The sequence below is a fragment of the Phaethon aethereus genome (genome assembly GCF_964289735.1).
Source record: "Phaethon aethereus genome assembly, chromosome: 13".
Classification (NCBI taxonomy): domain Eukaryota; kingdom Metazoa; phylum Chordata; class Aves; order Phaethontiformes; family Phaethontidae; genus Phaethon; species Phaethon aethereus.
In genome coordinates, this window is record NC_138589.1 from 3,203,886 (window position 1) to 3,275,974 (window position 72,089).

The 72,089-nt window shown below is 39.8% G+C and overlaps 2 protein-coding genes across 2 annotated transcripts in view; one reads left to right on the forward strand and one right to left on the reverse strand.

The window, feature by feature from the left end:
• Positions 1-7,751, forward strand: part of PRMT7 (protein arginine methyltransferase 7) — a gene marked incomplete at its 3' end in the record, with an annotated part of 18,742 nt that extends 10,991 nt beyond the window's left edge. Inside the window, exons 11-17 of the mRNA XM_082005875.1 lie at positions 192-239; positions 1,443-1,532; positions 2,182-2,343; positions 4,728-4,802; positions 5,595-5,755; positions 6,930-7,026; positions 7,593-7,751. Of these exons, the coding sequence (XP_081862001.1) occupies positions 192-239; positions 1,443-1,532; positions 2,182-2,343; positions 4,728-4,802; positions 5,595-5,755; positions 6,930-7,026; positions 7,593-7,751 (792 nt within the window). The remainder of the gene's footprint in view (positions 1-191; positions 240-1,442; positions 1,533-2,181; positions 2,344-4,727; positions 4,803-5,594; positions 5,756-6,929; positions 7,027-7,592) is intronic.
• An 18,580-nt stretch (positions 7,752-26,331) lies between these two features.
• SMPD3 (sphingomyelin phosphodiesterase 3) lies at positions 26,332-57,947 on the reverse strand (the record flags this gene model as incomplete). The annotated part of the gene is made up of 7 exons (XM_082005722.1): positions 56,574-57,947; positions 44,396-44,471; positions 36,977-37,132; positions 33,725-33,814; positions 32,791-32,854; positions 27,852-28,014; positions 26,332-26,433 (listed from the first exon to the last, which is right to left on the reverse strand). Exons 1-7 carry the CDS (start codon positions 57,909-57,911, stop codon positions 26,332-26,334), a joined length of 1,989 nt encoding a protein of 662 aa, XP_081861848.1. The 5' UTR covers positions 57,912-57,947.
• Positions 57,948-72,089: the final 14,142 nt, after the last annotated feature.

Here is a 72,089-nt window from a genome sequence, read left to right on the forward strand (position 1 = left end):
AACAGCATTATTTAGTCTGTAGTTACTGGGGGAGTTTTTGTTGTTGTTAAAAAGGTACATGACAGTGGGCTGTGAAATAGATGAACTGTGTTCACCAGGGCATCAAAATAGTTCCTTCATTGTTCATTTACATACTCTTTTCATTAAAAATTATAAAGCTAGTTTGACTAACTGTTGTGTATTTTCATTAGGTGTTTACGTTAGAAAACTCAGCTGTGTCCTGTTCTGTCATGGAAAAAGTGAGTATTCAGTTTTCTGTTCAAGCAGTAGATGAACTCATGGCATTTCTGAGGCCAGAGCTGCTGCCTTGGTTGTCCTTGCATCAATTGCTTGGAGGTTAAATCAGTTTAATGAACGTATTTGATTGTACAGTTTGACAAGAGGTGGGAGGTGGGCTATGTTGGGGGAGGGGGTGGGAGGAGTTCTTTTTTTTTCCCTGGTATTTGTACAGAGCTTTATGCAAATACTTGGAGGAATATAATATCCAATCTCACCGCTTTAGCCACAAGCTGAATAGGCCACTGTGGAAGTTGAGCTGAGCAGAGGGAATTATGGTTGCCAGTGCTTGATCCCTCCTTGCAGATGCCTGTGTTGGCTTGCCTGCTTGAGCTGCTGCTCTTCCACCCTCATTGCATTGGTGATAAAAGCCAAGCTGTTTGTTTCTGAGGATTCGTGGAATGTGAGAGCATCCCATAGCTTGTGCCAGTTTTACCAGGAAAGTGGCGTCTAGCAGCTCTGTCTTCCAGCTGAGAAAAGTCAGGAGTGCCTGCTCTGCTCTTCGGCTTTTAGGAGACAGTAGGGAGTAGGTCTTGACTGCAAGCGATGTTTCAGCTGCTTCCTTGGGGTGGAGCACAGAAGGCCTTGCCAGTGGAACAGTGGCTGTTCAGGAGAGGCAGATAATGTCTAAGAAGTGACTGGAAGCAGCTTCCTGAAGTCACCATTCAGCTGTGTCTGTTTTAGTTGGCACTGTATATTTGAAAGAGGACTAGCCTAGCCTGTGACTTGTACTTTTGTACTTGAGTACAAAAACATGAACAGTAAGCAAGTTAGGATGCAAACCTGGTGTCAAACAGAAGCCAAATATGCAGTGTATTCGTAGTTGAAGTAATTTTTATCTTTCTTTACTGTCCTTCCCATATGCTTCAAAGTACAAATGAATGAGGTGAAGTAACTTCTGTGTTACCTGCCTTTTTACATACTTCACTGAACGAATATGTAGGGCATATGCTTTAGTTCGCTAGGTGTGACATGTTGGCCGCAAGTGCATAACGCTCTTCAAGAATAGACTTGTGGCATCCTGATGAGTTACGGTAGGCAGTCTTTAAAAAATTTATTTTGGGTATTGGCTTAATTTTTGTTTTTAATAAAATTATTAATTTAGTATGGGTTTGAGTCTTAACAGTGGCTTTTGATAAAGACAGTATGCTACTTTTGTTTTTTAGTTTTTTAAAGCAAATCATCTTCAAGATAAAATTAAAATAATAGAAGCACGTCCTGAGTTGCTGACGTCTTCTCATTTGGAAGATAAAAAGGTATGTTACAGTTGTCCACTACTGACTTTCAGTGGGGTGGTGCGGAGCAGAAGGTGAAAATGAATCTTGCTTTCCTGCTGTGCTACTGTAACCACAATGAATCCCATTATATCCCAGTTCATATAAAGTGTAATGAGTAGATGGTTCAGACCTTGTCCCACTAAAACTAAATGAGACTACAGACTATGGGAGGGTTTTCGCCTTTTTTTTTTTTTAAGTGTATGACTTTCTCTTCCTGCATAATCTATGCCAGTTGTTAAGGCAGTTAAACTGCATATGTGCTACTAGGCTGTAGCTCTTCTTTCTCAAGCCACTAAGAAGATTGCAGTTTATTTGGAAGTACTAACATCCTTAAATTAAAAATGTAAAAATTATGTGACTGTCATTATAGAGCCTTGTGACATAAAATTGCAATATTTTCTCTCAAACTTTGTTGCAGGAAAATTAATTTTTAAATTTGTTAACTAAAAACACAAAAAGAGGTCTTCAGTGCAGTATATGCAATAATTAAATCTTTATGGAGCAGTAGAAGCTTTTATATAGATGACTTAACTTCCTACATTGTATTGTCAACTATTGAATAATAACTGTGTTATTGAGTTGTTGTTCTTTGTTACAATGCTTTTTATCTCCTCCTTTCCTTGCCCAGATTTCTGTTCTTGTGGGAGAGCCATTTTTTACTACAAGTTTGTTGCCATGGCATAACCTATATTTCTGGTATGCTAGAACAGCTGTGACCAGTCACCTTACCAGCAATGTCACTGTCCTACCTCAGTCTGCTTCTTTGCACCTGATGGTTGTGGAGTTTCAGGTGAGATTGTTTAGAATTATCCATTTGATATTTACACACATTCACTTAAAATTGAGTAATCTTCCAGGATTTTTTAATGACAAGTTTATCTCATCTTAATACCGTCCACTTTGTTATGTTTTGCACTTACCACCTGAGAAAAGAATATTTGACATCTTGAAGATGAGTTTTGCTATTTCAGCCATCTTGACTCAAGTAATTTTACGATGTAAAATGAAAGGGCTGAATGTTTTAAAATATTTCTTTAGATTAGAGAGATATTGCTCAAGCATGTGAGAATTGGGGCTATTTCTAAAAGTAGATATTCTGCAAAATACCACTTTTTAAATGGATGCTTTATGAATATAAGACTGTAGGCAGGATTCATAATTTCATGTTCTTTTTTTTTTAACCACTTTAGGCTGTGCACAGTTCTAAATTTGTGCATAATAGGGGTTACATCTTAAAAATACTTCAAAAAGTCATCTTTCTGAAATTGTATGAAGGTATAAACTTTTTCACAGTTATTAAGGACTTGGTCAGTAAAAATTGTGAAGAGTTTACCTATGATGACAATGGAAATTAAATAAGTACTTTCATAACTAAAATGCAAAATTTTTGTCCAGTAGCTTAAGTGAGGGAACGCTTTAGTCTGAAATTGTGTAACTAAATACATATCTATAAATCAAAAAATGCCTATAATGAACTTTCATATGAACATAACCTTCAGTTTATCTGTTAAATATGCCAGGTCTTTTTTCTTTTCTTCCCTCTGGTTGACCAGCTGTGTAGTTTTGTGACTGAGCTTTCTCTCCCTTAACAGTTTCCTTATTCGAATGCTCTTTAACCTTGTTCTCCGTCTTTCATCTGTGCATGTGAAAAAATGCTCTTTTTTCCTCTGGGAGTAATCAACTATGCTGCATGTTTTTACATACCTTTCAGTTTTCTGCAAAAATGCAGAGAACTTACATGTACTGAGTAAATAATGTAAATCTGAATCTTCTAATAGGAAGCAGATGTTTAAGACATCAGTAATCAGATTGAAATAAGCAGTTAATTTTAATTCCATGCTGTCTTATCTAGAGGGTTTTCTTCCCTAGAACTCAAAGCATTTTGTAAGGAAGTAAGCAATATTTTTTTCATGTTCTGCATGAGGAAACTGAGTGATCACTTAGGATTATTCAGCAATCGAGTAGTAGAATGTAGAGTAACATTCATGTTACCTGAACCTCAGTTTTATACTTTTGTGTACAGGGTTGTGTTTAGAGATGATTCTACATAGGTATTTTAGTAGAACATTTAACTTATGTTTTGTTCCATTAAGCTATTAAAGCTATTGCTTTAATTTTACCTTGTCCTCTTTGTTCAGTGGTGAATCTACTCTCAAAGCGTACAATCTGTGGGTTTTTTAAAATAACCTCTGCATTTACCAGTTCCTGGTTAGACAGAAGTAACAGGCATAGTGTTGTAAGGTATTCTGCAGAACTGGTTCTGTAGGCTGTTCTGTCTTGTCAGAATAGGGATATGGCATTACAGTTAAGCAATTAACAAAATCTGGATCCAGGAGGAAGAATTTGATGAAATTACTTCAGTTATAAACTTGTTTAAGTCATAATTGCATTTAGGGAGCAGGATGCTACCTATCTGATTTGATAGTTCTATCAGGTTTGCCATTCAGAGATTCTTTATAGTCACGCTAGTTCATGCTGTAATCAGGCATAAATTATGACAGTGTTTATTTAAATTTATAGTAGTCCTGCTGCCATCTTGTAAAGCAGGAACATTTGAGGTTGCTAAGTGCAGCAATGAGCAGGTAATAAAATGATAAAATAATAAAAAATATCCACAGCTAGTTAATGTTCTTGTTCTATTAAGAGACCATTAATGTAGTCTAATGAAAGGCAGAAGTTGAATTGAATCATTGTCTGTCCAGCAGATTGCTAGAGTCAGTGAGAGGTGTAATATGAAGTGCCTAAAATAATTTTACTAATCTTTGGAGTGCTAAAGGGGAAGTATGGTAGTCCAGTAGGCTGTAAGATGTTTGATGCAACAGGGAGCACTTACCTGTGCTGGCTTGTCGAGATGGGAGGGCTGTAAGGGTTTAATCTTGGCAGATCCATACCTACTCTAAAGTAAATTATGCATAGAGATGGTAGGAAATGTGGCATATCCATTAGAGGAGTTGAAAATTGAAAACAGTGGCTAAAGGCTTGCAAAACATTTTCCCAAAATACACTATCTTCTGATTCTTGCAGTAGTTCTAATGGTTTAGGAATGTATAGATAGTAAAGAGACATTATTGGACTTGTTATCAAATGTCTAATCTACAGCTAAAATTATTTTGAGATTTCCTATTTCCTTTAATAAAGGCAAACAAAACCTGGTTTTGGGGTTGGTTTTTTTAGGACTTATGGAGAATCCGGAGTCCATGTGGCACCTGTGAAGGTTTTGATGTCCGGACCATGGATGATATGATTAAAGTAAGACGACTGAAAATAGTTTCAGCACGCGTCTCAGCAAAAAAGAACAAAACTCATCTTGGCTTAAAAAAGTATTTAGTGACTGTTGAAAAACTTGTACGTTAGGCAGAACACCATTGTTTTAGTTTTTCGTAAATATGGTGGCTATTTAGTTCTTGCAAACGGAAACTTCTGTGGCATGGTTTTCGGGGGTTGTCTGTTTATTCTCATTTGCCAAGCTCTTCGGTGCTTTGCACTGTTTTGAAAATAATTATGTTTGTTCAAAAAGAAAAATACTATTTTGAAAATTTTGTTCTGAGCTTGAAATCAAGGCACCTGGGAGTTGTTCATAGATGAATCCTGCTGCCTTTACTTGCCCTTGCAGGTACTTTTGAAAGAGAAAAAGACTTTTTGACTTCCAAGAAATAGATCTGAAGGGTGAGATTTTTCTGTATCAATTTCTAGAGTTATATTGTAGATATCCATATTTGAATTAGTCATTCAGATTGCCTTTGTAGTCATTGTGGAGGAGTGCAAGCAGTTCTAGAGTGGAATTCATCTCAAGGGAGAAGAAAAGTTAAAAGCATTGTTTTTTGAAAGTGCCTGTGGCTATTTGACTGCTGAGGACCATGGTCATAGCAATTAGCTCATGCATGTGGTACATATTTTCTCTTGTGCCTAAGTAGCTCAGTCCTGTCCTCTTGCGGCTTTATTGCTTAAATAGTCTGGGTTCAGGACACAAAATTAACTTGAAGACAAGGATTGTTTGCATTTGGATTGTTTTCAGCTAGTTTTATTGCTTTCTTTCTTCAGAATTCTCTGAATTTTAGGGAATCCAAGGAAGCAGAACCTCACCCTCTGTGGGAATATCCTTGCAAATCACTCTCTGACCCCCAGGAAGTTTTGACATTTGACTTCAGAAAGACTGTACCGGAGCACTGCCTCAGCACAGAGGGTTCTGTAAATCTTTTACGGTGAGTTTTCTCATTGCAATAAATATTCTTGTCATAATCAATTTTTTAACTTCATATTCAAGCTCCTTGTGCGTGTATATATGTTATATGATATATGATATATATAAAAAAATTATATATAATGTATAGTTAACTATAGTAGTTAACTAGTGAGAATATAATTGACAGTTTTTAAAAATGTGACCTAAAGTTGTGGAAGTTATTCTGACACGGATTTCCTGTGGCTATTCACAATAGGCTATAACAATAAGGGTAATTTCTTAGATAATATGCCTGTATTTAAAAAATAACATTTTTCTAGTGTTACCATGATTCAAAACTGAAACAGATTAATTTATAGTTTAGAGAAAATAGACCATTATCTGGATGCTTTTAATCTTTCTGTTTGTTCCCTGTTGCTGAGTTCTTGTGAAGAAAACTCCTATTTAGCTTTCTAAATTAGTCTCTTTAATAGCTTTAAAGTGTACACTATTCTTCCTTTTAACTACAGTTCTGACAATCTTGGTATTTGTCACATGTCTTCTGAGATACATTTTTCATTATAATCTAACTACAGATTGTATTTAATTCTGTTCAAACTTGAAATGCTCTTAAGAATTAAAGAACAGGGGAAAGTTATTTTTAACTGTCTAGAGCTTATGTAGCTCAAACACTGCTGCAATTTTATGATTCTCTTTGTGAAACAAAATTCAAGGTTTCACAAAATCCAGAGCCATCTGCATGGGTTCTCTGTGCCTTTGCACCAGTGGTATTTACAGACAACACGCTAGCATGACCTCTGCTCTTTGTGGAGCAGACACTTGGAGTGAGATGGGATACATGGTAAATATTTTCTCAAAATTCAGAAGCGATAGAAGCTGGGGTCTCTGAAGGAAGTACTCCCCAAATATGCTGAATAATTTATGCCAAGTTATCAAGTGCCTGTTAAATGACTGTGGCTCTGAGCAGATTTTGTTATGACATACTCTTCTCTTCCTGGTCTTTTTTAGATTTTGTATCTGCAAATACTTAAAAGTTGCTACCCATTTACCATGATCATTCAACCTTTTTTTTCAAGGAAACAAGTTATTCATGCTTCTGCAGCTCTCACCTAAACTATATGAAGAATGGGTGCAGCATTTAAGCTGTCAGTATTGTATAAAGTAACAGGCTTTGATCCTCCACCTCTCCCCAGGAAAGGAAAGAGCCATGGAGCAGTTCTGTGGATGGAATATCATCTTGCTGCTGATATCTCCGTTAGTACAGGACTGATGCAAATTTCAAATGAAAAGGTATTTCTTCAATCTAATTCAAAGTCTATAGGATTACAGTGCTGAAAAATGGGTCTCTCTTGGCCATGCTTTGTTTATGTGCTGCTCTTTGTTAGACCATTTGAATACTACATAGACAGAACTAGTAGAACTACCTGTTCTTATTTGGGGGAGGAGCAGGAGATGTACCTTAAAATGGGAGAATCTGGATTGGATCCAAATGCTCCCATAGTTTTGAACCACATTCAGAACTTAAATATGGTGTTAGCTGAAAGTCGAATTTATTCATACTTTTCTCAGTTTAAGAAAAGCAAAAGCTTTGAAAGGGGAAGGAATAACTATTTTCGGTATTCTATCTAAATATTCTTTGACCAAATCCATTTTTTCCTCTACGACTTCACTGTGTAGTGTAACATATAGTATTTCAAGTTATGCATTCTTGGAATGGATGGCAATGGCAGGGATAACTGTCTGATCATTGTATACTGAACTGGGAACAAGAACTCTTGTACTCTTACTGCATTATTATTGTCTAATAATAATATTGTAGAGTTTTGACTGCTTTCACTTTTAATTCTCTCCTGTAGGGAAACTGTGAGTGGAATCCCCACTGCAAGCAAGCTGTCTATTTCTTCAGTTCTGTTATTGAATCAGAAACTCTGTCAGATCTTCCTAGTGCTGTCACGTATGCTATAAATTTCAACACAAAGACAGGAGAGATTTCCATGGATTTTAAGCTATTGTAAAATACTTTCCTTTTACTCATGTTCCTAAATTATAATAAACATATATAGTATTTTTTTGTATGGCAGAGGGATATTTTTATTGTGTTCCGAGAGCAAACTGACTGCTCTGAAATATACTTTAAACCTTTTTGGTTTTGTTTTTAAAATGTGTAGTTGGGGAGGTAGAGAAGGAACCTTTTCTTAAGGACAGGTAGTCCTGACAGGGTTTATATACATATATACACATGTTATCATATGTTTCAGTGTGAAACTCTGGTATTTTGGGATTTTGAATAATGTTATGGGGCTACAGAACAGTTGACTTGCTGGTTATTGCATGGTGTATCAGTGGGTGAAGACAGTAAACCTTACAGCAACAGCAGATAAGTGTGAGTTAAACTCATCTATTTCTAGGCTTTGTTCTTGTCATTGTAAAATGGGAAAAGGCACAAAAAGAAATCCCAAGTCAAGCTACATATGTATATTAGTACACTTAATAGGGAGAAGGAAACAGTTTAGCTGCTCACAAGCTTGTGTAAGTTGTGGCTAGTATTAAACTGAAATAGTCAGTGAATTAAAGTATGATGCACTGATGGTCTGCTGGAGTCTGAGATGCTGCATTTCTGAAGAGACCTTTGCCAAACAGTGACCAAAGTCTGGAAAGGCATAACTGGAAATCAGAAAATGTGCCTATTCAGGTTAATTGGAAGTGACAAAGTGATGGTAGACTGACCAGAAACAAAAGAAAAAGAGCCATAGTCGAAAAAGCTTGCAAGTCTTTAGGAGATAAGTAATATGCATTATATGATCAAAAATGTGGCCCTATACTCATTCCATCAGAGGTCTAAATAACATCTGCCAGTTTAGCTAAGTTGTATGTTGTTCTGCAAATAGCACATGTCCACAACTGAGGTTTTCTTCGTTGCATTCCAAGTAATGTTGGTAGAAATTGTAGTGTGTGACCATGTGTGTGCAATTCATTCTGCTTTAGATGAACAATCAATTGGTGTATCCGTTTTATATGTATGACCTATTAAGGGAAATAGAAAACCAATGTGCTGCCTCTGTCCTAAATTATGTCAGCCAGCCACGGGGATAATTCTGCTTACCAAAGCTACTCCTGTTTCCTCTGAGCAGCAGCAACTTCAGCAAAGTGAAAGGAATGCCATGAAGCAGCCATGAGGGAGCAGGAGCCTACTCTGCTTTGCTTTCCTGGTCACCATGATATATAATTCTGGTGAGTAGGAATTTTTCCTCTTTCTCTTCCTAAGAGTGTGATCATATTTATAGACCTGGAAGCCAGATGAAATATTCCTAAATTTTGCAGAAATATTTTCCTGACAAAGGTCTTTGCACGTAATAGATGTAAGGAATCAATGAAATACATGACCCATATTTTTCCCTAGAAAAGAAACCCTGCAGCTCCTACTGAGATCTGTGGATTTCACTTTTCAAAACTATTCTTGTATGATGCTTAACTTCAGACTCTCATTTCTTACAAACTTTGCTGGAATATATAGGTTACTGTTCATTAAACAATTGTTTCTAATTTTGATACACTGTGCCTAGTCCACAGAAAGTATGGTGGCACTGATCTGTTGTATATTGGGAACAATAATATGTCCAAGCCTTTTAAATGGTAAAACCTTGGCCCTTTATTAAAAAAAAAAAAAGTCACAGAGACAGCTGTGCAAGTCTGAATGTATGCGGCTTGCATAGTATAGCTTCTCTTCTCCTGGAAGAGACAACAGGGCAGAAAAACTTAGATGCTGCCTTCTGTGTTTGCTTGTGGCCCGACACAGAAAGCATGAGCAGCTGTTCTGCAGTAGGAATAGCTTCTGAAGGTTTTTGCATTTAACTGCACAAATGATTCTGGATCTTACAGAAGCATGCAGTGTTCCAAAGGGAACACAGAACTAATAGACGGCAGTATACTAGAATTTGTATGTTTGAAAAATAAAAGTAAGAGAGAACAAAACCACAACTGAATTTACAGTATTTTAACGTCTAGTGTTAACTTTCTGAGAGACAACTCTGTATGTATGTCCCTGAATTGTACTTCCTAAGGAAAAATAAAACAGATAAATCTGCTAAAATGCCAAAGGGAAGAAGTCCACATTGATGGGAATTTGTATTTTGTTATCTGTGTTACATATGTGACTGATATGTGGGCACTGTGGTAGATACAGGCATGGTGACTGAGAAATAACCTTTTAAAATTCTTTTGGTATTGTGAGACTCGGGACTACTAAGATTCTCAGAGGTGAGTGTAGTGAAAGTGAAGGGCATAGCTAGCATATCTGCAGAACTGTGCTTCCAGAACCAAACAGTGGCAATTAATATGAATCATGTTATCTGCATGTGAGGAAAAGCATCTTGAATTTCAATATACGTGGAGCTGTAATTGTATTGCTGCTGTCCAGAAAAATAAAAAGGCTGGAAAGCATATTTTAGCACCTGTAAGTTCCTTAGAGGAACAAAATCTGATGATGTGCTCAAGAAACCTTGTGTGTGTTTTAATTCACTGTGAGTGTGATCAACATTATTAATGCTTGCTGGTTATGCTTATGCTTGTAGACAGGTATTGAAACTGCTTTGAGGATTTGGTTAAAACATGCTGGAAGCTGTTATGTTGAAGCAAGCCCTTACCACATGTATGGTTTGAATGTTTTCACATAAGTCACACTGCTCATTAAATTCTGATGCATACAAAAAAAAGCTGTGGTGTTACGAATCTGGGTGACTTGGGGAAAGATTTATTCACTTGTAATAAGGAGTATTTAGTGTATGTTTCAGTCTTCCTTGGCTTCTGTGAATTCTTCAAATTGGACCTAAAAACCTAGTGTGATCTGTAAATTGTTTGGAAAACTGCTGCTTATAGGAGGGTTCTGGCCATTCCTTACAGATATATGCAAAAACAAAACAAGAAAGTACTTCTCTCTCTGTCCTCTTCCACAGGGCATTTTACTGCAAGCACACACATGGGGGAGGAAAGCCACTTTATCAGAAAAACACATCTGGCCAGTAGCAGCATTCAGACTCCTATTTGTTCCCAGACCTGACAGAAGCATTGCGATGATGTGCTGAGTTGGAAGAGCTTCTGGGTACTGGCATCTTAATAAGCAGAGCGAGAATCCTATTTTCTCTTGGAAGGAATTTATTTCATGTGGCCGCCACAGGCAATTTTTTTCTCTAAATGACAGCAGCTTTGATCCTGACTAGGCCTGCAGGCATGGATGCATGTTTTAATAGAAGGAGGATCCCCTGCCACCACTGAACTAGCAATATTACAGTTCATATGTTGCATGAGAGCCAGTGATTAACAGGCAGATTTTTTAATGTGGCACAGGAGATGCTTGCACTAAAGATGCAGATCTTATTCAGGTATTAAAAATAATCATAAACTACAAAGTTTTGCCATTCACATTTAACTTCCCTACTGTAGTTCTGCTGCAAAATAGTAACTTTTCTGTAGCTCTGAATTGTAATGAAAGTTTTGCTAATACTTGGCGGTTATCACACCGCAAATCCACAAGAGGGTGCTGAGAATCCGCTCTTAAATTTCTAGTGCCTTCAGATGGTGTTTCCTTCTAAGAAGGAAAAGTGCAAAGACTTGCAATGCAGCTGTGTCATCTTATGTGCAAATAAAACGCTTGTGATGTTATAAGATACACTGTACATACATGCACTGACATGGAAAACTAGTACAAAAAGTGATAACTGCTAGTAAGACTAATAGGGGCTTGCACCTACCATAAAGCAGGCAGGCAACAAAGTGTCTCATGCTGAATACACAGAATGAATACTCTTAGCACAGTAAAATCGTCATGGTCCTAACGAAGGATAAGTCTTGCATTTTAAAGATGTGTTTTCTAAGTCGTGGCAGCTGCGAGATTTGTTCCTTTATTGGCAGAACTGGTACCTTTTGTCTGAAGGCTGGGCAATTCAAGGATTGACATCCCGGAGCTTGGTTTTCTCCTTCATTAATCCCTTTGAAACTGCTCTGTATAGGCTTCCTGCATTTAACAAGATAGGGGATGCAGTTCAGGACTAATTAATTTAGTCACTCATCTTTTGTATTCCATTTGTAGTTACAGATGGTGGTTAGGAGGGGAAGAGACTATTACGGCTTCCTAGTGTTAGATTTTTCCAGTGATGATTGTGTGCCAAATACAACGGTGCTTGTGTTGTCATTGACTCCGATAGCATTGCAAAATGTTAATTTGGTTTGGTACTTTAATAATTTTAAAACTTGACCTTTCCAAGCATTTAATGCAGATAATGATTTAAGACACTTCTCAGAGAGAGGTATGTGTTGTTACCCCATTTTTCAGATGAGAAAAACCTAAGCGTGCTTTGTGTGGGTGTTTCAAATGTTTCCATCTGCCCCCGGCTTACTACAAGATTAGGACCTCAGAGCTAAAAATTACTTGCTCAAGGCCATGCAGAATAAACTAATCCCCTGACTCCCTTGCTCTGCTTTAATCATTTGTTTTCTTAGCGCAGTGTGATTTCAAATGCAGCCTTATGAGGTTTGACCGAGATACAGGAGATAAAGGCTCAGAGGCAGCAAATCCTTGGATACCTCAGTAATTAAAACCATGGGGGTTTTTTATTAAATACATATATTTGTACTATGTGTAAAAAATATTTTTAATTTATAGATTTTATATGTATTTACAAGGCTATAGGGCTTCGTTTTTATTTTGAGAGGCTGTTGTGAAGATGACCTGCCCTTTTTTCCCCCTCCCCCACAGGATTCTGTCTAGGATTTGAGAGTCCTTAAGGTGCCTCTTTTGCAGCCCAGGGCACTAATGAAAGAATGAGAGCTGATTATCTTCCTGTATGCAAAAGGAAAGCCCCACACTCTGGTGGTCTGACTGTGCCCCTCGCGGTGGCGGGGGCACAGTCCCAAGGTATCTTAGCTCCTACGTTACACACTAGACTGGCCACCTAACCTCCTGTTCTTCCTCACGGTTTTGCTGAAGTGCAGCTGCGTAACGTACTGCAGCAGCAGCCCGTTTGCTGTGGCATTTGTCTCTTGCTCCTGTTACTTTCCATAGCCTCTGCTCTTTCTTGCCTTGCACATCGCTCTCCAGGTGAAGTGTTGCACTCGTGCTATGGAAGAAAGCGCTGCAGTTTACTGAGTGGACGACTGCTTCTCAAGGCTGATGGACCCTGCTGTATCTGTACTGCTATAACGTGACTGCTTGCTTCATGTTGGAGTAGCTAAGAAACCGATTATTCACAACCCTGAGAATCGGCAAATAAATCAAGCTGCAGCAATGAATGGGGTGGAAGGGAGAGACAAACAGCCTTCACTGCAGCCCTTGGAACTGTCATCTTTCTTCTCAACTGTAGTATTTCTAGGAACGGTTGAAGTGACTGTACTGTAGGTCTCTATGCATAATCTCATGGCTACCTCACAGGCACCTGCAAAGTCATTCACAGTCAGGGGCTGACGTTGGCAGCCCTCACTCTGGTGGGAAGGGCCCTGAATGCAGCCAGAGTTAATTACTAGCAAACCGACCGCCCTGCCGCCCCCCAAGGCCCAACGATAAGGTGAGGGAGAAGCCGCGAGGCGGCCGTTTGGCCAGGGAGGCCCTCGCTGTCCCTTCTCCCGGGGCCGCCGGTTACGGGGGCCGCAGCGCCTCGGCTGGACCCGCCACGGCCGCGCGCGCCCCCGGCGCCCCTTCTCTCGGGAACGCGCTGGCCAGCACCTGCCCGGGGCGCGAGCCCCGCTCCTGATTGGCCGAGCCCCCTCCTCATCCCGGCCGGGCGCCATTTTGGCCTGCTGCCGCCTGAGGGGAGGGGACGGACATGTTCTGGTGCCCGTCACCCTTCCCGCCGCGGCGGCGGAGGCGGCGAGGGAGCACCCGGCGGGGGCAGCGGCTCGCCTCTGCGCCGCGGGAAGGCCTCCGTAAGCCGGGCAGGGGAGGTGCTGCGCTGCAGGGATGGCGGGGCGGGGGGCTGGCCTGGCTGAGCTGTTTGCGCCGGGGCGTCAAGCTCTCGGACGGTTTCCAGTCAGGGCGGTACGGGCTGCCGGTCGTGAGGCGCGCCGCGCGGGCCCTCACCCGTCTCGCCGCGGTGGCCCTTCCCAACGGGTTGTGGCTGACCTTCCTGCACCCGCCGGCCCTGCAGCCCCGGCGGGTCTGCACCTCCCAGTCGGCCCGGTTGTTTCTTACATAAAATACGTTGTGTCAGCACTTGCTTCCAGTCCACAGGATCGCATGAGGGAGCAAACGTTGGCTGGCTTAGAGGCCTGCTTTGTTGTTGAAGTAATAGTGGGACTTCAGAAACAAAGTTGATGTGTTGAGTATGTCTGTGTGACGTTCAGACTGAGGAAACCAAGCACACACGTGGATAGTGAGCTGGTACGAAAAGAATATTCACACCGTGTAGTTTTGCCTGCAGTTTTGCCACGTGTGTATCCTCGCATGCTGGGACGTTGTACCAACTAGTGAGTAAACTGAGGACCGAGGCAGTGGCTTTAGTGTTGAATATTCATGCCCCAGGGGTTTTAAAACAGCAGTAGCATTTAGGGTCTCTTATCTCCTCAGCTGGTGTTTTTTAAGAGTTTCTCTGTAATCTTTCTCATAGCCTGTGTCCTGTGAATGAAGCCTCTGTCCTATGGCCTTTTAGTGAAAAGCTTATGAAGAGGAAAAAATGTTTTGGACACACTCAGCCTCTTTCTGTAGAAATATAAAACAAAAGGCTGAATTATTTTTTTAATTGTTTCAGTACTACTAAAATTTACTTGCTTTTAGGTCTAATTTGCTGTAGAACTTTATTTTTTTCTTCTAGATATGCGTTTACAAATAAGCCTAAGCTATTTTTCAAGTTATGCTGACTGACAAAAAGGCAGATAGTATGTAAGGGCTTTTTGTGGGTTGTGCCCCCCTTTAAGGTACTTTTCTGTACTATGGCTAGCATTTATATCATAACTTTCCTTACCTCAGGGGGAAGAAGGTAGAGGGCAGTGGGGGATAAAAGGAGAATATTAGTTGCAGAGCCCAGTTTGGAGGTACATTTACTGTGAATTCTGTTGTAATCTATACATGCAAGGCTGAAAACTCAGGAGAAGGTTCTTTTATGTTAAAGTCTTGTCATCCCTGGTTCATTTCAAAACATTTTTTTTTACCCTCATTTTAAAAACAAACAATCATAGCAGCTTTATCGTATCTCCTGTGTTAGTTAAGTGACACGGATTAGCCTCAGCTGCCTACATATACAACTGTCTCTGTTACTGTCTGTCTCTGGTAGTGTGCTCTCGTCTGAGTGATTGAAATGGTCTTTGGACTCCAAATCTAGCAGTCTCATTCTGTTCAGAGAGTTTAAGTGATGGTCTCTTAAGTGACCCTGTTGGCGTCGCTCCTCATTAAGCCTCAGCCTCGCTTAAAATCAGTGCTGTCCCTTTGGTTTCTCCAGCCCCCCTTGTGTCCTGCTGACCGGGCAGTCTATCCTGACAGCAAAGCAGAGGTTTCAGAGGCTAGCAGAAAAGCAAGCCTGGAAGTCTTTCAGGATTAGGCAGGCACTTGTGCTTCTCTTCAGCAAAAGGTATCTCTGCTGACGAAAATGTTTCATCTAGAGCTTACGCTTCTGAAACTGAAATATAAACCCAAAACTTTATCTGAAGGCGCTGATGAGGCATGGGGAAAGTGTGGTAAGATTGCAGCAAAGTTGTCTCATGCAGCCTGTGTGTCATAAGAGAGCACTAATCCTGCACTTCTAGGCATAGCGTGCCAAAGGATGAAGATCTTGGTGGAAGCAGCGTGTTAATGTTACGGTCTTGGGTCGAAAACTGTGCTGCTATATGGCATTATGGTGGCTTAGTATGTGATTGTTTTGTATGAAACCCTTAGGGAAGTTGCATGTTCTCTTCTTTATCTATTAATTTTTTTTTTTTTTTATTTCAGGATTTTAGATTCTGCCTCCGCTTTTTTCTGTAGTACTGACTAGTGTTCAACAAAAACTAGCTGTTTGCTCTATGTTGCACAGGAGAGTATGTGAACCGTAAGGTCAACTTCCATGTTAAATGCTACATTTTCACCCTCTCTTGCATTATCTTAGCATATGCTCTGCAATATACATCAAAAAAGTCTCCAAAAAAGGAAGAAGGCAGAGAAAAATCTAGCAAAGACTATGTCTTCATATTTCAATACAAAATTTATGTCTGTTGTAGCAAGGTGCTCCGCTCCACAGGTTTCATGGGTGTGTTGCTGACAAAGCATTTAATTTCTGTGTCATTTCTTTTATGCTTGTCACGGACCGGAAGCTTTTCAAGGCCAGTCTCTTACTGTATTCGTGTGCAATGTCTGCACTTCCAGCCTATGGCTGTATTTGATGTTTATAGGTGAAATGAATGAAGCAGCAGGGTGGAGGTATAAGTAGCATTTCCCTTCCAAAAGGTGCACCAGCACCTTGGATCATTTAAGCAGTTCTTCCTAAACCTGGTTAGTGTCTGGTATGGAGAGTTGAACTCCTCTAATTAGCTGGTGTAGATATGCTAATGTACGGATGCGGTTGGGAGCATGTTCCTTGCTCCACAGTGGCAGTCATCTGGTATCGGCAGGAATTTTGCAGTAAGGATGTGACGTGGCCCTCTTAGGTGCTGTTTAGCCTGTTCTCTTTCTTTGAAGCCTCCCTTGATGGCAGAACGTGTCCCCATTTAGAATCCTGCCATTTTTGTATTTGTCACAGTGCCAGTCAGCTAAGCTGTGTAGTCTGCCTGAATAAATAAAGGTGTTTTCTCATAGGAGATCATCTGTTCAGATCGATGCAGTGCCTTATATGCACTGCCAGTTTCCTGCTGCTTTCTTGGATGCTGCTGCCTGTATCCCTTTGCTTACAGGGAGAATATTCCACTTGTGTCTCTGCCTCTAGCTGGAAACTAGATACACTGCTCCATTGTTTACCTCCTCTTAAAAGCTGGGAGCTATGACTCTCTTTTTGAGACAGTTTATATTTGCATTCCCTGGGTTGGCAGGGCAACAGCTAATCAAATAATTATATTTAAAATAAGATTTAATAAAAAAAGCATCTCTAAAACTAAAGGCAAGGTGTAGTCATGCTTCTCACCAAGAGAACTAGTCAGCAAGGTACATGCTGTGGAATGTTTCCCAAATAACTAAGGGCCATTTAATCTTTCTCAATGTTCTTCTTTTGTTGCTGGTTTTTTTCCCTTTTTTAGATGCTCTCAAATATTTATAATATTGTCTGCATACAGTAAGTTAAGTACAGTCTTCTTACATAGAACCTTGACAGGGAGCTATTGATACTTGATGAGTTTCTGCTAGTAGGCACCAGTTCTGTCCATGTTTAAAATGTGAATAAAAATAACAGTTATATTTTTAAGAGAATAAAGTGAAGGTCGCAAACAGCTGATTATGTTTGCACTTGTAAATAATCATTACGCAGAAGAAATTCTGTACTTTTCCCCTGTCCTCAAACCAAACATGGGACTGAGTGGGACCTTCTGTGTTGCTCTGTATAGCCCTCCCTTCCCTACATGTAGTAGGGCTCATCTGTATAATCTCTCTTTAAAAATACATCAGACTGTTTTAAAAGCAGTGGGGTTTTGGAGAGGAAGGAATATTTGGTTGGTTGGCTTGCATTCTACTGTGGTCGTTTGGAAGCTGGTTTTGAACTTGCCTGGTCTTGTGGTCAGAAACCTTCTTCTAATTGTCAGTCCTTGGGAACCCAGGCCTGGACAAGGACCCCGTTATACCGGGTGTGGAGCCACTGACCAGCATTTAACCAGGCTCAGCGTTTCTTTGTCAGTGTATAATAAATGCTACATTTACAGTTTCTGATTGCTCTAACATTGGGACATTTGGCTGCAGAATAGTGAGGCTGAGGTTTTTGCAGTGAGGTGGAAGGACACTCAAGGTCAGCTGTGGGTAAGAGGGATGTCACTAGGCTAAGCACTGTTAGTTCCTATATGCCACAGAGTTCCAAGAACACCAATCTAATAATTAATGAAGTAGCTACAGCATGAAGCCCTTCTTATGTGCTTATTGTGGGATACAAGACAAGTTTTGTTCAAAGTCTGAGTTTGCTGTGGCTATAAATAGCTTTCTCAGCAAATGTGGGAAAGAGAAATTATATGTAACCAAGGAGTAACAGAAAATAGAGTTTAAATAAATGTTTCATAACAGTCTTGTTTTGGGCCTGAGATAATGGACCAGACTGCATACTGAAAATTAGTTTGTCTTGTGTGATACACCTTTCATTAGAAATATATTTAGCATAGTGCTGGGCACCATGCTAGGCCTAGGATTTTTTTTTTCAGTTAGTGTCCTGCAGACCTTGCAACTGCCTTTTACTCCTTGATATCCTGAAGGTTCTTACTAAACGATATGAAACATCAAATTTTGGCTTTGCTGAAGCTGGTAACACTGTGGCAGCTGCCTGCAGGAGAAGTTTTTAATTGTAGAGAAAGATCTAGCTGGATTTTGTTGAGTATTCAGTATTCTGGAGTAGCATTTGAAAGGTATTTAAGAACTTGTTGCAGCACAACACAAAGAAGGTAACAATTATACCTAGTTGGATCCAAAAAGGTAGTGGGGATGTTGCTCAAATTGTAGCAGGGCCAGGATGTTCAAACTGACAGTCTTCTGCTAATTTAGAAGTTCATGAACCTCTTTAATGAGAACAAAGGTACCTAGCTACATTTGATGTGGAAAGATGTCATCTTCCCTTCATTGTGCCCATTTCTTTCTGTTCATTGCAGTGGGATCCATTCAGAATATACTGCCATTGTGTGATTTCGGGTTCTGAGCTCCCACATCGCTTCTTTCAAATACCAAAGTGTTCTTTGGAGGCTGCCGGGGCGGGCGTTGTAGCATGCAATGCTGTGGCAGCATAGGAAAGCCCTTCGGTAGTTTTTATTGCATCGTAGAGAGTCTTAAAATTGCAGAAGTATTGTTGTGGAATAGAGCAGTTCTTACCATAGCTGCCTCCTGAAGTCTCTGTGAGCCATTCTGCTAGGCACTTGTGGAATAGGAGCTCACAGGTTAAATGGGTAGGGTACATCCCTCCGCTTTACAAACGTGTTACTGTCCTTTCTACAGGCAGCTGTGTTTGTCTCGTGTAATGCTGCAGTGTTTTAGCTATCATCCTCCATTTTGTATCGTTAAGGCAGAAGGATTTGTATCAGTTACTAGCTAATACAGTGTTTAATGTGTGTATCTGTGAGGCAAATTCCATTTTAGCAGGGTGGAAAGTGGTCAGATATCAATATTCAGTATACTAATGACAGTACGGCATTCAGGATCACATTAAGGTCTCTACTGAGCTCATCAGGCTGACGCATGTTGTTGCTGGGATTTGGAAGGGTTGAACATTGGTGAATAGGAGTGGGACTTTAAAGGCTTCTGGCTGCTTCGGACACAGGCTGCCATGACTTGCGGAGCTTTGCAAAAAATCTGTTGTGACAGATGTAGTATAACAGTGAAAACTACTTGATGTAAGAAGCTTTAGGCTTTTGTTGCAGTGTTTATACAGATAAAGGATATTCTGACACATCTGGCTTACTAACTGTACCGTGGCACTTGAAGCAGTTTGGAGTTGTTCTGCTGGGTTTGGCTTTGGCAACATCAAAGGTTTATTACAAAGGGAAAGAGAGCGCTTGGCAGTGTTGCAAGCTGTGCAGGTGTGTGTTGGTAAGTGTGAGGTGATCGTGTGGGAAGTGAGGGAAGGTGAAGCATCAGCTTAGGGACATGTCCAGAGGAACACAGCAAGCAGGTGCTGTTTTCTAGGAATTACACGATTTACAGACAGGAGAGCCAGCTGAAAGCTAGTATTTTGAGAGGAACAAGGGGAAAATCTCCCTTTATTTTATGTGATTATATTCGATTATCTCGTCCTTTAAAGCACAGAAGAAGGCTGTAGCGTTTTGCTACTACAGTTTAATCTCCTCTTTTGATTTCTGTTTACTGTTTCGATGGTTCTTGGTGCCTAGGAACCATTTTCCTTGACAGTGTAGTGTTGGGTGCTGTATAAGAGACAGGACAGTGACACTGCTGCCCCAAAGAGCCTGTGAGTCAGGCAGGAGGAGGGTGAGAGGACATACCAAATGGTGAAGGCAGATGGATTGAGTTCGCAGGTTGGAAAAGCCTCTGCTGGCGTGAGAGGCAATGGTACCAGCATGGGCACTGCAGCGTTTGTAGGGCTGAGCATGTCATCAGCAACGTGTATGATTTGCTATAATATGAAATGTTTGTCTGACCCCTAAAGGGGTTTTCGGGGGTCAGAGGAGGAGGGAAGGGGAATGAATACATGCCCCAGAATAAATGTTGTTGGAGATTCCATGGTCTTTTACGGTACACAGACCTAATGTGTAACTATCCTCAGATCCTTTTTTCTCCTCCAGTTTTTCTCTAATCTTAGCTGCAATTAACACACATTTCTTCCCTTTCACAGCTAATGGTGGTAAGGGGCAGTTGTTAAATCTGCCATTATGTAAAAGATGAGAAAGAGGATCGTTGTTTTCCTGCCAGTCTTCCTAGCAAGGCCTGCTCACTGATTTCACAAACGGCTGCTTGGAGCCTTCCCTAAATGTCAGGCAAAGTATGGAAGAAAATATGAAGGGCTTACAGATACAGGAGTGGTGGGTGGGAAATCTGGAGTAGTCGAAAACGGCAGCAGAGCGTAAGAGCATGTCTTTTGAAAGGCCATGAAAATGTAGGTGAGCCACTTGAATTTGCTGCGACAAGGAGAATTGGTTCATCAAAGTATTTATTAAACAACCAGAGGAAAGGAATAGAAGAATAGTGGTTTCAGCAGCATTCTGAGGAGGACTTTCAGTGGGATAGGGAGGTTTGTATTTTAATAGGTGCTTTGCCAAGAGAGTCTGTACAGTAGCCAAAGCGGCAGATGGTATTGCAGTTACAGTGCTGGCTGACAGGCAGCTGTGGGCAGGAGTTCATAATAAACTACATTGCAACGCCTGGGGCAGAGGCAGCAGGAAGGAGTTACAATTTTCTGTCTGTGTTCTTAGTTAAATGCCTGGAACATGCAAACTGTCCAAGAAATGATTGTGTGTTGCCTTGTGGTTCTTTAGCACTTAGTAGAGGAGAGCCCACTTATGAACTGCTCATGTAATAGCACAAGCTGCAACAATGGAAAAATAGATGGGGTGTTGCAGGAGAGGCATGTAGTAGGAATCTGCCACTGCAGAAGGAAGTCTGTCAAAGTACAGGGCTATGGTAGCGTCATGATGCGGAGAAAAATCACCTGTACAGCAGTGGAGAAAGCTGCAGAGATCCATATCTAACATCCTGTCTCACAAGGTGGAGTGGTCCCTTGCTGTGCTAATGACAGGAAACTTGTGTGCTGTGCTCCTCCTTGATTGCTGTTTCCTACTTTCTGCTTGTGGAAAAAATAAACTCTTTGAGGTGGGGTTCCCTGCTAGCTTTTATAAAGGGCTTTGAGGACCATTCAGAAAGACTGAACCACTAGAATGGTTTCTTTTCCCTTGACGATCACTGGATTTCCTAAGGACATATGTACGTGGCGGGGTTTATTTCGTTTTTAAATTAAATTTGACTGGACAATATATATATAAAGACCTGCTCTCCATTAGTTCAGGGACTAGGTAACTGTGGAGACGCCAAGATGTACAACTGCATAGTAAGAAACTGTCGTTGTGAAGCAGTCTTCCATTAAATGCTAGCAGAATGTAATGCGGGGTGGTATCTTCCCACTTAAGGCGTGGGCTTGGTGCGAGGGGCAGGGTTCAGTTCTGCAGCCTACAGCAGGTGCTGTGAATGCTTGTGTGCAGGTCGTACACTTTGACAACTGAGCGGGGTGCGTCTGAGCAGGAGAGGCCAAGGTGCAGGGCGAGTTAAAGGCACTCGTTTCTTTCGCCCTTTATTTCCTGCAGATTGACTAGAACAGGCATAGCACAGTGAGACCATGCTTGAGCCACCCACCAGACTGCATCTTAGAGTGTGATTTCAGTTAGTGCCGTCAGACTCCACATCACAAAAACAGAAAAAGTGGACTGCACAGAATCATTTGAGCCTTGAAATTTTATTATCTTGTTTGCATCAACCAGTTATTCCTTTCAGCACCAATAAAAGACAAAACCCCCTCCCTGTTGTTCAAAATACCTTGTTTTTATCAGGTCTGAGATTGTGGTTTTCTTGCAGGCAAAGAAACCAATGAAAATATTTAAATTTTTATTTTTTTAATACATTTATAACAAAATGTCAGAAGGTATGTGCTTACCATATAAAAACATTAGGTTCCAGAAGGATACAATACCGAAAAATCATTGAAATAAAAAAGGTTATTCTAGGATTTCTAAACCTCAGCAATAATACAAGTCTTTAAAAGCATCAAGATTATATTTAAAATAAGGTGGCATGGAAAAATGAGACCTTTAGTAACAATTTGACCCTCATTGTACCAGATGATAAAATTGGGAGTTTTTCAAAGTGCTTGAATTGTATTTCTGATCTCATCCTATAGTGTCAGGAGGAGGTAAAAATGCTTCATTTCCGAGCTGATGATATGTGCCGACACTGATGTGCTGCCGTGTGCTCCCAGGGTAGCTCAGAGCCCAAACTGGGGACAGTCAGATCTGCTTCATCTGGACCACCAAACAAAGACCCTTTTTTAAAAAAAAAAAGAACCTTTATTGGCATTGTAAGTTCCTTAAATCTCACCGTCTTACCCAACAAGTAGGACTGAGGGTCTAGCCAGACTAGCTGAGTGCTTCTGGGACAAAACCTTGTCACAACAATAGCACAAGATCGGTATACTTCTTGTACCAGACAGCTTTCTCAGGAGTTTCCCTACAGCAGGCCACATCTCAGCAGGCTGCAGGCTGCTCCTGGAGCCAGTCTGTGGCACAGTTTCTCTTTGGTTGCTTTAGACAGCTTCTGTTAGGTGTCGTTTGTGATGGAATAAAACTAGGTGGCCACCACTGGAACTGGTTATAGTAAACACTTTTTCACGTAGCACAGAGCTGTACACTAGGTGTTACTACCCTGCTCCTCGGAAGCTGAGCTGTGGTACACAGAACCTCTCGGAACGTGCCCGAGAGGCTACGTGCTGTTCTCTGTAGGTTGTGTTTTTGAAATGATCTAAAGGTACTGTGTAAGGACCTGACATCCTTGAAACTTCTGGAAGTTCTGAGTTTTAGGCTGCCCTCATTTGTGTCTTTTGTTCACTTTTTCTAGAAGTGCAGTTGTAAAATGCAAATTGAACATGAGAAACAGAAGATGTTATCTAGCTTTTATAAAAACAGATGACGCTTCATCTACAGTATCCCTGTGGAGTGGCAGTTATGAAACCAAGAATAGCATTATCACCCTCTTCCTGAAGATACCCGAAATTCCTGTACGAAGTGGGGTATGCATAGTAGCATAATTTGAGCTTAGCTCAAATTTCTTACAAATAATATCCTATTAATAAATCGGGTCATGCTGTCCTTAAGCAAAGTGGGATTGACTTCTGAAAAAGCTGTCCAGGGTTTGATTTCCCGGGCATGTTCTGCTCCCGCCTTTTGTTTTAAAATGCAAATACGCTACTACATAGTAATGGTCTAAGGCTTGTAATGGCTGATATCCTTCCGGTACAGGCGTTGTCTGAGTGATTCCTGTGAGACAGTATGTGGAACTGTAGTAGCAGTGGTGTAGACAAAACTCATTTTCCTCCAGGATCTTACCCTTCGGGAAAGGCAAGCCTGTCCGTACAGTTTTCCGGTACATATGCCCTCGGACTCCTGCAAGCATACCAAGGCATCGGAAGGCACAGGGTCAATGCAGAAACGCAAGGAACATCTGTACAGTGGTGCCACAATGCTGTACCTCCCAGCATCACACTCTTGCAAAGTTAGATCCTTAAGACAGTAAATTAGTAAGAACTACCTAGACTGATTAAATGTATGTGTATTGTTTAAAGAGAACATTTTACAGCTATCCGTTTCTTGATCACTGAGAAACTAAGAACATCAAAATCTAAAACAGGTTACTTCAAATTTGAAAAATACTTCTCGACATGTCTCAAAAATTTGACAGAAGTGCCTGGTTTTTAGTCAACAGAAAGCCACAGAACTAATTTGAAAGTAATTTAGACCATGTTAGGTTTACTGTAAATGTAACATTGTTTGGCAGTATTAGGATTGTATCCCACACAGTGTCACATTCAGCTCCTGCAACTGATACTTAGTGAAGTTGATATCAAATTGTAATTTACATTGTTAGGAAAGCTATTAAAAATACTGTACCTTGTATTTAATCTTCCTACTGAGAAATAGCTGCTGGACAGCGCACAAATTGCTACTGATACGGTTTGTGTTTGTTTTTGTTTTTTTAAAAAGGTTAATAAAATACAAGCAAGGTAGAAAATAGGATTAAAAGCACTGTTTCAGGTACAAGTCTTTCTGAATTGGGTGGAGAGGTAAGAAACTGGAAAAACACACTGCACATCTGTGCACCCTCTGTATAAAGAGAAACGTACAAAGTGGCAAACTGGTGATGCACTGGGATAGCATACTAAAGTCTCTGATGCTGTAAACTTGAATTTCTAATTTTATCAAAAAGGGGAATCGAGTCTGGTTCCATTTTTGAGTGCCCATGGGTTACGCTTGCAGACCACCCCACGGTTTGGCACGGTACACTTTTAAGAGGCAGTCTCTGCTGAAGGGACGCCAGGACTGGAAAATGAGGCATAAAACGTGTCAAGACCAGGCGCAGAGGGAGAGCGTGAGCGGTGGCCCACTACCTACTTGGAATTAGCCAACAGTTAGTCCAATACTTTTGTGAGTTTCTCTACTTGCAAAATCAGGCTGCTGATCTAAGTAAAAGTTCTGTTGTTTACTGTAGCTAATTAAGCCAGTACCAGAGGCTGTGCAGACTGGGATTTCTACTTTAAATCTATTCTGATTTAGCGCACGCTGATTCCTAGCAGGTGCAAACTAAACCAGAACAAGAGCATCTTCAGGAATTTGTCGCCAGCGTAACTGAAACAGTTTACTTTGTAGAGTAAGTGTAAGTATTAAATTCATCTCTCTTTTACACAGGGAATTTGTAATGTAAGAGGAAATTACACTAAAACTGAACAGGAAGTAGTCCGAAGAGACTAAGTATCGGTTAAAATGCAAGGGGTCTCATTGTTCTCCCAGCAACACAAACCCTTCTGAATTTAAATCCCTAAAAAAACCACCAAGTCTTGTTATGGACCCGATTCTCAGCTTTTCATTACTTTTGTTAAGGTTACAGAGGCTGGGTACGTCGGGTCATTGGGATAAGGTGGCAGAGGGGAGCCCCACACTTACAAGAGCTGCAGTGGAAAGAACATAGGAATAAGATGGCAGGACCCCCACTGAAGTCTGTGAGTGTGTAACAAATGGAGAATTGTGTCTCTCAGACATAAACAAACCTTCTGCTCATAGGAAGTAGTCACCCAAGGCCGAGAGCCCCAGGTCTATTCTCTAGTTGCTAGCCATGCTACACTTTCAGTGTACTGATTCCTTTGGAAAATTGTTAGGTTATCCTGCCTTATCAATCATACAATGTTCTATACTTTTTCTCCCAAAATGTCACTTACATTTATTTTAACTCTATATCTAGCATGCATTTTACAAGCTATTTCCCACTTACTCTTTCTAGCTAAGGCAGAACGTTGGCTCTGGTGTTACCAGTGGTACTACAGGAATCTATTCATTCTACTGTAACATACATATCATCCCATACCATAATAATTCAGAACTGCCTTGTGTATGGGAAGGAAAGAAGAGACATTACAGGGGAACTATATTTCTCCTTAAGGGAATAAGTTGCGCTTAGAAAACTAAAGGCCCGATTCTGGAGTTACCATTTAGACAAAACACTTCCTAATTTCAGTTGAAACACAGCTGGAATAAGGGTAGAACTGTGTTCTTGAAGTCTTAATTCTGAATCTTTTAAGTATCCTTAAGTTGGACAGGAAGATACTGGTCTGCAGCCGGAATGGAGTTTTTGTTTGTTTGTTTCAAGGTCTATCTGTAATGACAGAAGGGTTTGCCAGTCCCAGAATGCCTTCCTTTGGCTGGTGTCTGGTTTTTGAACTCGCTTCTATTCTGATATTCCCCATGGTATCTTACTATTTTATCTCAGAGTGGCATGCAGTGCGGGCGCATGCTACTGATGCAAGCACTCTACTACAACTTCAACAGGCTAAAAAAAGAAAAAAAGCTTTAGCTGCTTAGCTATACAAAGAAATGATGCAAAAAACCATTGAGCAGCACTAACTCACAGACTAATTACAAACTAAATTGTGCTATATATTAGTATAAAAACATGTTTTAGTAAGAATGGCACTGGTTCAGAAGGAATTAGGACTTCCATCTTGGTTCCGTTCGGTCCACAGTGAAAGCATTGTAGTACAGGCCTGCCCTGTTGCCTGAGCAACTTGTGACAGTGGCTTTTCGCCACAACCCTTCCTTTTCTTCCCTTTTGACATCCGTCTTTGTTGGTGCAGTCTGGGAGTAGCCCGGGTCAGGTCTGGTCATCTTTCCTAACGTGGCACCAGAATAGTTTGTTCTTATCCTCTGATATTTTTGTAATATTGTTAACGTTTCCCTCTTCTAATCTCTCCAAGCTGGTCAGTTTTAAGGGTCATCTTCTCCTGTAGATACCATGAGACGCATTGCTACTGGTAGGTGATCTGTCAAGCCTGCTAACTGGGTAATAAAGCTGAACTCTTCCACTTCCTGCAGAAGGAAAACAAAAGAAAGAAGGACTGGAAAATGGATCTGTTATACCATGTGCCGGGACCCAGCTTTTATGCCTCTTTGTAGTTTACTTTGAAGTACCTTACTATATTAGTGGACATGTGGGACCAGTGTAGCTTGGCAGGGCTAGTGGTAAACTCTCCGCCACGCAGGGCATGCCACTGTGGTGCAGAGGATGAGGTGAACCACTCACATGCTACACGGTCGAACTAGGCTGGGTGAAATCCGTTGCACCTTTTCTTTCCATTTACAGTAACGTCTGTGTTGTTCCAGACAGCCTTACCTGTAGTGCTGTAGTAGGTAACCTCACCTGCCTGAGGAGGGGCTGGCCGTACTATGCTAGATACGGCATGCAGCTAAAAAGATCGAGATGTTCAACTTCTTGGGAGCTTCAGGCAATCTGGAACCCTGCTCCTCGCGTCTCTGAATTATAGCCTTTGTTCTGGTGACATTCATAGGACCAAATGAAAGGTCTGCAGGAAATACTGCGTGTGTCCCAGCTTCTGACAGCTGGGTGGAGCAACCTTAACCCTCATTTGATACCATGTAGCTGTCCCCTCCTACAAGCCAGGTACTCGCTTCGCTAGTAACTTTGGGAATTGCTTGCAGGAAGCATAGATACTGTAGTTCTCTTTATGCTGCCAGCATGAGCCTTACCAAAGACCTAATCTGGGTCAAAACTATTCAAATACTGGTTTTGTTGTTGTTTGTACAAAATGTAAGGTGGGTTTACTGTACAGATGCCCGTGGGCATTTGTGCATCTGAAGCAGGAATCCTTAAAAGAATTCAGCTGCTAAGCTGCTGCGTCCACGGATGGAGGTATGCGCTAAGCTACACTGAACTCTTCTATCACCTGCTTTTCTGCAGCAGCTGCAGTGGGGTGTGGTAAATAAGTGTGACTAGCTTCTCATTTTCATCACGGAATTCTGTATAAGGCAAGGTCCTACACCAGGAAGCAGAGAGCATGCTACAAGTTCTCATTCTGGTTAGCCCATGCCAACTTCTGCCTGCGTATCACAGACTTGTAACTTAGGTAGGATTTCATAAGCATAATAAAAGCACATCCAGACACTTGAAAAGACTAACAAATATTCAGACTGCTGGCATGGAAAGCATCAGACAAAGCACTTAGTCTGGCAAAAGTTTAAGGAATGGAAACAAGGTTTTTTGTTTGTTTGTTTTTCAAGAGCAGTGCATCTACCAGTGTTGCTACCAGAATCCCTACATTCATCTTATGTTTATGTAATAGGTTTACAAACTGGGTACTTGCATGCTAAAGTAGAAAATAGCAAAGCAGCAGGTTCTTCTTGGAGTATGCAGGCAGAAGAGGCTGCAGTGCTATCCAGACGATTTTGTTCTGCAAGTTACGGCTCTTTTCATCAGCTCTGAAACTCACCACTTTCCATTCCAGGTAGAGGCCTTCTTCTGTATAGAGCATATAGTCAATCCTCCTCCCGTTCCCTTTCAGTGATGCCTTCCTTCCCTTCTGACTGGAACTGTGGTTCTTGCTGGTGGGATACACCAAGTATCCCTTCCTTCCTTCTTCACTTTCCAGCACCCTATTTCATTAAAAAACAAAACAAGTGCTTTAAATGTTTGCTCATTCTGCCCCTTTGTGCATTATGCTAGAGTCTTTTCAAATCCCCAGTAAGGGTGATGCCTGTCCAACAGGACTGTTAAACTTGTAAAGCACATCTTCTTCCAGATGCGTTTTCCAATATGAGGCTGTTCTAACTGCCAACAGTGCTCTTAAAGCCTCCTGGCAGGTTTGGCATTATGGAGGCTGTAGGGTGGGCATCTGGGCCTGCCCTTGTAGCCAGGAGACCAAACACCTGCGAGGAGGACCTTGCCTGCCTGCTATCTGTACTATATTGCAGCCCACAGCCCCTCGGCTGATTTCCAGTGTTGCTGAATCTAGGAGAGGAGGAAACCGTTTCACGGATGACTTTAGAACAAACCTGAGTACTTTTGATACAAACTTCGGACCTGTTCTGATCAGAGCAACTCCTGAAATGAAGACAATCGGCTTTACAGACAGGATATGGATGAGGAATGGTTTTCAGGACCACACCTTTGGGCATGTGGTGGTTGGTTTTGAGCAAGCCTCAGCATCAGAGTACTGTCTTGGACCCCAAGCTCTTACTTCACTAGTAATGATAGCCTAGTTTATTTGATTCCTGTATGTGACACTCTTCAAACTCCTCTAGAGAGATGGACTTACTCAGCGGGTGTCTTAGTACTGCTCCCATCCTGCATGGAGATTACGCAGCCCAGGACCAGATACAGAGGCAGACAAAGTTAAGTATCAGCGTTCTAGGTACCAGTCTTGTGTTCAGGCAAATAAGCTGCAACTCTCCTATTAAACTTTTTAGTTTGTGTGCTTAAGCCTTAACAGTAGGTTTTATACAGAAGACTATTTAAGGCCTCGAGCAACTTGATCTAACTTTGAAGCTAGCCCTGCTTTGACTTTGGACCAGATAACCCACAAAGGTCCCTGTCACTGTTCTGACAGTAATTCTGTATTGTTTTGCTGTTCTGTGTTGGATTTAAAAGGAAACCTTGTTTACCTTCTTGTAGCCTATTTAAAAGGGGCACTAAAGGCAGCAGACGCAACGGTGCATGCAAATGCAGGAGTTGCAACAGGGTAACTGCGTGTGGGGGGTGGGATGCAGGTTGCAGCTGGTTTGCATGATAATTGCACATGCAGAGGGGGACAGATTTAGGTTGTGGGTTTTGCTATCATCTGGCTCAAAAAACAAACAAACTGCTTTCAAAACCACCTCCTTGAAAATCCTTTCAAAACCACCTCCTTTACTTACCTGCCAAAACCTGAGCTCAAGGTTCTGTGGTTTCCCTTGTAAGAGTTGATTACGCCATTAAGCTACATCATCAACTGTCGCAGGAGAAACACTGAGCCATGAACTTGGGTCCTAGCAGGTACAAAGCCTTTAATTTCACCTTGGAAAAAAATAAGATATTTTTGATCACCTGGTTTTTAAGACTTTGGATGGGTTTTATGAGGTCAGGTTTAGGAATTTTGTAATGCATGCATGTGAGAGTACAGAATGAAGGAAAAACAAGAGACAAACACCAGGCTCTCGTGATGTGTTCTAATGTTTGAGATTCAAATGGTTCCTTTGTCAAAATTTGTCTCTTTGGAAGGGTGTGAGTGGTGCCAGAGGGGACACAGCACTTGCTACAGTTGATTATACTCATTAGTGTTATAATCTGTAAGTTTGGGTCAGTTGACAAGTAAGAGATGTGCCTTCAAAAGAGAACAATGAAAAAATTCTAGTCATGGAGTTACTTAATCAGAACTTTTCTTAGCCCGCTTTGGACTTAGTGAGGTATTGAAGGTTCCTAGAGTTTATTGTAACCAGTTTATGACAGCTTGCTTTTATGTATTATTCAGTTTTAGGCTGTCATCTAATAACTCATGTAAAATTACCTTACTGTCTGCACCCATTTGCAAGCTGATTCTACCAAAAGCTACTGCAAGTAAGTGATTCACTCAATTCCTGTAATTCTTTTTCTAAGTTCAAGAAAGCAAGCTCTTTGATGGGACTGACCTCTTTCAAAAATTGTATTTATATTTGGCACAGCTAATTAAGTAACAAAGAAGAAACTGCTGAATCTGTGAACGCTGGGTATTCACTTAACCTGCACAACTGCTCACGGAAGGGAAGTGTAAATTTCAAATACGTGAGGAAAACTAATTGTAAATGTGTATGCATCTGCTTCTGACTAAACCTTGTACCGCTTTGTATGCAGTGGCTTGCGCTTTTTCTCCTCAGGCAGTAGACACAAGTACTGGACAGCTGGCTGTGCCGTGCTAACAGTTAAATGCTAACGATTTAAGTGAACATAACTAATTATGACTGAGTTGCACAACTAAACCTGAATTTTCTCAGAGTAATTGTCTTAATTCATAGGACACAAAGAAAGGGAGGATAAAAAGTAACTGGAACTTTAATTTTTTTTTTTCCTTGAAAGATTTTTCTGTCCCAAATAACTCCGAAGTTTAAGTATGAAAATTCTGTCACGCAGCTCCCTGGCCAATGGCCAGTCTGTAGTGCTGACCGTAGCTGCAGTGAACAAAGTAGTGTGAAGAGCAGTGTCTGCAGCGGAGCTATTAAAGCAAAACTTACTCCCTCATCATAAAGCTCGAGGGACCATCTCTCATTCAGGCAAGAAGCAAGTTAAGGAAGGCTTTTCTTACGGGTGTTGCAGCCTGTCGCCCAGCACTGTGAACCACTGTCCAGCAGTGGAGACTTGAAAAATTTGCATTTAAATCTCATTTCTTAGCTGTGCTCTCCTGTGCCAGCCTCTCTTCAGGGTTGAGAGACGAAAATGGGTTTATTCCAGTGCTTTACTTGGAGGTGACAGTCATCTTTGCGAGACGAGATTATTTGTGTGCATTTCATGAAGCCTTTCTGAGCAGAAGCTTGTGTGGCTTCCAGCGCTGTGGCAGGGCCCAGATTGCTACATGTAGCTTCTTAATTGTTCTATAATTATAAATGACTTGCTCATTATTTGTACCAAGTATGTTCTTCTAGTCCAATGTTTTACGTATGCTGTACTTAACATGAGAGAGATATTTAAGAACTAGTTGTTCTGCTGCTTTTATAGCCTAATTAGTTTAGTAATGTGAACTACTTTATTTATAAACTCGGTAAGGGTGCTGATGAAGGAGTAATTCTCTGGATAGCTTACATTGCCAATTTAAATGTCGGTAAAGTTTGATGAAGGCTTATTACTGAAAAATTTGAGAACAGATCAGTTTTAGGCTGTACCTTGTTCTGCTGTGTATATGAATGATACTCATTAGCTAGACAGTGCTCCACGGCTTCTGTGCTGTTTAACATTTAAACATCCTTAAAGCCCAGATTAATGGGTTTAAATAAAGACTAATGGCTTTAAGTTTTAGTGAACTTATTGGCAATTTTTATGTTTACCAGTCCCTTGCAGAGATGGGAGGACAGGCTTTCTTGGCCTCTGGTGGAAGTGATGATTTCTCTACTATATATGCACTATATAATGTACACTTTCCCTGCAAATCTACACAAAAAGCAATCTGCACAAAAATTCCCGTCTAATAGAGGTTTTTTTCATCAGTTTAAGATAATTATAACGTATTGCAGAAAACTGAAAGACACATTTAGTACTTATAAAGTCTTGTGCATATTCTCCTACCAGCAATCAGGAATATTTTCCTGGTATCTCACACTGAGGTACTGTACATACACACAGGTAGCAGAAGTAGTGCTCTTAAATCTTTATTGATCATTTGATGGCTCTTTATCTATCACTTATGTATTTATCAGTGGAACTTAATTGCTGAATACAAGTAATTTGGTTGACAGATTGTCTCAAAAGGCCACTTGAAAACATGGTGGGGGTTGTCTTTTTTTTTTTAAAAGCTCCAAGCCTGCTCTTGGAACCATAAAATAGAATGATACACCCACTTACAGATTTGCATTTGCAAACTTGATTGTAGGGCCAAATTACCTTAGTTTTGCTTTCCAGAAATCCCTTTCACATGTACCAAATTCATGTTCAACACGTGAATAGAAATGCCTGGAAATTGTGCAGGCTCTTGAATGTGCAAAGTGTGACTTGCTCTAACAAATCCTTATTTTGCATAAAAACTAGACCACTCCAGACCTTATGTCTAGAATTCAATTCCTTTGTTCAAAACTAATACATCAGAGGGCTGGTAGATATTAAGCCATATTCCTAGTTATGTCTGATGTGCTATTTAATTCCTTTCTATATTTGTGAGTTTGCTTTTTTAGGTGTACCGAATTCTGCAAGCTTTCTAGAATGGGAAATTAGTTGTTGGCTTGGGGGTGGCATTTTAAATTTTATGGGTTTTTTACTTGAGGAAAACTACATTTCCTTTTGTTGCTGTCCTTTACAGGCCCGTGACCACAGAACTGGCTGCATGCAGAAGAACCTTCAGTGAAGCTGTCCCCATACCCTTTGCAGTAGCACTCAGCTTCTTGTCCTATGGGCCTGTGCAGGTAGGCATAAAAACACTGTCTGCAGTTGCTCTCGTCTTTTCACCCACTGAAGCCAATTCTGTTAGTCTTAGAGAAGCAGCCACTTTCCCCCAAGTTACTCCTGAGTAAAAAATTGTTTGGGGTTTTTGTTTTGTTGTGTGTTTGGTTTCTTTGGTTTGTGTGTTTTTGGTGGGGGGGGGGGGTTGTGGGGTTTTTTTGTTTTTTTTACAGTCCATAAAACACTCCTCAATGTGTGAAATGTTAACTAGCAAGCAATGAACAGGCGTTTTCAGGAACTGTCTAAAGCACATGGGAGGATTAGGAATTGCATACTTCTGTAGGTTATCTGGAGTGCACACTTCTTCATCATATAATCCTTCAGGATCCAACAAGGTACCTGTGAAGAGAAAGGGAGATGTGACTGTCCCAGCACACCTCCTGTGACCTGCCTCTCAGCAAGCTTCCAGGGCACAGGCATGTGAAGACAGCATGCCTGGGGGGGAGCAGGCACCACTCTGTGTTCACTTCTCTATCCAGAACTCCCTCCTGCCTGCCAACTTTCAAACGCTGCCCCCATCCTTCCAGTTTCTCAGCCTCAGTGTCTCTGATTTTTTGTTTGTTTTTCTGCTACAACAGAGTAAAGCCACATTCTTACAGTCCCACATTCTTACCTTTAGTATCTTCACAGTTATAATTGGTCCTCTAGAGAAAGTCTAATTCCTGATCTAAAACTTCACCAAGTTCAACTGAATTTCACCAGCTATAAGTACCTTGGGGTTCCATGAAATCTTTTATAAGATGAACCCTACAGGTTCGTAGTGGTGTTGAATTCCTTTGTTACATCCTCACTTACAGTATTTATAAAGTGCCAAGAGGAACATTCTGATCAAAAGCTGCAGGCTATCGTTGCATGCAGAAAGTACAGAAACAATAGCTTGGCTCTCCCCACCTCCCCCCCTGCAAAAAAAACCCCATAATCTAGAGATTACTTTAAAAGTAGAATAGGTGTGGGAAGGCATTCAAATATCTTGATGCATAAGGTCTAGAATGTGGACTGAAGTTTGAGATCTCTTGTTTGGCTCTTAATTATAATTCAACAAGAGACTGTTAAGGTTCATAAAATACACGTTACAGAAATACCCCTTGTAAATATTTGGTCTCCGCCAAATTCTTACTGCCCATTAACTGAACTACCTGCTCCTTATAGGTGTCGTGTGAGTGGCAGACAAGTAAATGTTGACACACAGGTAGCCAGAGGAGGTCTTACCGATTGCCCATGGTTTATCCTCCCCAGGACCAATTCGACATGGGTCTTTGTAGTGTGTAAACAGAGAATGCTGTTGCTCCAGCTTGTCCTCTGCAGGGAAAGAACAAGCCCAAGAAAAAGCACGTCAGCTGCATGTCATAAACCTGTGGACAACTGTGTTCTGACTCAACAGAAAAGGCAAGTCCTCCTTCCTACTGGGTATACATATATAGGGTGGATTTGAACAGGTTCGGTAGCAGCTTTACTGCACAGCAGTATCTTGTCTTGATTAGAAATTCCAACAAATGCTTGCTAGTAACAGTGCTTTCCTACAGCGTCTTTCTATGAAGGGCGTTTTTGGTAGTTTTCTAGCTGTGAACTGCAGGGAAGGTTTTCCAACCATAATTCCTTACCCTGCCATTGACACTTCATTCCTTACTCCAGTACAAAACTTTTGTTGAGCTAGATCACACAGTGGAGACCTGGACTGACCTCACAGTGTACATGGCTGTTTGTGGGTGTGCATATACATCTCAGTAAGTTTGAGCATAAAAGCTTGTGCTTTACTTGCTTCAGAAAAATTCACTGAATGTTTTCCAAGCTATAATAGGTAAGAGAAAGGACAGGCAATTGATAATTTGCTTGGGATATTATCTAAAGCATTAAAGCCATTTTAAACATAATCAGCATGACCTATCTAAATTTTGTCATGATTATTTGCAACTATGGCAGCGACAAGTCACAGCTGACGAGACAAACTCAACCCATCTAGCTAGAAGGCTTTTTCTCTTATGCTAAAAGGTTTAAAAACATAATAAACTTGTACGCAAGTCAGTCCAAAGCAACCTGACAGTAAGTAACCTTCTCATAATGTTCCCACGGAGTGTGAATTCACTCTATGAATGTTGTCATAATGTTCTGTAAAGCTGGAGGGGAAAACTGGGTTGCAGAAAATTTGTTATAAGCATAAGGTCACTCACAGACCTGGAGCTCTTTGAAAACTGTACTGTCGATATGTCTAAGAATAGAAGCTTGATATTCACCAAAACATTAATTAGTTGCCCTATCAGTCTGTGGAGTGGGAAAGAATACAGAAAATCATACAAATGATTACAGGAAGCTGATTTTTTTTTTTAAAAATTCAAAATGTTCAATTTCTGCAATGCTAACAAACGTCCCTAAAACAATGAGTAATGTAAAAATGGAGGAGAAAACGTTAAAACACTGCATTAATCTTGCTTAGTGCATAAGGAAAGAAAGCAATCTAAAAATAAAAAGTGAAATACCCAGCTTAATTTCAGTTTCCAGTGAATTTTAAACAGCAGCAGGATGTAAGTAAGCTGCAGAGATAGCAAAAATAAAATGTTTTTTTATAACCTACTTTTCAATCCTCTTTAGCAGTGGTAGCAATATTTACAGCTATTATCTGCAAAAGCAAATAGTGATACTTCTGCTTTAAAAAGACCAGTCACAATGGCATTAATTATACTCTGTACTTGTTCAAGATCTTGGTTAGAGTGCCAAAACCTCGCAGGCTGAGAATACAGACCATAAGTTCTGCCTCACAGCTTCACTGCTGTCCCTTTCCTCATTCTGTACAGCCCTGCTCACTTTCCATTTGCTATCTGACTGGGCAGTCTCCCCTTCAAAGTGCAGCAGATTGTTTCTTTCCTTGATGGACATGTTTGCCTCCAGGCTGCTCCATCCATCCAACAACACTGAAAGTGAAACAGTCAAATCACAACAAATGTGTCCGCTTGTATCCCGCAGCTTCTGCCTCCCTTCACGGGCACTGCTGCAATTGCCGCCTCAGCCTGTCTGTGTAGCAGCTTGGCTAGCTGAAGACGTGTTATTACCACATTTCTACCGTCCCTCCCTAAAATCTCACTACCTCTGCTACTGTTACATTTTATCCTAATACGTGTTTAACTACAGTGTTCTGTAGCCATTACCACTTACTGTTCACCTCTGCAGTACATAATGGATTCTTCTACCAGTTGGAGCACTTGCCAGCACCTTATCTGACCATTCCGAGTTTACTCATATAGGATCATATAGTTGTGACCGATTTATTCTTTTGTACATACGAGCTAGAAACAAGCAACAGAAGGGCTGTGCTTTGGGTTGATGGTCTTTTCTCCAACTTTGTTACAATCTTCCATTACAAGTGTCTGATACAAGCATGAGATTAGAGAATACTCGTTATTATTTTTGAGATCAGACAATGCTTGCTTTTTGGTTGCTTAAAATGATTTTTGGTACAGTTGTTGCTCTCAGCCTCAGTTACCTAGGCTGCTTATGCAGACTACAGAATTCACACTAGGTGCTGTTCACAAATTTGCCCGTTAACCCACAAACTCTGGTCTGACTGGCTGAAGCCTCTTTGAGTGCTGCAGCCTGAGCTCACCTGCATACTGCACATCTCCCTGGTAACACAGCGCAGACGCAACCACTGTGACGAGCCCCCTTCGCTGTACCTGCCTTGTGCTCTTTGTAGCTTCAGTTTTGGCCCAGTCAGGCAAAAGGCCTTTTGGCCATCAGCCTTGCAGGAGGCTGCCCGCCAGGCACCCGCTGAGCCATTTGCTGGCTCCAGACCAGCAGCGTCGATTGCCATTGTATAAAGCGAGCCAGGAGCTCTGGTGGATGCCTGAGCTGTACCGAGCAGGAAGGCAGAGAGGATACACAAACACAATGCTCTGCACTCCATGTTGGCAATTTAACTGTTAACAGAGCATAATATTTATGTTTGGAAAAGGCTGCCATCTCTGTGAACTCGCTCCTCATTAATTACGGTTTTGTGGAGTTCTTTTTCTAGTATCCTCAGCATCCAAAGATAGAAAGAAGAAAAAAATTTAAAATGTATTGAAATTAAAAAAAAAACCCCAAAACAAAATAAAACAAAAAAACAACACACAAAATGGAAACACATAGCATCAGTTAATTTTTCCCAGGACTGATTCAGCAATGTTTAGTTCTCTCTGCAGCATCAATTTCCTATGTCTGTGTATATGTACTATCAAATTATTTTTAACTATATGAATTTACTACTTTTTCCTCCACAAAAATCCCGTAACTTTCATTAGTAACTAAAATTCTCATAAGTGTGAGCTACTCTCCTGGGCTTATCTCAAGGCTAATACCTGTTTTAGAAGTATCTGTAGCAATTAAGCCTTTCCTTGCAAAAGCCAGTCACAACAGTGTTACAGGACTCAAGAACCTTCCTATTCCTTTTTGGAATAGGTAGACACCAGGAAAAGGAAAACCTCGTCTTACCCGAGGAGCAGTTATCGAAGTTGAGATCTCCACAGATTACATCAAAAGCCACCAGCTCCTCTGGATTGGCTGTACTGGAGGAGGAGGTAGATTTTCTGAATTCAGACAGCCAATCTTGAAGCATATCCAGTTGCTCACATCGAACAGTAGTATCTCCTGTAGCAAACAAACCAACCAACCAATAACCAAAACAAGAAATAAGACCTCCTTTTATGGAGCATGTTAGCCACATACTCGTTCTCAAGCTATTGCTAGACATCTTGAGAAAAAGGGTGCAAGATAAAAATGGTGTGGCTAATAGTATACTCAGTACATAGTGCTTAGTCTCTTATGAAGTTTGTTAGGAATCACACTTTTTGATGATTTAAATATCTCCTCCTGGAATCAATCATACTACAGGCGTGTCTGAAGAAAGATGATGACAAGGCTGCTGGTGCTGCAGCCAACCAGCCAAAATGATAACGCTTCTAGCCACAGGAGGAAGACGATGTGATGCACTGCATTTGTAATCAGGAGTTCAGGGTTAAAACCCCGCTTCACACAAAACTGGACAGCATGTTCTGGGGTAAACCACTTGATCTTTCTTTGCTTTGCTTTCTAATTTTTAAAATGAAAAAATTAACTTCCAAGTGTTACTAGTAAATATACGTCAATGGCAAATTCAACTTGCTCATGCTGTAGTAGCCCATCTGAGGAAGGGTTCTATTTGTGTTTGAGTAAGAATGCCTAAGCTGGAAGTATTTTTTCATATTTTTAAAGGTATGTATAGATACAGGTTTAGGTCAGCAGTACTTCAGAAATAAAGAATCAGAGCTGTTTCACCAGTTGCCAGGCAATTACACTAGGCTATGTGTGCTGAGGATGTGCCCCCGTTTTATAGGTGTGATATGAGAGGGTTGAGATTGACTGGTTGCCAAATATTTTAGTTTGTGAAACCATCTGACGCACAAACCAGCTCTTTAATTATAGCAACTAACCACACCATTTCAAGCACATTAGGTGACATGAAGTCTTAAGAAAAAAAAGTAATTACTGACTCTTAAAATGATAACAGCAAAAGCTTGATGTGGGGAAGGAGCAGGAAGATACACGTCCTAGAAATAATTGTTTACCATATTGTCTTTCCTTTCCTTTTGTTGTCACTCGACCTATACTTAAGTTACAATTTTGCTTGTTTCCAACTTGAAATGCTATGTCAAGTCAGAACAACATTACTTTTCTTCAAAACAAAAGATCTGTTTTCAGATGCCACAACTGGAAAGAAAAGTAGCAAACACAAAATGACTTATTCTGACTACAGTTTTATTTTAACCTAATTTACTACTTTGTGCTAGCTATTAAAAAGGTATAAAACACAACTTGAAACATCAGTTATGTATGTCCAAAGCTGCTCCCAGTGGCCACTATGGAGACTGTGAATATTTACATCCTTACAGCTTGTTAATTACTTGTCTCAACTGTACCTGTCACCAGCACTCTTTAAAGTCTTTCAAAATGTGAACGCCACAGCACAAACTGAAGCAGAAATGTTCAACCAAGCATGATGTGATACAATCCTAAATAATTAAAAGAAATGGTAAAAAGACTATGACTAGGGAAAGTGTGAGCTTTCTGACACTGACTCATTGTTTCAGACTAGTAATTCCAACAGCAAATAATCTGATTACTTTTTTTTTTTCCCCATTCATGTGTTACTCCCAACAAATCTTTACCAGTTGGGCTGTAATAAAGGCAGGTGCAAGTGCTTCCTGGCTCTAGTCCCTAACCTACAGTTCCTAGTTACTTGTACCTCAACTTCACATAGTACCTTAATCACACAGCTTGACACAAATCCAGATCAATGTAGTCTTGGGAAAACCCCTTGCTACAACAGCACAAGAAAGCCCTACAGTGAAGTTGTAGCTAGACAAAAGCACAACAAATAGGTCACGTGGAATAAATACAGCCTGGAGCAGGTGACACTAACCGCAAAAGGTGTGTGTGACTAATGTACATGTTCTGCTTAACTATAAAAATACGGACAAAATTACAGATTCACAGAAAGCATGAGCTTGAAAGGGACCACTGGAGATCAGCTAGTCCAACCCCTCTGCTCAGGCAGGGTCACCTACAGCAGGTTGCTCAGGACTGTGTCCAGTCAGGCTTTGAGTATCTCCATAGTCGGAGACTCTGACCTCTGGGTAACCCGGTCCTGTGCTTAGTCACCCTTGCAAGAAAAAATGCTTTCTGTTGTTTAAATAGCACTTATTGCGTTTCAACTTGTGCCCACTGCCTCTCGTCTTGTCACTGGGCCCCGCTGAGGAGAGTCTGCCTCCATCTTCCTTGCACCCTCCCATCAGGTATTCACACACATTGGTAAGATCCTTCCTGAGCCTTCTCCTCCTGAAGCTGAACAGTCCCAGCTTTCTCATTCCTGGTGAAGCTTACTCATTCCATTCATGGACTGTCCTCCTTCTGCAGCATCTGAATCTTTCTATCCTGTCTCATCTCTTTAGGCCAGTACTTTCTTCTGGCCTGCCTTTGTTTCCTCATAGCATAACTTCTAAGCATGGTGCTTGCTGACAAGAATGCAGTAACGTCTTGCTCCACACAAACTCTTGATTATATAAATTGCTTAACTGTCTAAGACCAGCTTTTATATCCCTGAACTTTCAAGATGTTTTTGCATTTTCTGTGAATTACCCATCTAGTATGGCTTCACTAGGATGAGTGATAAAATAATGCAGCCATTACCATATGGGCCTAAAATTCAGGCAGCAACCTGTCACAGGCCAGTGTGAAGAACGCAGCAAACCCGTTTAACTGAAACACATCAAGGTAAAATTCTCCAAAACAGAAACTCTTGAGAAAAACAAGAGCCAGACAGGCAAAAAAATTTTAGGAGGATATTGTGAAAGGTCTCTGGTAACATACATAGCTATAATTAAAAAAGCATTAACTACATAGTGGCATGTATCTCCCTTGGTAAGAATGCTGAGCCTTGGTAGCAGCACTGTATGCCAGATAACCTCAGGGTTTTACAGAAAAATGTAGCCTTGGAACTCTAGAAACAGATGACTTTCATTTCTTCTTAGAAAAAGCGTTGAACTTCTGATAGTCTGTCATCTCTGATTATCCCCACTAGAGGTCATAGAAGTAACTGCACTTCAGTACACTGCCTGCAGCTTATGCAGTGAAGTGAGCTGTATTTCCATGACAAAAGATGGGATCCTGTAATGTGACTTGAATATAACTGTTTTCTGAGATTAATATTAAACTAACGGTATCCAGCTTACTGCAGCTACAAAGCAGGTACTGCATGTATCTGTATGCAAACATCACTAGTGAGACTCAGTCTTACCAGCTCCTAGTGATCAATAGCTTTGGAGATGAGGGTAACTGAACTAATCAGACACCTAAGTAAGACAACTTCACCATTTCTCAGAGGAGAAGCCAAACCTGAATCCAGAACAATCAGGGGAGCACACATTTCAGAAACCGCTGCTGAAATGAAATAGCATCAGTAAATAGTAATAGAAGAGCACTAGGTAGTAACACCCAACACTTCAACATTCAACAACTTCTTCCAGCCTTCAGCTCTAATTAAATGTTCAGATAGAATCACTGAGCTGATTGACTGCCACCAGTGATTAACCAGAGAATACAGATTTGTGCTAATTGCTCTATACTCTTTTTCTCAGTAACTGGCCTGGAAAAATGCAAATAATTGTGTTGTGACTGGCTCCTGCAGTCACAGCATTTCCAAATTCTTTGCAAGTTCCCTTCAGCTTCAAATTTTGTGCAAGGATGAAAGGGTAGTGTGGGAAACCTCAGCCAGCATAAATAAATAACTTCACCTTTGTTCATTATAGGATAATCGTACTTGCCCTTTCCATTCACTCTGGAAATGCTTAAGTGAAATACTGGCTTTAGTTAGAACTGCAGGCAGGTACTATATACAGAGGAAGGCTGTCTTGTCCTACTCTGAAAGCCATTAGAAGGAGCACTGTGATAGCTGAACAAAGCAGCTGGCAGGCCCAGTCAGAGGAAATGAAGAGATCCAGTGGAGGTTCTTAAAACTAGGGTTCTCAGCACCGATAAGCTCTATGGGATATATTGGCAGGGAACCTGGGGAAGATGAGGAAAAAAGGCTTGTAAAGTGTTGGATCGAAAGCCTAGTCAAAAGGGAAAAGTGTTTCCAAGTCACAACCAAAGGCTTCAGTCTAGCCCTGACACTGGCCGTGTCACACCTGACTGTGTGACAGATTAAGCAGACCCCTACACTTGTAACATACTTAATCCAGGATAGCCTGGAAAAACAAAATAAAAACAAAGCACCCAAAACAAGAAGAAAACCCTTTTATTCTGCTGGGTTACTTTTCAGCTAGCTCAGGTCTCCAGTCAAGTGCAACATGGCCTGCAGCAGTTGTGTCAGCACAACCGAGAGGCAGGGGTGAGGGCAGGCTGCCACGCTGTGGACTCGCCAGCTTTGCTCTTTCAGAAACATATGTGGAATTGCAGCCTAAGGATGCTTAGCACTGAAGTTGCTCCTGGTTGTAGAGTCCGAATTTCAAACACTGAGGGATCTCTCTCAGTCCTGAGCAGAGTTCTGCTTAAGCTCTGTGTAGGCTTGTGGAACCCAAAACTGGTGCTAGGAAAGCGTGAGTTGCCAGTACCTGTACTGCTAATGACTAGATGCACACTAAATGCAAAGCAGGGAGGCGAACGAGGTTATGAGATCACATCCAGAGTGCTACGTCATCTGGACCTGGGCTGGAATAGCTTGAGGCTTATTCTGTTTTGATGGTTTGGTGGAGTGCCCGAAAGGCATGACTCAAAGGGACTTGGGAGGTGGGTGGATTCTAGGCAGCAAAACCTGTCCAGAACATTAATCACTAACTAATTGAAAGACATAAAAGAACCACGTAAACTTAACGGCCCCTCAGAAAATAATTACATTCCAGTCTCATTAAAGGATCCCATTTGTCACTGAAGTGCAGCTATTTCCACAGCTTCGTAGCACCATTCAGTAATAGGTAGAGAATTGAGAGGATAAGCTATATCCAGTTCTAACGTTTTATTGAAAAAGGTGACTGTCAGGTCTGAAAAAAATAGTAACTGCTCAGAACAGAGTTGAGCTAGCACATCTCTTGAAAAAAGCATTAGCAGTTTGTCCCTGACCATAAGCAGCTGGATCCCTTCCTTTTATACTCAAGTGTATCAGAACTGTCAAGTGTAAGTTTATGTATCCTGGAAGGGAAGCCAAATTACACTCAGCCATGTATGACAAGATGATTTAAATGGCTAACCTTTTAAACAGTGCTTGTTTTTATAGATACCACATCTTTACATTGTTGAACTGCTTTTTGGTTAATTTTTTTAATGTGTGAAATGTTATGGATAAGATGATACAATCAGAAAGCACAGCTCTGCCAAACTTCTGAACTTTAGTTTTCCATTTCATCACATAAACTAACATGATATATCAAAGGACAGTTAGCCTCTTAAATCATTGTCTGCTCTATTTCAATGTAGTTTGAACCAGATCAGCCTAAAGACATGAAGCAAGAACCTAAGTAGGAAAATGAAAGTTTGCGTTTTTACCCTTGAAGAAGCTTTAGGCTGACTTTGAAAGTAGAACATTTCTTCCTTGTTCTTCTTCCCTCCCCCCTCTTCCTCTAATATTTTAGAGATTTCACAATGTGGTTATCAAAGAATAACTGAGAATACATGACTAGGTAGTAAAAAAGAACAGGACTAAAAAAATGGAGGTCTAAACTAGAACAGCAACAAATCTCAGCTCCCTAAGAGCAATCTCACAGTACATTACCATAATTCCAGAGTTAAAAATAGAAAACTGGAGAAGGGTGTTACATTGTTAAAATGTAGCTGAAAAATTCATGAGACTTCTTTAGAACTAGCCAGTCTCTCTAATGTACTTCAGGGACTGGCAGTTTTGTTCCCAAGTCTGTCTCTCTGCAGCTGAAGCCCTGACAAAGTAGAATGAATGCTGGCTGCCCGACTGGGTTAACCCAGACGTGCTGCAGCGCATAGGTTCGAAGTTCTACCATTCATAATACATGACGTTCCTGCCTCGGTCTGCAGCATACATGCTGTCTTCAAGCAGTCTAGGAGGGCTGTGTCGTGCGCTCTGGCTTCCAGGAGCACAAGAATTGCAGTTGCATCAAGTAAAACTTAAGGAATTCTACCCCTCTGGCTACAGTAAATTCTGATCTTGCACAAAGTAAAGGTTTATAGATTTGGCTTTTATTTTATTACTACACCTACTCTTTAAGTGTAGAGCTAACAGTTTTGATGCAAAAGGTAGGAGAGGAAGATGGAAAATTTTCCATAGACATCTCCAAGAATGAGAGGGAATACTCTTTCAAGTATTTGTCAACTTTAATTCATGAGTGTTCAGGCAAACCGCTAAAATGGGGAAGCATCTTGACTTCAAAACGTATGCATCAGAACACTAAAAATGGAATGAAACGACCCAAAGTTACTAACTTTTCTTCCCCTTGCTTTCTGGACTTGGGTTGTAAAATAGAGATAAGGCCACCCATCTACCTCAGTCTTGTTCTGAATATCAATATTAAAAGGAGAGCTGAGTGTTGAGATACTATAATGAAAAAGGGTCCTAAGATGGTTGAGGAGGAACATGCTCCACCACCTCCTGACAGAGCTACATGAAATTCCAGTCTGGTTATGGGAAACGGTGGAGTTCACAGACACAAAAATCTACTGCTAAAAAGAACATCTCATTCTTCCTCAAGACAATTCAGTGAAAATTCAAAAAAAAAAAGCCTTCCACACCCTGCTAAGAGTTTTTGCATTTTATCTTTAGTGACCTTAGAAAATACTGTTTCATGAAACAAAGGACACAGAGCATGCCGTGTCACGCTGTAGTAAAATGTAACAGTGGAACTGCTTTTAAAAACAAAGAGAGAATTTTTCATTGAGTGTATTAACTTGCTAGCCATTTATGTATGAAATTTGCAGGTCAAAGCAAAGAGAATTTGGGCTTCTCCAGCTGCTGGTTTCTGATGGAAAAATTGTCCCAACTTGTATCTTCTGATAATCCCAGAGTTATGTACAAAGAAATTTTAGTTTATATGCTGATACTCACAGCATGGGTTGTTAAATGCTGTTCAGTAATGATGATAGTAATATGTTTGTTAAAATAACGGTATTTGGTTAAGAGGGAGCAAAGAGAAGAAAAGGTCTCAGGGAATATTTTTTATTTGTGTCCTTAATTACTCCGAGACTGAAAATATGAAGGTTTGAGGATACACTTGTCTACCCTTCTTTCTTCGCTATTTCATTGCTATTTGCACTTTGGCAGAAAGACTGGAGGAGCAGTGCTTGCTGCTTGTGCACAAGAATACCACCACAGGCCTAGAATAGTGAAAAAGACAGACACGCAAATGAGGACAGTACCTGCAATAGCTTGCAAGTGAGTGCAGGAAATGTATCCCACGATTCTTTGGTCCTGAGGTGTACTTCCCACTTGCACCTGGAAGGGAAGGAAGAAGTAAAAAGGTAGTTAATGGAAGAGCTCATACAACTCCAACATTCCAAACACGGCTGCGCAGCCTTTGTACACAGTACGGGCCTTTTTCACCACTCGTTCCATCGAGCTCCATTTTGAAAACACACACTACAAGAAGCCCCCAGAGAGACACACTGGGGCTTACTGGGGTTCCGCTTACAGCTACTGACTCCTTCCTGCCCACCACTACTTCAACGTTTGGTTTTGATCTGCAACACGCACAAAAAATTTGACTTTCTCCTGCTCTTCGCAAGTCCCACTGGTTCTCTGTCCCAGTTGCATTGCCACCCTTCTGCGTCCCAGCTCTTGTTCACATGCAAGATTCAGGCCCACCACCGAAGTGCAATCTAATACCAATATTATCAGCAGTGTAATTCTTGTGTAAAACTAGAATGCAGAAGGAAAAAATGCCACAGGAGTCTGGGGAGAAGGGTGAAACATGAAATAAATACTGGTTTTGACCATGTTTTCTCCATTCCACAGCAAGTTTTGGATTTTGCTGGATTTTTTACATTCCTCTACAAAGGTGTTGGGATTTTTGCTATGTCTCAGCAAAGTGTTTACATTCCTCAGCTCACAGCAGCAGCCCCCATGTCTGTCAAGCAGATGCAAACACAATGTGCGCCAGTGCTCTTACACACAGAAGAGGCAAGGCTTCCAGGGGAGCTGGAATGTAGTATAATTCCTCATCTATATCATATGCTGCAATCTTTTAAAAATATATTTGCTGGTGGACACGGAAGCAAATTGGAATCAAGTTCTGGTTTAGGTTTTCAACTCTATTGAAGGTTTTGGTAGTTCAGGACTTCTACAGCTGCAAATCAAAATTCCAAATGATTTGAGGATCAAGATTTGTATTGAGGCAAGAAACTAGTTTGAGCATATGGTTTTCCTGTCGACAATTAACGTGGCAACACTGCATGGCCTACTAAAGAAAATGTCCACAGAGGAAAGTGGTACCCAGGGCTCAGAAAACAATACCACAGATGACTCTCCTTCATGAGGCTAGGCTCAAATTTTATCTGGCACCTCTAAATACCAAGCAGAGCTCCATTTCATACAGACACAATTTTGTCAGCTTGGTTCATTTTCTTGTTTTTCAGCTATCCAAGAACCATCTGATTCATCTTGTAACTGGAAAGTCAACTTCGCAGCAAGTGAATTTAGAAGTCATTTGTACTCAGTGATGCCTTGTTAACTTTCAGATTTTGTTCCAGCTAGAAGAGTATGTAATAACTTGCGTTATTCTGTCCTCAGTCTGTTCAGTCCTCTTTTAGACAGTTTTCCAAATGGATATTGATGGTGTTCTTACTGCTGTTCCCACACAGCCTGCCTCAGGGAGGGTGAAGGCAGAGGAAGACAAGGAAAATACAAGGAAATCACAGGTGGATCTACCCCTAAGACAGAGGATTCTCCTGAACTCACAAGATTGTAGCAGTCTCAAAAGATACGCCCAGCTGCTGGATGGCTACAGGTGACTACTGCCGAAGCTTCGCTACGCAGATCTCTTTCTTCCTCCCTCAGGCTGCCTTGGTCTGAATATATGATGATGTCACAGGTAAATTAAAAGGAGCGTTCTCTCCCAAATTTTTATGCAACATATGCCATTCCAGTAGAAAAGTGGGAAGCCATTAGTTTGTATCCTCTACTGTCTAGGGCAGGCAGGTGTATGAATTACATTTTCCAAATTTAACTCAAAATTCTCTTCAACACTGAAAACCATATATTGTACAGTCTCTACTAGTTTACCAATTTGCAGCGTCTCCTGCTGCAGAGAAAAAGTGTGCATGACATACATCTTTCAATGCCATCTACTGTAACAATACTGAAAAGAAAATACTGTACGTAAACTTTTCTGCCTTATGGCAAGAATGTGCTGCTTAGAATCCTCTTAGTGACTAAAGCAGATGGAATCATTTTCAGTGTCTTTATCCAAAAAGCATGAAGATTTAAGTCTAAAAGCTGAACATCCAAACATAAATTGTAGTCAGCTGAGAAAAAGAAGTCAACTCAGATTGGCTTTAGAATTTCCTGTGCAGCCGTAATGGAGTGCCTGACAAGGCCTTGTACTCATCAGCCAGTTTATGCATAGGATCACACTCATTTCCATTAATCATAAATAAAGATGTATTGTGCGGTGTCCCTGTGTGCACAGATCTATACTCAAATGGACTTGGGATCTTTCACTCTCAGAGGGTGACAAACAGCCTAGAAGAAAGACTGACTGCCGCTATACACAGGAGGGTGAGCGCAAAAAATGCCCCTGGGGGTTGCCACCGCAGGGGGACGGTGCTCCAAGGCTCTGCACTTGCTAGGAACAATGGCTGCTTTACACACACCTGAGGGGAAAAGGAAAGGGGCTTTCATAAACACTCTGCTAATTTAAAAAACCAAAACAAACAGACAAACAAAAGCTCAAAAGCAAGAGCTGAAGACATTACCGTAATTAGAATTGCCTTGGAAAGTGCCAGCATGGAAGTACATCCAAAACAGATTGTCTCCCAGATTTCACGTTTCCTCCAACTTTTTGACTTTTGGTGTGGGTTTGTTCATGTTTTTTTGAGTGGCAGTATTGATGTAAACCGCCAAGCAGAGTCACTTTGAGTATAACCATAATGGAGGCAACTACTAGGGGAGAAATTAAATGTCTTTGCAGCCTCCTAGTCAACTCCCAGCTACAGTAGAAACACTCATGTATTAAATATGGTCTGAAATAAAATGGTAAGGAAAATCTGATTATTCAGTCTGTTTTGGTATTTCACAGATGGACAAGGACTATGGAATGTGCAGACAGGAAAACTACTTGACCTCTGGAATATTACAAGCCCTATAATTCTGCATAAAAACATTCCTTTGTGTGGGCAAATACTGTAGCTACTTTTAGACTGTTCCATTTTCAAGGGTATATTATATTGTGGTGCCCGGGCCTGAGCAGCTACGTGGCAGTCCTGCAGGAAGGCAGTACCGAGCGTTCATTTCAGCCTGCAACGTGGATCTTGGCAGAAAGGTTCCACTTCCACCAAACCAAATCAGCACTTCACAAATACAACATAATTTCTGCTGCTTAATACAGAAGAAACTTCTAAATTCACATTTACAAAGAAAATACATGTAAGCAAATAAACCAGGGTGGCTCCTTCACCACAAGCCTGACTTCAGTTCACCTCAACTGTTCTACGTTAGTAGCTCTGCACCAATAATACATTAATTGAATTACCCTTCTATAGGGAACTACTTCAGATACTGCTTTCTGAAGATCATTGTGTAGTCTTAGTTGTGTCATGGACCACTCTTCTATGTCTATGGAATTTTATAGGAAGGTAATATCTAATTATATTTATAAGCTCCCAAGGTTTTAAAAGCTTGGATAATTATTACAATAGGAAAAAGTTGTATGCAATATCCTGTTGAACTCTGATGTTACCTAGAGATAAAATTAAAACTGAGAGAATGTATTTGTGGTTTAATAAAGTGTCCCAATTACATAATTTTGGCAGAAACAAATTAATACTTTTCACTATTATGCTGAAATATGCAAAAATAATATTCCAATTCTCAGTACATTTGCAAGGGTTAGTAATCAAACTAGTCAAATATTTGGAAGCTAGGATTGGATTCTGATCCCTGTTACACCACCGAACATTACATTTTGTTAGCTGGAGGGGGTCATAAAAAGCTCACTACAGATGAGAAAGAGGCTTTTTTCCATAAAGGAGAAAGCCTACTAAGGTTGTGTTTGGAATTCAAAACGCCAGTTTCTCCTGCAACATATTTACATTTGTCCCTGCCCGTAAATTAAATAAATACACGCAAAACCAACATCTCTGAATTTTTATTTTCAGAGTACTGACTCTGTCAAGTACCTAAAAGTACTTGACATCGAGTACTTTTATTAAAAAGATTTCATCTCCCTACCACAGCATTAGTACAATCCACTGGAGAGACCCTGCTGATACTGTGCTGTACTATGCAAAATTGCATATATCACTATACTTGTGTATCAAAAACTTGTCCTGTACGGATTAAGGAGTAGTTTGTCCTCCAGTTAGACTGGTATCAGGTAATAAACAGTGCTCATGAAAGAAATCAAGCCAACAAGGCTATGGCGGAAAGATTCTTGTTGATGGGGGGGGTGGGGGAAGTAATGAGTAGCAATAGTTGACATTTTAGAGCTAGAGTGAAGGAAATAACTTTAAATTCAATCACATTACTTGCTATCAAGGGAATTTTCTGAGCTAACGGGAAAATCCTGCACATCTCCTGTTCACCATACTCCAGCATAGTCAGTATACAAAGCTGCAAACACAACAAATATTTTGTCTTAAACAGTTCGTATTTACACACATCTGTCCCAGCAGTGCAAACCAGTTCTATTATATCTGGATGTCAAGAAAAGCATCAACAGATACCTAAACAAAAAACAGAGAACTGCTACCTATATACTTGGGTATTTCAATACCAGCTTAAAAACCAGCTTCAAACATGTCACTGCTGTGTTAATAAATCATCAGCTGCTTGGAAGGAAATGTTCTTTAATGCTTAAAAATTTGGGCCATGCTATGAGAATTCCACTCAATTAAAGAACCAAACTAGATTCTCAAACACTGACCAGTAACCTGTAGACAAAACCAAAAGGTTTGTTACGAGGGGAACTTAACCTTCAGGGACATTTTCTAGAAGCTTCACACTGCCAGCAAGTAGCCATTCAAGAAAATCCTAAATAAAGTAAACAGTTTTTAAATGTATACCCTCCAATATGAAGGGTTAAGATACATACAAGTCCGAGCAGATGCCATTGCCTCTTCCTTCATGGGAAGCAAATCCACGTGTGCAAAGCAGAAGAGAGCTGAAATTGGGGCATACTCCTGTAAGAGAGCTCTACAGAGTTTATCCCCCCACAATCTACATGCAGTCAATAAACCCAAAGCTGGGAAAGGTAAGTAATCTGAATGCGACATAGGACTCCGTCAGGGAGATGGGATACTACACAGACTAGCTCTAGCTTCAGCCATTGCAGTTTAATCACATCTTGGACTGTAAATGAGCAAACCATTCCTTTCATCAGCTTACTTGACCATGGGTGTCAATTTTGCCATTGGAATAAATGTGAACTCTAGTACTGATTCCTGCATTATTTTTTTGAAGTGGGTATGTCTCCAAAGTCTATAGCTCTACGGCAAACAAATGTACAGTCATGACAAGAGTCAAGCTAATGACGTTCATATTATGAAGAAAAAACTAGCCAGGCTGAAAAGCACACCTGCACGCTCTGTGGGAAAAAAACCTCTCCTCTTACAAACGAAAACATGGACACTGCATTTGTAAAGAACATCGTCTAAGCAGGGGCCTCAAGTTCCCATTTGTCTTGGAAGTAAAATGCCCCAGAGAGAGAATAAGAGCAGGGCACAGAAATTGACTTTACAGTAGATGTGACAGTTGACTTACTCCCACAGAAACATTTGTCTTACCATATGTAGCCAATACTGTTTAAGTTCAAGGGAAACTCCATTAAAAATACAGGAGCACGAGATTCAACAGAATGACTGCAGATAAAGCAACTGTACATGCACAGGTAGCGGCACCTCCACACACACCTGTGGTTCAGACCTCGCGGGTTTGATGCTCCGAGACATGCTGGTAACAGTGCACTGTTTGTACCTGCCTATTTCAGCTACTGTGGGAATACCATTGTAGATATCCTCTGTAATTATAGTGAGCAAACAACAGGGCGAGGAAGAGAAAAGAAATGGAAAATACAGTTTCTCTTTCTTTCCAGTACAACTTTTCCATAAAGTTTATCAACCCCTCCTGGACATTCTTTTTCCATTTCAGCAATTTTCCAAGACAAACGGGAGAGTCAGCACCAAGAAACTAACTGGAATAGCCAGCCAAACTGTGTACCCAAGTCCTCACTTCTGTTAAGAGAAGATGCCACGGAAAACTTGCAGCTACTCACATTCAGAATTCAAACATTCCAGTCCCAGAGAGATGACTTAGATTAGCAGTAACTTCCAAGACAGATGTCTTTTATTCCTGTTTTTTGTAGTTTTTTGGTTAGCTTAGACATAGAGTAAAAAGATCTATCTATTTTTAGTACTTCGACAGCTCTGCCTTTTGCCTTCAGGGATATGTAGCAGCTTCTAAAGACGACACATTAGTTAAATTACTAATTTATTATTATAAATATATTATTTAAGCATATTAAATAAAGAAGTTTAAAATATTATAGAGGTCAGCTCAAAATTCTGTTTGATGCTCTGCAATTCTTTATAACCACATTTGCACTTGATTATTTCAGAATCCTATTTTTCCTCACCTACCACGTGACAACAATTACTGTTTCATGGACTCAGAGAATTAATTATTTGGCAAAGCTTCATTAAGCTTATGTTTGAGGGAAAGTGGCTGCAAATTGGTGCCATGAATGAAAGGCTCTTCCTCTTCTGAAGGGGATAAAGCCCACAACTCACATTCTCTCAAACCTATTTTTCATTCTGCACAACAGTTTTAATTCGTTCCCATTAATGAAGAGGAAGAAGACTGTGATTAATAACATGAATTATATCAAAGTGAAGGAACATGGTACAGTGCCATGGTAGGGTCTTTTTTTCCTTTTTTAAAAAAAAAGTCTCAGGCAGTTTATTGGACTCTATCCAGTTCCTGCATTAACACTTTAGAGCAGAAACTGAACATGTGGGAAGTGTTTAGGTTACCCTCCTGACTTAAATGGCACAGCTTTAGAGTTATCTAAACAAATTCATGAACAGCATTAGACATTTCTTTTATACGTCTTGGGATAACTGTAGATACTGGACAACTGATCAAGGACAAGAAAATCAAACCACTGAAATCTCTAGGTGATCTTTTACTGGGGTCAGGAAACAGCCATCCCCCTTTTCTCTGCATTCTTTAGGTAAAAAAGCTTCCCCTCAATATGTTGTGCAACTGCGTAGCCGAAGTTACCCCTTCGCTCTCAGCCACAACACACACAAGCTGGCATGGGATAATAAAGACCGCTTAAATTACCCAAGCAAAATGCATCTGCATCAGTAATACCAAAAAGGAGAATCGGGTTAATTCAGGGACCCTCATTTTACAAAGCAGGCACCTCAAGAGTAGCAAATAGTAAAAACTCTGCTTCGATGGAGTTCTGCTGTGAAGAGCAACTGCTCCTTCTACCATCTGTTACCACCATATCAGCTCTTTTGAAAACAAGTTTAGCTTTGCTCATAAAGCAAAGGTTGCTAGGTTTCCTTAAGCAATGAATAATAACATGTTCTCTGCACAATTACTGTACTTCCTGAGAACAGCAGTAATTTTCAGAGAATTTGAAAAGTAAATCTGTTAATAAGCTTAGGAATTAATTAAATACAACTTCTTTCAGAGATTTAGAAAAAAGCACAAGACCTATTTTTTTCCTTTTGATTTTGTTAGAATACTATTAGCTGTTCAAACTACCCACATCAGACTGTGGTTTTGCTTTTGCTCTATGTTCACATACTGTGTTTTAAGCAAGAATTCTTACTTTTGCTAAAATTCTCTCTCTTGGCAGATGCCAAAAGCCAGGATAGTTTCCTGCTAAGAACAGCAGGAAGAACTGCCTTCTATGCAACATACTTCCTCCAAGATATGGAAAACCACTCTGAACCCTCTCCTCAGTTAATAGCCATTTTGAGAATGATACCTCTTTCATTCACCTCCTTACCCCAAGTATGCATTTACAGGTCTTGTATGGCTTAGATTTACGTTACTGTTGTAGCTATTATAATTTAGGATTAGAGAGAGGCAAAATTTGTCAGCAGAAGTGACAAGTTTTATTAGATTGATACATCTGGAAAAATCTGGACAAGCTCTCCAGTTCAGTAACTCATCAGGTCAAGTTAAAGATGGTTTCTGGTTTTATTGCGCTACTGTCCAAAACTGACACGGCATCCCTGAAAGACAGTGTAACTAAGGCTATATACTCTATCTAAAGATGAATCTTGACATTTTGAAGCCTTCTAGTAAATTACACACAGGTGATGCATTACACAGTTTCTGCTCAGCACTCGCTGATAGCTTTTAAACTTGATTTGACTGCAAAATCATCATCTGATTTCGGAAAGGGACATGTATTTTAAAACTCCCTTTAAATTCGTCAAAACCACCGTGAATTAAAATTATGTACGTGTCAAACCAGCAGCTGCAGAGCAACCGAAAGCACTGCAGTCTGCATCGTGTTATATACGGATACATACAAGATAGCTTTTTAGAATCACCAGCACAGGATAGCATCTGTGCCAGTCCAAGTTCCCTCCTCTATCTGTAGCAGAGCAGCAGTAAGAGACAATTGGAGTTACAAAACCTACAAAGCAGACTCAAGGGTTCTTTCAAATTAATGTGAAATGCAATGCTAGAACAGAGAGTCACGGCAGAGTCTCCAAGGGCACAGATTCTCAAAGGATGAAAATGGATTGGCTGATTTATATATTTGCTAACTTCTCCTCTGAGGCTTTAGCGGCAACTAGGAACAGTGGTTTAACACTTCAGATAGGAAACTGTCACTTAGATGCAAGTGACATTTCCCCCCTTCTTATGTGGTATTTCTTGTGTGACTGTGTCCTTCATGTCCCAATGAGACCCTCGGATTGGAGGCAGAAACACTGCTAGAGTTTGACGAGATCAAAGTGCTGAATGTAAATGAGTCCTCCACTTATGCAGAAAACAGGCTTTACACAATAGCTGCTCACAACTATGTCATCCTCATGCCTTCATGGAGGCTAACCTGGAAAGCGTCAGCCTATACAGATGGAAAAACCAGTCTGTGATCTGCCAGGAAAATGCCAGCAGCCCCTTTTGTGGCAGACATCTTTAAGAAGAGAACAGACCACGGCTAGCAACGTTCCTCAGCACAGGTCTCCAGAAAGCTGTTAGGTAGCATGAACTCAGTAGCATGAAACAGTGTTGAAAGCCTCTGTGGTTTACTTCCAACTTCTTTCCTTGGTTGTGACACCCCAGGTGTTAAACCACAATCAAATCACTTTACCTGCCTGTGCTTTAGTTTCTCCTTCTTTGAAGCAGATATTGACCCTTCTTTGTCATGCACTCTGAGACACGTGAATGAAAAGCAGTACATAAGAGCTGATTGTTATTATAGCTACTAATAATAACCCTTGAGCTGTGTAAGTCTCTCAGGTAAAATAATTCTGTATGACTAAGCAAATCTCTCAAATCCGTTCAAATCGCCACCTGAACTTTACAATCTAGATGGTGAAGGCAGAGCATGGAAGAGGGGGGCAATGGAAAATCATTTCCTCTTCACTGGAAACAGAACCTATTCCGAAAGGAAAAAACGTGTGAAACACTTCTACCTTGGCAGTAGGGAACTGTTTTGTAACACAGCTCCCCCAAAACAGTTTTGCCTATCTGTTCCAAAACAATTCAACTTTCACTAAATGTTTAGTTCTGAGACCTTTAATTTATCTCCTTAACTGTTATATTTGTAGTAAGGAGACAAACTGTACTCGTTACCTGAGAACCAGTTTCTGTCTCTGAACATTCTTCTGAATTTGGATGTTGGGACTTTCCTGAGGTTCAGAAAGTGATTTTATCTATAGTGTCAAATTATGCAAGTCTTCTCCCCCCCACTCGCTCTTCACAACTTTGGGCTTTTTTGGGTTTTTCTTAAACAATACAGAGAGCGATTGCTCCTTTACTCAGAGATGGAAGCTATGCAAGGGGAACGGTCTATCTAAGTACACTTCCAAAACAAAACTTAACTGATGTCTTTTCTACTTCAGGAAATGGGAGCACCACACTTTCCACAGGACTCAAGGAACTTAAAAAACACAGTTTGCATAGGACAGTGAGACTTAACTCCATGCCGCTACTGAATGGAAAGCAATTAGAAGACCCATGTTCTGCAAGGCTCTCTTACTATCTTTGAAACCACACTGTGATGAACTCTAAAGTGGACTGGATTGCATTATATACGTACAAAACATTGTAAGAGCCAGTAAAAGAAGTATCTAAAAGCAATGATGTAAGCTGTCCATTTTGAAAGGCGGACTACTGGCTAGAACGACACCTTCCAACCACAGTTACAATACGCTTTGCTAGCTTGCTATCCCAGCGTAAGACCTCAAGACTTCTGAAGTTAATGGATTGATTCTCACTGGCTTCAAAAACAAACCAGGCTTTTACTTACTGTGGCTTTTCTCTCTGGAGTCTACACACACTCAGTTGCTGATTAAGCACTACATCAAGAAAAAGAACCTTCAAACCTGCTTTGTTTCAAAGCTAAAATTAAATAATCATTCCTCCTCTTTTTTTGTCAAAGAAAAAAATGACCAATGATCACTTAATGTACAATTAAGACAGAAAGTCATTTCATATCAGGATAGACTTAACCCAGAATGAAAAATATTTTAGGTATAAAGTGCAGTATGTCAGAATGACACAGACATGAGGAAAAAAGGTCTTTTAGCTGGGCCATAATTCTGTCATATTTAAAAGAATGTAGTCATCTGAATCTTCATAATAATTGGTCCCTATTCCCTGCTCCACTGTAACATTATTTTATGACGTGAATCCATAATTAAGTTCATCATCCCAGTGGAATTTTGAAGAGAGACTTAATTTTCTGCAAGAGAAATGGAGACATCGCAGCCTACCTAGCAGGGTAACAAATAAATGACTCAGCAATGGGCAGCTGAAAGCAGATTGTTTTTAATCTCTTAATCCCTAATATATGCCTATATTGAAGGGTGTCTTTATGACCCTGGTAATATTTATACTGCACAACATGTATGTCCAATTTTTGCATGCAGAACTTTATGAAGAAAAAAAATAAACTTTAGCTGTTTATAAACACTTAAGAGTACAGTATGGAAAGCTTAGACCAAATTTTTTGAAAGCTGTATTCAGATATGGAGAGGCTTTTGTTTCTGTCAAACATATATGAAATACTGGACTAATATCAGACTGCAAATTCTAATATTTGCTTTTTTTATGCAAACCACAATACCACAAGTTTTTGCTTTGTTTACAAATTACAAACAGTGGGCACAAAAAACCACCACTGATCCTTATTAACAATCCATATTCTTAATGGCTATTAATGGCTTTTGTTGAGGACTTGTGAGCATATGCTCTAGCAAGTACATATAATTTGAGGACCTAATGTATTTTGGTAGCATTAGGAAAAAAAAGTTCAATTTTTAGTTAGTGAAACCCATTCCAAACTGTGACCAAAAAAACCTCCAAAAAATCTGAAATCCAGTGTCTTAGGAGATTTTCAGATGTGTCTAGGTTTGGGTCCACAGATTCGGATCTCTGCACAAAGCTTTGGTTCTTGACTAATCACAAATTAGAAGAGCTTGCTTTCCAGTTTTTGAAGAACACAGCCAGATTCTCCCAAGAATTAAGCATGAACAGCCACCAGTCTTGAAAAAGCAAATCATTGCACATAGACTTTTATTTTTGCTCTTATGATTTACAGAAGTACAACCCCAGGCTTCCTGTTCTCACTACCATTAGTTTGTTAACAGAGTTTACTTAAATTAAGTGAAAATCCTCTGTGCTCCCCAGTGTCCCAGGCATTTTTTTTTTTTGTTTATTCGTATCTCACCTTAACAATTCTTTTGCAACCAAGACAGAGTCATAGCCACACATTTCATTGCAATTCTTTCAGTTTTATTCTACTGGCATTTAGACTGTTGATTCCCGCATAAATACACAAACTGGTTTGCAACAGTAGCATTGTACTATGCTCATGTTATGAACCTTAGAATTTGTGCATTTTATCAAAGATTATTTCTGTAAAAAAGAAACTAAAAAACTACTTCAAATTTTGACACTTCAAATTATACTGAAGTCCTACCTCCAAAAGTCTCTCATCATTTCACGCACATCCATCGCTTTAACAGAGTATCTCGACCACAAAACCCACATACAGGTTATATCAGGTAACCTAGCTCTGAATATTGCCTCTTTGAACTCTTAACAGAAATGACAGAGAAAATAACGTAACTTTATAACTTGTCACATCTATGGAATCAGTATTTATGGCTTCAAAAAGGCTCTTACCTTGAGAAACAAGGCTCCCTTGGAAGCCAAGGAGTCCGTTCCTCTTCCATTGGGGTAACAGTGATAGGCAGCATCCATAACAGGATAGCGGCTGGCAAAAAGTAGACCACTGTTCACAAACTTAAAGCTACAGCAGCCATGGCAACTATAGACCCCAACATCATAGACAATGTATTCAAAATAGTGATGAAGCTGCTCTTTCAATTTCTCTGCAGCTCTTTTGTCGAACACTTCCTGCAAACACAGAAAGTCCAAGTTGGCAGGGAAGAAAGCAGAAATCTCATGATCAAAGGTCTCATCTGTATGCTTCTTTTTCCGCACTGAAGTCTTCTTCATGATTGAAGCTTTGTAGAGGAGCTTGTTGTTGACAGTGCTTTGGTCCACTGTACCATCTCCAACACGAACTTTAACTAAGGACTCTCGTGAGGCAGAGTAGCTGTCTAAACTCCCAGAATCTCCTTCCTTCTCTCTGTGGTTAGGTGTTCTTGAGATCTCTGTGTCACCTTCCAGTGAGGGCTCCACTGGGCCGCTGGCATGAGCCAGGCCATTGATGGTATCTGTTTCTGTGTCTGACATGTGGCCATTATCCTCTCCATTTATGCGGACAATGCAAGTGTTTTCTTCTCCCTCATTTGGCTCTCCAGCTCCACCTTTATCTTCTCTGCTGTCCTCAGTGGTGTTTGAGCCAGAATTGTCTCCTTTATACTCCATTGATGTTGTCCTTTTGATGCCAGCATTAACAGTACGATTAGTGTTATCACCACCCTGGGGGGAGGCCAAGCTGCTAAAGCTTGCAGCACTGATGGATGTATTGGTAGGAGAATCTATATATATTTTGATCTGTGGTCTGCTTGCCCCGTTTCGGATCCTCCGTCCAATCTCTTTAGCTCTAGCCTGTGTATTGAAAACATTATTAAATCTTGCCAGAGAATCTGGCAGCAGGCAAACATTGGCACTGCCAAAGCAGAAGCTTTTCCCATTCCCTGCAGCCTTCCATTCAGTGAGCAGCGTGGCTCCGTTGGCATGGTTCTTGTCTTCTAGTCTGGAGTAGATATATGGCCTTCTGGCTGACTGGAGTGGGGACCATAACAAGAAGCCAATCAGAGCAAAAGGAAGAGAGGCTACCAACAGTGCCAAGTAGATGGGAGTGGTAATAATGATGCAGAGTGCATGAAAATAGCATGGATCATCTGCTCTTTGACGTTTTTCATAGGTGGTTGGAACAAAGGAGGCCACAAGCCTATCTGCTAACCAGTAACATGGGAAAATCAAGCCCCAGGAAAAAGAATGCAGAACTGACAGAAAGCTGTTGGGAAATGGGGAAGTGTATAAAACCATTGCAACTTAATTATGACAACACTTCAGGACCTACTACATGATGTCACTGTGTCAAGCATCCATAAGAACACTGGGAGAGGGCTGGGGAAAAAAGGTCCAGTCAGGAGTTTGTTTTTTTCCAGTCAGAGTCAATAACAGAACTTTAAGAGCACCATTTCACTGTGTTGGAGTAGAAATGAAACAAGGCCACTGTTTTCGTCTGGCTTTTTGGCATTTATATTTGTCAAAGGATGTCATTGTTCACTGGAGGCTGCCATAACGAAACGCTCCAGAGGCAAAAAGGAAATCTGTAAAAACAAAAAACACAAGACATATGTAACAGTTATTAGAAGTTTAAAGCAGATATCCTCATACCAATTTTACTTTACAGTCTAAATTATTTCCCTCCTTTTGTTTAATTCAGCATTTTGGTAGTCTGTTGAAGACTATGGATCTAGGGCAACTCCAACAACAAGGGACCAGTATTTCTGCAAATGAAATCAGTACGTTGACCATTTAATGCACATAACTAATGTTATCATGAAACACATTTCTATTATGAATTTTAGGCCTTACATTGTGAAATATAGTTTGGAGTTTATTTTATAATCCATTCACACTAACACTTATATTTATTTATATTAGCTGTTTTCAGAACCTTGCAAACGCTGTTTAGCAGTTATCTCTAAGAGACTATTACATCTAGTACTTTATGGCTGAAGTTAAATTTGCTTGAATTGCCAAAGTCCTTAAAAAAAGAAAAGTGATATGATGGAGGTACAATGGCAAAGGCACTTTGTATTTAAGAGCAGAAAACATTCGTTCACTATAAAATATTATTTGCTTCGCTGTGCTTTAAAGCAAAGTGGATTTATTTTAATCAATTAAAATACTCTTGAATATGGTTTCAAATTTTTTTTTTTTTACTTTATTAAAAACAGTAAGTCAAACTACTTTGGTTTAATATTTAGGTCTTTAATACTCATTATTTATTTCAAGCTGCAGTTCCGTTTCATTCAGCTACAGCCCACAAACACTCCTGATATAATTTCCTATTAAAGGTTTCTCACATATAGTCAATATTAAGCAAAATATAACTTAATCATAATTAACGTCATTGTTTTTAAATTCCAACTTTCAGCTTTGAAGGAAACAATACTAATTGAATATATGAAATAAGAAAAACAGTTTCAGGTCTTTCCTCTGAAGACAGATGTCTTTCAAACGTTGTCTTACTAGTTGGGAAATTCTGACCCAAGGTATTTAGCAAATGTCATGATTAACCAAAGACATCAAATTTTTAGGTGCCTGATCTTATGAAAAAAGCTTGGCAGTATACATACAGCTTACACACTTTTTAAAAGTAATTTAAGTCACCTCAACAACTTGTAGTAAGTTGAGGTTTTAACACAGGTTGTGGTAATATGAAATGTAAGTGTTTTTAAAAACCCAAGTACACACATTAATCAAATTTTATCAACCTTGAGAATGGTATCACCAATGAATGCAATGTCACTCTCCGTAAACTGGAACTATGACATTATCTAGTAAGAGGAGCAAAGCTAAATGACTGATGAAGGCAGAATTCCCATTTATAATGTTTCAATTTTCAAACCTAGAACATAAATAGGATAAAAAAACTGGATAAAAAACATTCATCAAATAAGCAAAAGAGAGGATGTACAATGGACCATGCTTCAAAACCCATCTTTATTTCTGACATCTTGGAGAGATGCAAATTACATACAAATATTTATTGGCATAAGTTCAATTAAAATTTGTGGCTCTTAGGGAGACAAAATTAAGGAAATAGTAGTTTGATGTGTGTTTTAAACATTCTGCAGGGCACCCAGAGTCAAAAGGGCATTTTTATTTCTATTTAACAGCAAATAAAACCATGATACAGGACATAGAAGAGAGAAATACAGTTTTACAAAGTAATGCTACCTCAGAATCAGAATAAAAATGCAATTCTTCAATTTTCTCTCACCTTTTATATTTCTGCTCCTTCAAACCACGCCCTTGCAACTGCTTTATGTTGCTATTGTCATGAAATTTTTAATTGTGGTACACATGCAATACCAGACTGCCAACACAGAGTATACTGTACAGGTCAGAACCGCTAAGTCAGTCATTAAAATACATGGCTTAACTAGCTCTCTTTTTACCACACATATGTTTATTAATGGTAAGAAAATTCTTCCCTTGGTCTAGATTCCCAATCAGCAGGACTAAGTAGTCATAGCACATCAGATCTGCAGCCATACATTTAAAGTAGGCACCATGGCAAAGAAGAATTTTAATAAAGGAACAGATGAAGATAAGATAGTTTTGCACATATTTCTTCCCGGAAGTGAAAGGCAACCCTGAGGCAAGCAAGTAAATGATAGTCTGAAAAATCTAGTAAGATGGCGACAGTGGCTCCTGACAAAAACTGACTAAAAATAGGAATCAAATTCTAAAATAGAATGAGAAAAATCAGGTTGGGTGCAGCAAGATTATAAAAGACCTTCAAAAGCAAAACCAAGTTGATGGTACCCAAATACTATAGAGAAGGAAGAGTCAGGAAGCGCATGCATTAAAAAGGATGGCAGTTCCACAGTACAAACCTGCTTTTAACTACTGTGTCCTGGGCATGGAGGGAAAGCTGTATCTTTCAGATCCTACATAAGATCTGTAAGACAGCAAACAATGCTTCAGTAATATGCATGTACTGATATCCAGAAAAGATCGCCAAAACCTGTCTATACACTATAAAGGAGAGGTGGGGGGTGGAAGGATAGAATAAAAAGGAGCAACAAACACCTCGCCTTCCAAGTGTAAGAAGTAACACCCCTGCAATTGCTCACCATCAACTGCACATTTTGCCAACACCAGGAAGTCAGTTGCATTTAATGGGATATATGGTCCTGTCTATTTTCACCCTGATGACACTATTTACACAGAAACTGGAAAGGCTGGATCAAGGGAGGTTATTTTTCTTCTTTTTAATAATTAGCTTCACATAACTTTCACAATCTTATGCAACATGTTTAAGTAAATGAGTGACTAGTCAAGTGCCAAACAACAAATACTTGGCATTTACTCATTGCTGAAAACATTTTGGGATGTTGATAATAGGAGGAAGCCTAGCAGATTTGTTTTCCTGAATGATTTTAGGACTCTTTAGTAAGAATGCTCAAAAGAGTCTGGCATCTACATATCAGATAGAAAAAAATAACTTAAAACCTGTCCAATTATGTAATTACCATTAGACAAGAAAAAACTATAAAGCAATTATTCTGTTCTATTGGATGCTTAAAATGCTTTATAAAATCCCTGCCTATTTACATAATCACTCAGCGGACCATAAAGATTCTTGTATACAACAGTGCCAAGGGTAAACGGAACACTGTTGTTTGGGGTACATGACGTGAGGTTATATTCCAACTTTCAGGCTAATGACCTTTCTGGTGAAAGCTGCAGTTGTATTGCAGACTATAAGGTCAATTGAACTTCTACTATTTTAAAATAACACACCAGAAAAAATTGCAGAACCACAATGGATTCATAATAATTTGTCTAATTAGGTCTTCTATAGATAAGTATTTTCTTAAGTGGGTGTTACAACTCCTAGGGAAACTTGACATCCAGTGACAATTTTGTAAATAAGAGGAGTCAACACCTGCTTGATGATGTGATGAAGTAAAAAAGAAAAATCCAATGTAACTCATGCTGGTTCTGTTATGGACTATAGCATCAGTAACGGACAAGACAAACAGCTGTCCAGCAAACCATAAAATGCTCAACTAAAATGGCTTCACAAAACCAGTTATCCAGATTATGGGGACATACTAAATCTAAGGAATTCATGTTTACTGTAGCTACAGCATACTATAATATGTATTAGTAAAAAAGGAAGAAAAATGAATGCAATCAGAAATCCTTTCACGGGATAAGATTACACAGCACGTGTCATAAAGCAAATTGGTTCAGACTGAGGTCTCTTTTAACAACGTTTACCAAAAATGTAATTCTTTGTATACACTAAGGACTGAATGATTGGTGACTTCTACATTTCCTCTGCCTTAAACAGGGATCCTACCTTTGAAAACCAGGAATTTGCGGGAGGGTTTTTGACCAGGTGCCAGCTGCATTCCTCATTGCTAGCCAGCTGACGTGGGGACACGCAAATAGGGATTTGAGTACAGAGGCACATTCCATCCATTTTATTCTATGAATTCTAATAGAATTCTCAAAACTAATGATACAGCAGTACAAAAACTCTGGTACCACAGCAAGCTTTAAAATACGATAGCTGGAGAAAAGGAAGGATGGAACCATAAGATGGATGTCCTGTAAATTTCTGCGTACTGCAGAGAGAAGACATCAGCACATCAAGGCTCTAATTAAAAATACTCTTCTTGCAAGTAAAATATTATCCTAATTTATTAATCTTACAGATGAAGGAAATCGCACAATTTGCCAAAGCTCTGTTACAGACTCACTGGCACGCACACGAAGAGGAACTAAGTTTCCTACTCTTGTCTCTTTGCTACAAAACCATATGCCTGCTAGTGCCTCAAAGCCACCCAAAAAGAGAGAATTAAGAGAGTCATGAGAGACACATTTGATCTCAGCAAGCTCTTAAAGGGCAAGGGAAGGCACCATGTGAGTCAACTGCAACTTGGAAAACATGACGTCAGTCACATCTCTCTTAATGCAATGGTTTACATGGAGCCTAAAGCTGAAGTGCCTAATTCCTTCTGATGAAGGGTATTACTTGGTAATCCAATGCTTTATTGATAGAGGTTTGAGAGATTAAGGGAGAATTTAAGATACTGGAATGAAATAGATATTTTTGTATGCTACAAAGACGTAAACCACAGTCTTCTTTAGTTGTTTTTATTATTTTCTAAGTGTTTGAAGGCTAAAAAAGACTCTTTTTTTTTTTTTATGGTGCCAGTGTAGAACATCTCAACTTTAGCGATAACAAGGCATCAGGTGGAAAGAGATTTTTATGGTTATAATTATGCCCAGAACTATGCTACAGGCATCACAGATCCAAGAGAGATGTTCCTAGCTCCAACATGGCTTGCAAACTAAATAAAAGGCAATACAAGTCAACAAATGATAGAGAAACAGAAGGAAAAACAACAAATGTTGCAATAATAAGATTATACAGACAATCTAGAAATGGTCAGAAAAGTTTTAACTTCCTTTTTCTTAGAAAACCAAAATACACTTTCACATTCAGACAACTTAAATTTCTTCAAATTTGCTATTAACATCTCAGCCATATCTTTAAAATACATGTAAATCACTGCAAGAACAGTTATATTTTTAAAACATAATAAAACTGCTGAAGTGACTAACTGATTTGGAAAGTTACTCTATGGATAATTTCACATAATAAATCACAGTTGTTCATTAAAACTAGTTTTTCTTCGATCTTGACAATTGCTTGGTTGTCAGTGAAAGTTGTAGCAACATGTATCTAAAATTGGTTTCTAGGAAAGCAGTTTATTTGGACTGTGTTGACATTTTCTTAGCTTTATTTCATTATTGTCATTGTAATTTGAAGCAGAGAAATGCTACCACTACAACACGCAAAACAGCAAAAATTAGTGTTTGAAACTGAGAATAGGTGAAAAAGATCTGAGAGGATTCTCACTTGGGCTCTTGTCCTTGCTATTGTAGACAAACCACAACTTAATCTCTTCTTTCCTCCCTGGTCTCATCCATTTTTTGTCGTGTCGCCCCCCCCCCAACTTCGTAAATTCTTCCTATCTTCATTAAGTCTCTTTCCCCTGATTATTCTTATACATGCTTTAAATTAGAGTCTAGTTCAACAACTACCCACCCTTCTGGGAAAAAACCTACTCCAAAAGGCAAAATACACATGAACTGTTTTCCATGCTTGATTATATGACTGTAATTACAGAGACGCAGCCATCTCAAGGTGTCAGTGGCTCTAATGGAGATGCTTTCTTGCTCTCTTGTCATCACTTCACAGCCTGATGTTTTAACTGAAATCCTGTCATCCTGTATAGGACTCATTCCATTAAGCAGTTCAAGACGTAGGGTAAGGGCATCTAAGTGTTGGAATCACCCTGCAAGCGCTGGACCTTAAGAAGAAGGAGCTGTAGCATTGAGAAGCTGGTAAACAGCTGGATATCTGCACGGCTCGGCCTTGAGGAGAAGGAGCTGTGGTAAACAACTAAGCAGCAGCAAAGGAGTACAGGAACACCTGCAAGCAGCGAATCCTGACTGTGTGAGAGGCGCATGGACAGCGCATGATATTTTGTATATAGCCAATTGCAATAATGTGTGTAACAAGCTGTAACCAATCATGAGCGTGTGCGCAGTGACTAAGCGAAAATTATGATATATATTGGAGTCAGACAAGACAATAAACGGCTTCAGAATATAACTCTCAGAGTTGTGAAGTCCATCCTTCTCCCGCATCTAAGCAGTACTTATTGGTTCACCTTAACTTCCACTTTAAGTCAATAACAATTTACAGCTTACGAAAATTGTAGTAAAAGCTTAGTAAAAATGTGGATCCACTGATCCGCAATGAGAAGTTGAATTAAATGTCTTACTGATACTGATGAATAAAGCAGTACCCATTCAAACTAAGGATTTCTCAGAAGGAGAAGGGAAGAAGGAAAGTGTTTTTGCAGACTTCCCATTACAATGTTCATTTACCAGTTTCTCCCTAAACTTTCTTCCTTCTTTCTAAAGAAGGCAAATCAAACATTGCCTAGCGACTCTGCAGCTTGTCTCTTTTATGCCCATATGCTGCCACTGTGCAAGAAGCCATTTTAAACAAAATGTCTAGTTTAATTGAACTAGCCTGTAAAAAAAAAAAAAAAATTAAGACATGTGACTTAAGTCTCATTGAATACCAGGGTTGTCAGCAGTTAAGTACATGTCTGCAGGAAAAAAAACAAAAGAAACCACCCCACAAGTTCACAGAGCCCACTCAAGCCTCTGGCACATTTAGTAAGGAGTAGAGTTATGATGATGCAATTTCTGTTCAAATAGAGAGGTATCGAGCGCTTGGGCAAAATTTTCAAGAGTTGTCTTTTTAGTTCAGTGGAAACAGAAGCAGACTGACAGTTTCTGTTGTATTTTAGAGGGGCTAATGCCACAAATGCCTCTAAAAATATCATGTTTATGCAAACTAAGTAACACAACAACCAATACCAGTTATGATCAGCAAGGACATTACTTTAAAATATAAATTTAAGTGCATCATTTGAGTAATTTTTCAGGAATTCATACCAAAAAATCATAATCAGCAAAACTGTCTCTTCTTGTACAGGAGACACAAAATTACCAATGAACTAGTAAGAAGTAGAATCATCAGCATATCCTCTAATGGCAGAAAGCAAGAGCAAATACTTCATACAACTTTAAGTCTGAAGAAAAGCTTTGCTATTAGGCATGACTTAGACAAAAAAAATTTCCATCTGACCACTTGGTGATCTCACTTTGTACCTGGAAAGCTAAACACACTCTATTTTGAGACCTTATTTGGTGTACTTCAGTAGTGAGACAACTGCAGCATACAAATGCATGAATCTGTGACACTAAGCTCTGTTTATACAATAGAAATGGCATGGGCTCTATTTACAACATCACCTTTTAGTGTGCTTTAGGCTCGTATTTTACAGGAGCTGGAGTAATTCAATAATGGCTAAATAAAAATGATCTTTGTAGATGGTTTGTTAACAAATCTTAGTGAGAGGGAACAATATTAGCTTTGGGTGCCCAAGACAGAATTGGAGATAAAATTTTTCCTACTCATCTTTCACTATCTAAAACCTATAGAGGCCTGACTACAGCCATGCCTAGTCCATAAATTGTCAGGGGGCATAGGCTCCCCATAAAATGAAGAACTGTACTTTCTCATGCAGCACTTTAAGCCTTCAGGCTTCTGGTTAGTCCAATGTGGCTCATCAGATAGAATTAGAATACATTTTCACCAGAGTGGGTATTTTTATATTGTTGAAATTGTTCTTAACAGCTGGCAAAGAAAAGTTATCTTAGCCTACAGTAAATCCAACACAAATCCATGCCAATAAATATCTGTTCTTCTATAAAAAAGCTGACCTACAATTCTCAAAATACTTTATAAAGGAAATTAAAACACAGCTCAACTGAATTAAAATGCAACTAGCCCTATATAGAAAATTAAAGTACATTTATTCATGTACTACATATGGAAATTTGGAAAAACAGAGAATTTGTAACTTAAGTACCTTTTCATGGAAACCCTGAGATTAGACTCCTTACCTCAAATTTCCTGCTCTACTGACAAAGGCATATTTCCTCAGGATTCATAGAAATCTAATTGTATGGTAGATAATCATAAAAGTATCAGCATTACTCAAGACTCAACACATAAATACTCTTTCCCCCAAAACTTGTTACCATATCATGCTCTCTGACAAAAATGCAAGAATTCAAACTCAAGATTTTTTTCCAGATTAAATTTTTCTGAGATATATGCAACAAAAATACTCTGCTTTTCTCAAACAGGTAAATATAAGTCTATTAAAATTGTGTTTATAAAAATGCAAAAAAAACCCCAAAACCCACAATAACCCAGAGCACTCTACACTTTCGAATTTTTGAATGGTAACAAATTCAAGCAAAAATATTTTGTCTATTCACTTGTAAATCCATTGCACTGTAATACACTGGTAGACCAAAGTATACTAATCCTCTCCTATTTCCACTTCTTGTTACAGAGTAAGACATAAAAAAAAGGCAGTTTGCAATATACCATTTTTTTTTAAATATTCCATCCAGTCCATTTGTACTTTGTCCAAGAGAACATTTGTTGCCATCTTTACATAAAGCATGGTAGAATTTTGCTCAGATATTACCAAGCTATTCATCTCTCAAATACTCATGAATGAAATATTTAAAACCACAAAATCTATTTGGTGATTTGGCTTAAAACCACTCCTAAGAAAACAGAGAGAAGATTTTGTGCAGATTTATTCTAGGAAGCCTCATGCCATGTTACAACTACAAAACACGTCACAGAGCAGTGCGGCAGACCTATTTCAACTCTTCACTGTCTACAATGGAGCAATATGCCACTCTTGTTACACTGGGTATCTCGGGAAGAGTAAGTTATACCTAATCAAACCCATGCCAAGAATCCACTTACTATGTAACTACACAACTCTGCTTCTACATGTAGAAGTAGAGTAGAAACCCTGCATTTTTTTAAGATGTGTTTGCCATCAAAACAGCATTCTTGGAAAAAATCTTCTAGACTCTCACAAGAATGCAAAACAGAAGGACTGCAATAGGCTTCTCACTCATCCTAAAACTTATTTCACTTTTTATTAAGCATTGGGTTTACACCAAAAATGCTGATCCTTCCTCTCTCCCTTCCGAGACATCCTGACAAACTGGAAGACGTGCTCAGTATGTTCTTGACGCCTTACTGTTACTGCACAGGGAGCAATGCTCAGTCACAAAGCATCCTTTGAAGTCTACTAATACCAGGTTTCTGGCACCCTCCACTAAATCGCCAGTGTCTCCCATATTTTCTGCTGGCAGAACAGATCCTGGCTCATGACTGGATGCTTCCAACCCTTTAGGTTCCATCTTTCAGAGGTTCCTACTCCACATACATTACTGTGTTTTTGTGCATGAGTTTGGGGGGAATTTGGTAGAACAAAGAAGACGCAAAATTTGAGGTGGGGGGAGAGGGAGAGGGGAATCTCCCTAGAGGGAAACATCTGAGCCAAAAGATTTCAGATCTCTGTGGAAAAACAAGAATAAAGGGAAATCTGATTTTTGTAGCATAGACAAAATGATGCTTCATCCATAACATGCTCTGAAATATCAAAATTGTGTTGTTATTACTCAAAGTGGCCCATGTTTAGAAAAGAAACAAGTGAAGTTATGCTGAATGCAGAACATTGTAACACTTCTACCACTAAATCAGAGAACAGCATAAGCCAGTAAAAGAACCTGGCAAGAATTTGAAAGGAAAAAAACAATGAATGAGTGAAAATGAGCAGCTACTTTACTTGGGTATGCATATTTGCATACAAAATTCACCTAACTAGTCGGTGGACTTTTATTTTCCTTAAAATACAGTAATTGTTTATGGTTTTCCTGTTATTAAATGCAGTTGTAAAGATCAAGACAATGTACAGATACTCATTTCACAGCCCTGACCCCCATTTTTTAATTACTCTTGAAACTACAATGAAATCAGCAAGTTTCCTACATCCAGAATGAGCAGAAGGGATAGAGTAGTGTATTTACATATTTAAAAGGAATCCCTGCAGAGTTCTTGTGTGATCACCAACAGATGATGTACACTAGATGCCTCTCTTAGCCGTCAGCAGAAAAAAAGAGTTTAAATATTTAATATGCTTTTTAAAAAATTCTACTGAGTCAAACTATTACCTGTTTTTTCATTGTGACTGAAAGTAAAATGTTTAATTGAAACAGCTGTTACTTAATAAAGAACCAGAAGCTGTGCACACAAATGCATGGTAGTTCCAGATTAGATTTTCACGCATGATATTTCATGCATGATCTTTTCCATACACTACAATATAAGACAAGTCTAAATAAGATCTCAGTCCAAATGACGAAACTTCAGAGAACCAGAAGAGTTGACTCCAAAATAGACCTGGGCCTATCTCCAATATAAACTTGATCTCAGTACTACATTTAGGACGCAAAGCAAGCATCCTAGATCTGCACTGCTACTTTTACTCAGTCAAGTAAGCTTTACTGTTTCAACTGTTCATCAATAAGACAAGATACTACAAACAAGCAAATACTGCTATTCCAGGGGGGAAAAAAACTGAGTGTATTAAAATTTGGTCAAAACATGATCAGAAAAGCAAAAAAGGGCTTTTTTTTTTTTTTTTTTTTTTTTTTTACCAGATCTCTAATGCACACTCACAGTGCAAGCAACTGATTTTACCTTGACAAAGTTTGGTTTTAGTAGCTTCTACACAGCCAGTTCTACCATGGCAAGTTGAATGGGGCTTTGGTTTTACAAGATCTGCATCGATATATTTGTCAAGTTTGTTCCGTTCCCCAGACCAACTGTGCAGTCCATTATTTTCAGAGAGTATCCTGAGACATGTACAATACCTGTATAAATTATGAGGGTTATAAAAGTGCTAAGAAGTACAGCATGCACACAGCAGAATCTTTGTTAATAGCAATGCCTAAAGCTGGAAAGACTTTTGCTACATCTTCCAACCAAAATAGACTTGTCCTGCCATTAAATAAACACGCTTTGCACCCTAGTTCACTTCAGAAATCAATTTTTAAGAGTTATTTTGTAGAGCAGAAATACTTTCCTAAAAAATTCAGTTGCCTTTACTAGAAAAGGAGGCTTTCATGTATTGAATGCTATGATCTTGGAAGTGAAGCTCTTCAGCACTGAAATGAAATTCATATTCCAGCGTAAGTTCTTATTATCTCCTGCATGTAACAGGACAGTTGTCGAAGAGAAAGGTGCAAGTCATGGAATACTACGTTTCTGGTAGTATGTCCTTGACTTTGGGTTACCTCATCCCCACTACAAACTTGAAGTTGTCCCACACCAATATCTGAGAGTCTGTGTTATGAATGGTACAGCTTCAGTGATGAAATAGCAACTGTCATTTTTTTAAGGACAAAGCAATTTTTATTAGCTATTAGTTGCGTTCCTACCTCTGCTAACTGCCCCTTGCCTATGCTACACTTTGCTATATATTTGCTCGAGTATTGCAGGTAGAGATGCCATTTGTTTGTTGGCCACAGCTTGTACTACTCCCAGAGATAAATTTGCATTAGTGAAGCAATTGCATACTGGGGAAGTATCAGAGCACTGTTAGACAGAATAACATTATTTATATAATTCTGATTATGATGCATCCCAATTTTTTTAAGATTTGAGGTGATGCAGAGGGAACATACTGTTAGTATCTTACATAATTCATCCTGATCACTTAAATAGTTGCTTAAAACAGCATCCCCTGGATGCTCGCTTTTGAAGTGTTTAACGAGGTATACATAAAGAGGGTAATAATTATAATGGGGGTGTAATGAACTTCACTATCAACAGGAGTCAAAGTACAGTAGATTTTTATCTCAGATAATTATTTCTATGCGCAGTAAATGCACCAGCAAAACTGAGGAAATAAAGTCTCTGAATTACCTCTAGTGAAGAAAATTCACAAAAAAACCTTTAATTTTTATTCTGAATTTGTTATATGAATCTGACAGTTGTTAAGATGATAAATGAAGAGACCAGAAGCCTCATGTATTGACATAGAGCTATACAGTACAGCACAGGAAGCAGAACTTCAAATTCCAGTGTGTCTTGGCTACAGGTAATAAGAAACAACTTGTGTCCATGGAATTAAATGTCAAACTTTGCACACCAAAAGGGCAACTCATTGTAATATGATTGAGAGAAATAACTGCCTTAGCTAGGAGTAGCAGACTGCTATCACAAAGATACCCATGGAGCAGCATAATCTACAAGCTACACAGTTACCGAAAAGTGAATGACCTTTTCCTACAGAAGTCATTTATTTACAAGCCATGGTCATTCACTCTTGAGCTCTACAGCCAAAACAACCACAAAGTTCCTAAGTACTGCTGATGCATTTTGTAGTAAGTGTCTTCAAGCTGGTCAGGGCCTGGGCTGAGCTCACTGAACTCGCACAGGACACTGAAAGTAGGTACCACCAGCTGGTTACGCTATTCATTCCAGTTAACAGGATTTATCAATATGTTTTAATGGCAAATACTACAGGGCAAAAGCCGTAAGGCCAGTACATGCAAGATTAAGCCATTTCATCCTTCCAAAGACAAAAAAAAGGGTGTATTAAAATAAAAAGGCTTGTGTTCTGGTTTTTTTTTGTTCTATGTTCCATATTTTCTAACTGTTGTGGCTTAACCCCAGCTGGCAACTGAGCACCACACATCTGCTCGCTCATTCGCTCCCTCCCCCATGGGATGGGGGAGAGAATTGGAAAAGTGAAAAAAATGGTAGGTTGACATAAGAATAGTTTAAGAGCTGAAATAAAATAGAATAGTAATAACAATAACAATAATAATAATAATGATAAAAGAATATACAAAGCAAGTGATGCACAATGCAATTCCTCACCAATTGCCAATCAATGTCCAGCCAGTCCCCGAGCAGCGGCCCCCGGCCAGCTTTCCCCTAATTTATATACTGAGCATGGCGCCATACAGTATGGAATAGACCTTTGGGCAGTTGGGGTCAGCTGTCCTGGCTGTGACCCCTCCTAACTTCTTCTGCATGTCCAGCCTTCCCAGTCAGCACAGCAGGAGAAGCTGAGAAGTCCTTGAGGTAGTGTAAACACCACTTAAGCACTGATGTTTTAGTTGTTGCTATCAACATTATTCTCACACTAAATCCAAAACAAAGCACTATACCAGCTACTAGGAAGAAAATTAACTCTATCCCAGCCAAAACCAGGACACGAATGAATAATTTTTCCTTTGTATCTCAGTCTGTTTTATGCATTTTAAAGTAATTTTGTAGCTGAGATCATAATTACTCTCTGAAGTTATTACCCTGAAACTAATTGAGAATTATGACAGGCAAAGAAGCCCAACTGGTAAGCAGTGAAGACAGTAAGACTTTGCTGCTCACTCAGCTGATAACGCAACTTTATTTTCTGCATTATGAGAAATTAAGTAAACAACTTGCGCAGGTCAGTTGGAGAGCTCCAGCCTAATCTCATAAAGCTACTGTTGGTAAACCACAAACCTGCCAAGGTTCCTTCACATGCTGCTTGGCATATCGATTATGTCAGCATTATACTATGTTTTTAAATACACAGTCGATACATATATCAATGAAATTAAAAGGAACTGGCAGAAGAAAGGAAGGTACGAATACAAGCTAAGTAAATTCAAAGCAAATTCACTTAAGTTCCAAAAACACTTCTCCATTATGAAAAGACACTCTTTGAAGTCAACTGTTACTTAAATGCAGGTTTATTGATTATTCTTTTCCTACATCCCAGTATTTTCTGTGCTGCAACATTATCTGAAAACAAAGCAGAACAAAACCAAATAAAAGTACTAATTCTATGTTTGTGAATATTTCTCGGAAGCCAAATAGCTGCCTTGTTTTACCACATTCATCCCTCTTTTCAACTGCAAGAACTCTGACAAACAAGTTTTGAGGAA